This window comes from Anomaloglossus baeobatrachus, chromosome 4, assembly GCF_048569485.1.
Source record: "Anomaloglossus baeobatrachus isolate aAnoBae1 chromosome 4, aAnoBae1.hap1, whole genome shotgun sequence".
NCBI lineage: Eukaryota > Metazoa > Chordata > Amphibia > Anura > Aromobatidae > Anomaloglossus > Anomaloglossus baeobatrachus.
The window spans coordinates 167,006,574-167,078,662 of NC_134356.1; the positions used below are offsets into that span (position 1 = coordinate 167,006,574).

A 72,089-nucleotide genomic window follows, 5' to 3' on the forward strand; every position below is an offset into this window, starting at 1 on the left:
TAAGATGTCGGTGGGGAGACGGATAGAGACAGGCGGGGAAAGAGAGACAGACAGGCGGGGAAAGAGAGACAGACAGGCAGGGAAAGAGAGACAGACAGGCGGGGAAAGAGACAGACAGGCGGGGAAAGAGAGACAGACAGGCGGGGAAAGAGAGACAGACAGGCGGGGAAAGAGAGACAGACAGGCGGGGAAAGAGAGAGACAGGCGGGGAAAGAGAGACAGACAGGCGGGGAAAGAGAGACAGACAGGCGGGGAAAGAGAGACAGACAGGCGGGGAAAGAGAGACAGACAGGCGGGGAAAGAGAGACAGACAGGCGGGGAAAGAGAGACAGACAGGCGGGGAAAGAGAGACAGACAGGCGGGGAAAGAGAGACAGACAGGCGGGGAAAGAGAGGGACTTAGAAAGACAGATGGGGAAAGAAACAGAGAGATAGAGACAAACAAAAAAAGAGACCGGCAGACGGGGAAAGACACAGACTGACCACATTACTTGGCCAATTTAGTTAAATCTGTGTGGAATATCTGTGGTGTTGAAATATATGTTTTGAAATGCTTCTATTAGCTTTTAATAATTATATTTCTAAGGCAAAAACTATCTGTTTTGTGTTTTTTTTGTGCAGAATAAATTTTTGTTAATACATTCTATTTTGTTAACAGTTATTAACCTGGGCGAAGCCGGGTAGTACAGCTGGTATATAATAAATTGGGTACAGCGGTTCAGTGCAGTATGTGATGAATATTTTTTCATAAGAATTTGGGAAAGTTATAAAATGTCCTATAAATGTCTGTTCTGTTCCTGATCTGAGGATCTGGGCTTTTAGTGGAGATGAGTCAGTGCTGCCATTCAGCTACATGATCTAAGTAGTGATGTTACCATTTTACTATAGTAAATTTATCACAAACTTGAGTCATGTATGAAGGAGTCTGAGTCGAGGAGTTAGGGGTACTTTGCACGCTGCGACATCGCAAGCCGATGCTGCGATGCCGAGCGTGAAGGTCCCCGCCCCCGTCGCAGCTGCGATATTGTGATAACTGCCGTAGCGAATATTATCGCTACAGCAGCTTCACATGCACTCACCTGTCGTGCGACGTCGCTCTGGCCGGCGAACCGCCTCCTTATTAAGGGGGCGGGTCGTGCGGAGTCACTGCGACGTCACACGGCAGGCGTCCAATAGGAGCGGAGGGGCAGAGCTGAGCGGGATGTAAACATCCCACCCACCTCCTTCCTTCCACATAGCCGACGGGAGCCGCGGTGACGCAGGTAGATGTTCCTAGCTCCTGCGACTTCACACACAGCGATGTGTGCTGCCGCAGGAGCGAGGAACAACATCGGACCATCGCGTCAGCGTAATTATGGAATTAGCCGACGCTACACCGATGATGCGATTAACGAGCGCAAAAACGTCGTAATCGTATCATCTAGGATTTACATACTACGATGTCGAGAGCGACGCAGGAAGTGCGTCACTTTCGACATGACCCCACCGACATCGCACCTGCGATGTCGTAGTGTGCTAAGCCCGCCTTAGGCCGGGGCCACACGGGGCACTACTGCGATGCTCGCATGAGACTCGGCTCGCGCTGGCAGCACAGCAGCAGCCGAGTGTCATGCGAGTGTGCCTGCGTCTCAGGTCCGACCCTGCGAGCGGACCTCAGCTGCGGGGGGCGGGCCGGCGATGCGCAAGGGCGGGCTGGCACGGAGGAGGGGAGGGAGGGATTTCTCTCCCTCTCTCAGTAGCTGCCTATTGCGATTCTCGCTCTGCACGCGCGGTACACCAAGTGCAGTGCAATTTTTCTCTCGCCCCATTCACTTGAATGGGTGCGAGAGAAAAGAGTCTCGCATTACAATCACAGCATGCTGCGATTATTTAATCAGCCGTAATTGGACAGAGAAAACAATCGCTCATGTGCGCTATCACACAGGCTAGAAATGGTCCGAGTGGAATGCGATGTTTTATCTCACTCACACCGATTTTCTCGCCGTGTGGCTTAGGCCTTAAAATCAGGGAAATTACAGACTCCACAGCCCTGTTTGTGGGTGGCTTTCACATGAATATACGTACAACAGCATGTGGGAATATGACAAAAATCTGCATTAACTCCGTAAATAGTTTAACACATGAAGTTATTTGCTAAAAGGTTCTCAGAAAAGAATAATGCTTGAAAAACTGTGCTGTGGTTCAACTACATGGAACTTGCTAGCACAAAATGACTGTTCAAGCCAAGCACAGGCACTGGTTAAACCCTTGGCATGGCCAAAACAATTCAATGCACCCTCCCACCTACTTGTTTTCCCTCCATCTCTGCCCTCATTAGACTCCTGTAAAACCCTGAGAATCACGGAAGAAGAGGGTAAAGATAGATGCAAAAATAAATAGGTGGGAAGGTGCACTGAATGGTTTGTTCCCATCATGATGCACCGGGCTTGTGCTTTGTTTGGGCAGTCATTTTGTGCAGACAAAACCACTAACAATTGCTTTGAGACTTATGACCTTACTAGATAAAATGGAGTACCACACCTTCAAAATACCTCATATAAACTACGCGAGTTTGCTGTAAAGAAGGAACACTTAAGGCAAATACTACCATATGATATGTGAACATTAGCATTAGCAGACCTCAAGCTCACCATGCTAAGTTCTTTGATCAGCGAACATCAAAGGCGAGATGAAGCAATATCCATCCAGTAAAAGATTTATTGTAAACCAGAAACTCAGATAATACATTAGATCATTTACAACCATCATTAATACAGAGTACATATGGAACATGCTGCCCCTATTCAACACATATCCAAACAGTAAACTACTACAATAGGCATTAATTCGCCGGGGCTGAAGGATTAATTAACCCATTGCAATAGAAAGCAGGCAACATTTGCTTATTCATACATAATATTTCTGGACAATTTGAACTAAGAGATGATGGCTGTATTGGACAAACTGTAGATGTGAAGAGCAAGAAATTAGGATTTTCTAGTGTTTCAGTTATATTATATCCTTTGGAATATATACAAGACATGTTTGTACACCTAGCCAAATGTATACACTAGCAAGAGTCCATGATCCTATACTATAGGGTTTACATAGACCTCATCCATGGAATGGAGACCAAAAAGTGTCCTTTTGGCCTTCGCCTCGCCTGGTATGTGCTGAAATACTGTGCATTTAAAGGCAATCTGTCAGCAGGTTTTTGCTACCTCATCTCACAGCAGCATAATTGAGTCAAAGAGGCCCTCAGTTCAATGATGTATCCCTTAAAACACAGTGTGCAGCCATTTTAACAGAAGCCAAGATATTAGACTTTGCTTGTAGCAGTGCTGGGAGAGCTTCCCTGCACACACCAGGCTTTCAGTGCACTTTTCCATAGACAGAAGCTGCTAACCACAGAAAGGAGCGGAGTGGGACTAGAGCTCACACACTGTTCAGACCCACTAATGATAAAGCTAAGAGGCTTAAGGTACCATCACACTAAGCGACACTCCAGCGATCCCACCAGCAACCTGACCTTGCAGGGATCGCTGGAGCGTCGCTACACGGGTTGCTGGTGAGCTGTCACACAGGCAGATCTCACCAGCAACCAGCCCCCAGCGATGCGTGGAAGCATGCTGCGCTTGGTAAATAAAGGTAAATATCGGGTAACCAACCCGATATTTACCTTGGTTACCAGCGCACACCGCTTAGCGCTGGCTCCCAGCACACCTAGCCACAGTACACATCGGGTTAGGCTACTTTCACACATCCGGATTTTTGCTCTGCGGCACAATACGGCGTTCTGCAGAAAAACCGCAACCGGCTTTTGTAACGCCGGTTGCGGGTTTTTTTGCATAGACTTACATTAGTGCCGTATTGTGCCGCAGGGGCTTGCGTTCGGTCCGGTTTTTGCCGCATGCGGCAGATTTAGCCGATGCCGCGGCCGGATCGAACGTTCCCTGCAACGTTTTTTGCTAAGGCAAAAAACACCGCATCGCGCCGCATCCGGCCGCTGCGGCGCATTTTTCAATGCATACCTATGGAGGCCGGATGCGGCGCGATGCGGAAAAAAACGCATCCGCTCGCCGCATGTATTTTTTTCCACTGCGCATGCTCAGTAGCATGCCGCAACCGGAAAAAAACGGACGGGCCGCATGTAAAAACTTATGCAAAGGATGCGGTGTTTTCGCCGCATCCGTTGCATAGTTTTCACAGCCGGATTGAGCCGCAGTGCTCAAACCGGATGTGTGAAAGTAGCCTTAATTACCCAATGTGTACTCTGCACCGTGTGCAGGGAGCCGGCTTCTGCGGACGCTGGTAACCAATGTAAATATCGGGTAACCAAGGAGCCCTTACCTTGGTTACCCGATATTTACCTTTGTTACCAGCGTCCGCCGCTCTTACGCTGCCAGTGCCGGCTCCCTGTTCCCTGCACTCCTAACCACAGTACACATCGGGTTAATTACCCGATGTGTACTCCGGCTACGTGTGCAGAGAGCAGGGAGCAGACACTGACAGCTGAGAGCGGCGGACGCTGGTAACGAAGGTAAATATCGGGTAACCAAGGTAAGGGCTCCTTGGTTACCCGATATTTACATTGGTTGCCAGCATCCACAGAAGCCGGCTCCCTGCACATTCAGTTGTTGCTCTCTCGCTGTCACACACAGCGATGTGCGCTTCACAGCGGGAGAGCAACAACTAAAAAATGGTCCAGGACGTTCAGCAACAACCAGCCACCTCACAGCAGGGGCCAGGTTGTTGCTGGATGTCACACACAGCAACATCACTAGCAACATCGCTGTTACGTCACAAAAGTCGTGCCTCAGCAGCGATGTTGCTAGTGATGTTGCTTAGAAGTACTTCACACACAGCGAGATTTCTACGGAGATCGCTGCTGAGTCACGTTTTTTGTGACGCAGCAGTGACCTCATTAGCGATCTCGCTGTGTGTGACACTGAGCAGCGATCTGGCCCCTGCTGTGAGATCGCTGCTCGTTACACACAGCCCTGGTTCGTTTTTTTTATTGTTGCTCTCCCGCTGATAAGCACACATCACTGTGTGTGACAGCGAGAGAGCAACAATCCTGAATGTGCAGGGAGCAGGAGCCGGCATCTGACAGCCTGCAGTAAGCTGTAACCAAGGTAAACATCGGGTAACCAAGGTGGTTACCCGATATTTACCTTCGTTACCAGCCTCCGCAGCTCTCACGCTGCCAGTGCCGGCTCCTGCTCCCTGCACACGCTAAGCTAAGCGGTCTGCGCTGGTAACTAAGGTAAAGATCGGGTAACCATACCCGATGTTTACCTTAGTTACCAGTGTCCGCAGCTTCCAGACGCCGGCTCCGTGCAAGCGCGTCGTCGCTTGCACATCGCTGCTGGCTGGGGGCTGGTCACTGGTGAGATCTGCCCGTTTGACAGCTCACCAGCGACCATGTAGCGATGCAGCAGCGATCCTGACCAGGTCAGATCGCTGGTGGGATCGCTGCTGCGTCGCTTAAGTGTGACGGTACCCTAAGTGTGATGTGGCCTCTAAACTAACATTGCAGGTAAACAATAAACACACTTTGAGATAACAGAGAGCCAGTTCTCTTTTAACTCTTACAGCACGCTGTCTTCAGTTTACACTGCAGAAACCTGCTGACAGTCCCTTTAACTGGCTACAAAAATAACAGACTGCATTTTCTATACAGAAGCCTGCCAAAGAGTTTGCACTTTCCTTTACAGAAACCAACCACAAAACATGTTTTACGAGGTATTAATTTTAAAATTAAGCCCTATGGTATACCAATGCTACAGCATTCATCAAGATAGTCAAAGTTATGCACGCAAAAGATTCACTTCGCCTTACAGAGGTTTTCCTCATTCAGAAACTGTTACAAAAAGGGTCCTCAACAATACAAGTAGTATTCCACCTCCCCAGGTCCAGCTGCTGCTCCATGCTCTCTGTTTGGGCTGCAGGGGTGACATCACACCGATTGGCTACAGCGGTGATGTGTGCAATCATTAAGCTCAATGGCTCTCCTGATGTAGAAGCCACAGGCGCTCAAGCTCAGATATTGGCTGCAGAAATATTTACCACCATCGCTGCAGCCAAAATACAGAGATTGGAGCAATGGCGGGAAGTCAGCACTGGATCCGTAGAAGGCGAGTACTAGCTATATTTGTTATTTTACTAGTATCTGATCATTTTAGGACCATTTTTCTAAAAGTGGAAAAACCCCTTTAAAGGTAGACATTGCAGATATGTATCTAGCCTGCAACATAATGAAGGAGCTTTTTTGGAATATACTAACATTTCCACATACACCAAATAGAGGCCAAAAATGTGTTCTTTTTAAACCTTCGTCTGGCATGCAATTGTTTTACACTGTTTCCTATACAAACAGCCCATTTAAAAAAAAAAAAAAAAAAATGCATACCATACATAATCTACACTGCGTCCCTATGTTGAATGGATGACTATACTTACATCTTGAAGATAGCCGCTGCCAGGCATATTCCTGTAGAGTGTATGGGTCTGACAGTGTGTATCGGGACAGTGTTTCTAGCCGAAAACTGTTAATATGGTAAAGTGATCTTAGCAGTCAAATCGATAAAACTGTAAACTCATTGGAAAAATACCAAAATAGGGATGAGTGAGCACTACCATGCCTCAGGTGCCTGGTACTTGTAACTTGTCATGAGCGAGCGCTACCATGCTCAGGTGCTCAATACACGTAACGAGCAGTTGGACGCTGGAAAGTGCTCAACACGTGTGCCCGGAGTATAATGGAAGTCAATGGGGAACTAGAGCATTTTTCCAGGAAGTTACTCTGGAAAAATGCTAGAGTCCCACATTGACTTCAAATTATACTCAGTACATATGTCTCTCTTATCCAAGCATACAACTACTCATTACGAATACGGGCCGCCTGTGTATGGTAGTGGTCACTTACCACTGGTTACGAGTACTGAGCACCTGAGAATGGAGGTGCTCGCTCATCACTCATTACGAGTACTGGGCACACAAGTATGCTAGTGCTCGCTCATCACTAGTTACGAGTTCTGGGCACCCGAGTATGGCAGCGCTCGCTCATCACTAGTTACGAGTTCAGGACACCCAAGTATGCTAGTGCTCGCTCATCACTAGTTACGAGTTCTGGGTACCCGACAATCGTAGTGCCCGCTCATCACTAGTTACGAGTACTGAGCACCCAAGCATGATAGTGCCCGCTCATCAGTAACACCAAACAGTTAACAAGATGGGTGACAGCAATCCCTGTAAGAGCTGTAAGGCTATGTGCCCACGGGACTATGTACGTGCAGATTTATCTTGATTTCCTAGATAAATCTGCAGGTTTTAGCTAATACAGACACTCCCCATGTGATCCTGTGGGACATGGGGAGTGCTGTGTCCATGCTGTGGTATGGGTGGTTGCGGAATATTCTGTCCCGCAGCCGTACATAACTGCATGTCAATTATTCCTGCGGAAATACCTGCGGAAATCCCGCCTCTCCACTATGGAGATAGAGGCTGGGACTTCCGCAGGTAAGTCGCATGAATGTCCGCAGGTTTTCCGCAGATATTTGGCTGGAATCCTGCAGCTATGGATAGCTGCGGATTCCGGGGAGCTGCTGCGGGAAACCTGTGGACATACCTGCGGATATATCCGCGGGTACATAGTCCCATGGGCACATAGCCTAATGACTGTCATGTGAGCTGTGAACCTGCCCATTCACTTGTAGCTTTATTCAAAGACATCATGGTAGCCTATTGTTTCAGCAATCAGATACATACTAAAAGATGATGCTTCTTTGATGTTAAACATGCTTTCATTATTACTCATTAAAATTTATTTGATCCATAGTTAAGAAGAAAGACAAACACTCCTATGTTTACTAGCTTCAGTGCAAACAATTTCTATTGAACTTACACACAAACATTCATTAAAATACAGTTAAAAAAAAATAATCATCCATTTTGCAGATGCAGGAACAATGAAGCACGAGCAAAAATAAAAAAAATGAGAAAATGCTATCAAAGGTTTGGGGTTTTTTTAGACTCTAAAATTGATTGCCTTTCCTAAGAATATCAGATTTGTGGGATCTGACTCTCGGCACCCCATCGAGCAGCTGACATAGAGCCGTGTCCCCACAGACACTGACCCTTACATTTTATAGCGTCTGTGCCCGGTACTGCATCTCAGATCCATCTTGTGGAGATGACATTATGGCAATAAGTACCAAAAAGTCTGTAAAACAAGAAAAACCTGAGCAACAATAGTGCTGAGATGAGATTCTGAGAGTTTGTTCCAGTTCCTGACCATAAACTTAATATTGCTTTCACGCTTCAGCCCCAAACCCTGTTAAGTATTTTGCACGATATCATAACACACAAGGATCATTATGCTGAGAAACATAAATTAAATGAAATTGCCATGTGACACGAGTTTCATTTTACTGGCAATTAGCAATGACATGCTTCTACAAGTAATCTCAACCATTTCTTCATATTATGAGGGTCAGTTATCAAATAACAGTATTGGCAGAGCTAAAAATTATACAGGATATTTGGAGACGCACCATAAGAAAATTAAAAAAAAAAAGCTCAAGGGATAAGAACGGCAAAGCAGTAACCAGTGTAGACAAAGTGTACTACCTATGTATATAGAAAAGGTATACTACATATGTATATAGGATAGGTATACTACCTGTTAAAACAGACAACCAAGTCACTTAAGAAACATAAGCTACAATTCAAATCAAGAATTTTGCTATTAATTGCTTTGAAAACTTGGGGTTGTGGTGTTATCACACCAGTTTATCCCAACTCCACTAAAATGGGTGGGATGGGGCGTAACACCATGTCTCATCTAATTAATGAGGAGCTGTGACGTTACCTAAAGCAAAAATCTTACTCCAGTCATAGACCGGAGTAAGATTCCTGGCATCTCACACGGAGGTGCACAACACTGTTAGACGTTCCTGAGTCATGAAGAGGCAAGCACCTCATGAAGCAGGAGTATCTGACTCCACCACAGCCCCCTCATCAAGACCATTGAGAAAAGCACCAGTCTTGATAAATTGGGGCCATAGTTTCTGATTCACCTAGAGGAATAGACATTACTTTTATATATAGAAAATGGATATTACATAGGTACAGAATGGGTATACTACCTGTTGAAACAGGCAACCAGGTCACAAACATAGTTTCTTATTGTCCTAGGGCAAAACACGCCTAAAACGTGTAAATATTTTATCTTGGGTGTAAGAGTTACTATAAATATTTGCTTTCCTACTGATAAGACAAAAAACAAGGAAATTGTCATAGAGAAGTAAAAACCTAAGTATGTTTAGGATTCCCCCAGTCACTACTTCAGCATCGAGAGGAGGTCGTCGCTCACTTTCGGCCATCGATAGCATGGGGGTCTACTAGAAAGAAAATGGAGAACAATTAAAGGAAATGTAAGTGAGGAAGAAACACAGAAAAGATGGGGACGAGAGCAAAGAAACACACATGTAGAAGAAAAAATACAGCTACTCAAATAGCAGCAGGAGTTTTAGGATGGACACAATGCTACAGATGTGATGAAGTAGCGAGGCCATTTAATGGGCGTTCTGTATTTTCTCAGTGACCCGCCAATAAATACCATGATGGATATGAATATATAGGTGTCAGACGCTAATATTAAACCTGACCTAGCTGCATGTGATGGGGGGGGGGGGGGGACAGAACAAGGCGATGCATGAACACTGCTCAGTCCTGACTATTCAGCCAACATCCCGGTATTCAGAAATCTATTAAACACAATTCAAAAGAAAGAATTAAAAAAGAGAACCCACATACACCACTGAAGAGGACGGGTCCTTCTCCAAGAAATGTGTATTCTTCATTTCTTACAACTTGGCTGTTCCTCTGTTATTCCTCCTAGAAATTAATACATTGATGGTTTTTTCAGTTGTTGGTGTGTTCCTACACTCTGACACTGCTCAGTGTTGACAACGGAATAGTAAACAGTTGTCAGTGTATACATAATATTAAGGAGTAATAACAAAGGAACATCACAAAACAGAATCCTGGAAAAACAAGAAAAAGCCTTGATATTTAAAAAAAAAAAAATAAAAATAAATAAAATTCCAATAGTTAGTAAAACACACGTCAGGGACGGTGACAGATCATTTTTAGAGACAAACTGCTATGAAATAATAGCACATGCCGTTACTCCGACATCAGTGCGAGGGGCCAGCTAAAGACATGAAAGTCAACTAATGGATAAAAAACTCAGACACAGGTCGGCGCTTTCCCACAATTTCCTCCGGCTCTTCTGGTTCTTCACAAAGAGAAGATATTGATGGGTAGCTGTCCCTTGCCTTCAACTTCTTTTTCACCCCTGATGGTGCAGTAAAGAACTTATTTAAAGATCCAGGCTTTTTGAGGCCTTTTGTCAAATCATGAAAGGCGATGTCATCAGAAAGGACACCAAGGAAGGCACTGGTCGTTCCCAATATAGAGGTCGCAACCTTTGAGTTTCTTTTCACTGGGATAGCATGTTCTACATTTGAAGCCGTAGGGTCGTGTAAAATAATCCGGAGCTGTACAGGGGAGCTTTTCTTTAGGTAATGGTATGGCTTTTTTCCACTGTTATCTCGGATGTTGACATTCGCCTTATAATCTCTAGTTAGCATAAGGATGACATCTTGACACTGATGTATAGCGGCTATATGTAGTGGAGTATACCCTCCAAAAGACTTTGCATTCACATTGAGGTTACTACCACTTTTCCGACAATGATCAAACAATAATTTCACCATCTCGGTGTTGCCACTCTTGGCCGCCCAGTGCAATGCAGTAAATCCAGATATGAAGTCTCTCTTACCAGCCAGGTCGCTATCAATCATAATAAGACCAAGGAGTTTATGATTCCAACGGCCATAAGTGGAATTTACTAACCACTCGTGTTCGGATGGCTCCAGAGGTACCTCTTCTGAATATTTGGTCTCCTCACTTACTTTGATCATTTTGGATGACCTCTTCATGTGGGGAGACTTTGAGTCAGTCTCATCAAGCTGTCTCCTGGCCACCTTAGGAGACTTGGAGTAAATAGTGAATGAAGCCTCCTGGAAAGGTTTAGGGTGGAAGGTTGGTTGGGGTGGACTTTCTTCACTCAGGAGTGTTTCTTCAAATGAAGGCTGAGCATAACGTAATGGCAGCATGTGCGGCTTCGGGACTTGTTCTTTGAGCTGGACATCAGACCATGCCTTGGGAAGAAGAGCTGGTCCAGCTGTGTCCATTCTAGACACAATGTCAAACACAGACTCCCTTTTAGCGTCATCCTGGTCCTCTGTATCACCCTCATTTAGGTTGTCAGCCTTTGTGGTGTCAGTAGTCTCATCAGAAGCTGCATCTTGTAGTTCTGGCTCTATGGGCTCAGAGTCAGATACATCCTGCTGTGGAGTCCTGGTCTCCTGATACCTGGGTGCTGCATCTTCTATGTGGTCACTTACAGCTACAGATTCTATGCAGTTGCTGTCTATTTCCTCCTCCTCTGAAGTCCTTGATGGCACCCTCTCTTCCAGTAAATAGGTATACTTTTTCTTCAGCACTACAGTCTTGGTGCCCTCCTCATCTTTCACCACCACTGCTATGTTATTGACTAACCTCTTGAAGAGCTCCCGGTTATTTGCCTTTTCTTCAGGGTCAGGAGACTCCACCACAGGCTTAAACTTCTTGAGCAGCTCGGAGTTCTTCACCTTTCCTCCCTGCTCCAGCAGAAAGTGCAGCACAACATCTTGTGTTACAGCCATTCTCTTTCAGGTGGCGATAGAGGGGGATCTTATCTGCTGAGAAGCCGCAGTCTGCAGATCTCTCCTGTTAACATGTCTTCTCCTTGTGTCTTCTGTGCAATGAATTTACCTGTTGCTTCCGGGGTGAAACTTTGTGATCAGCTCTGCTACGCCCAGCCCTGACTGATCAGTCCATAGGGAGGGGGAGGGGAGCAGGCTGCAGGCGGAGGAGCAGCTGTCACCTGGAGCTTCCACCAGCCTGCCTGCACCTGACAGGCCATTGTGGCTAGCCGTGGTCACAGTCCTATAGGCTATAATACGGTGTGCTTCAGTATGCTAGCCGTGGTCACAGTCCTATAGGCTATAATATGGTGTGCTTCAGTATCCTAGCCGTGGTCACAGTCCTATAGGCTATAATATGGTGTGCTTCAGTATCCTAGCCGTGGTCACAGTCCTATAGGCTATAATATGGTGTGCTTCAGTATGCTAGCCGTGGTCACAGTCCTATAGGCTATAATATGGTGTGCTTCAGTATGCTAGCCGTGGTCAGAGTCCTATAGGCTATAATACGGTGTGCTTCAGTATGCTAGCCGTGGTCACAGTCCTATAGGCTATAATATGGTGTGCTTCAGTATGCTAGCCGTGGTCACAGTCCTATAGGCTATAATATGGTGTGCACAGTGGCGTAACTAGAGTTTGATGGGCCCCGGTGCAAAGTTCAGACCTGGGGCCCCCCCTCCACGTACACCGACACTTAGGGTACGGGATAATGACACTGACACTCTGGGTACGAGATAATGATGCTGACACTTTGCTCTTACCCACAGCACCCAGATTTCCCATGATCTGAAATCCCTCTATCAGCACCCAGCTTTCCTATGTTCTGATATCCATCTTGTCCTCGGCACCCAGCTTCCCCATGCTCTGCTATACATCTTTCCCTCAGCACCTAGCTTTCCCATATCAAAGCATGGGAAAGATGGGTGCTGAGAGATGTATAGCAGAGCATGGGAAATCTGGGTGCTGAGAAATGATGTATATCAGAGCATGGGAAAGCTGGGTGCTGAGGGAACGAGCCTTTTTCCCTCAGCACAAAACGTTCCCATCCCCTTCTTGTATCTTTGTCCCCCCTTGTATATAGTTCTCCAAATACAATAATGGCCCCCACATAGCCTTCCATATAGTATAAAAGGTCCCACATAACCCTTCATATATTAGAATACACTTCCATAGTCCTCCATGTATTATAATGCATTTCCCATAGTTCTCCATGCATTATAATTCACCCCATAGTACTCAATATAAAATACTGCACCCCATAGTCCTCCATGTATAAAGTAGCCCTCCAATTATTATCATGAATTTCTCATAGTTCTCTATGTATTATAATTCACCCCATAGTTCTCCATATATTATACTGCACCACATAGTCCCCAATGTTTTATAATGCACCCCCATAGTCCATGTATAAGGTAGCCTCCATAGTCCTCCATGTATTATAATGTAGCGCCCATAGTCCTATATGTATTATAATGCAACCCCATAAAACTTCATATTGCATTATGCAGCCCCATACTCCTCCATGCATAATGCACCCCTATGTTCCATGTATAAGGTGTCCTTCATTTTGTATTATGCAGCCCCCCAGTCCTCCAAAGATAATAATGCAGCCAGCCTCTCCAGGCCTCCATGTATAATAATGCAGCCAGCCTCCTCAGGCCTCCATGTATAATGTAGCCTCTCCAGGCCTCCCTGTATAATGCAGCCTCTCCAGGCCTCCATGTATAACAATGCACCCAGCCTCCTCAGGCCTCCATGTATAATGCAGTATCTCCAGGCCTCCCTGTATAATGCAGCCTCTCCAAGCCTCCCTGTATAATGCAGCCTCTCCAGGCCTCCATGTATAATAATGCAGCCTCTCCAGGCCTCCATGTATAATAATAGAGCCTCCCCAGACCTCCATGTATAATAATGCAGCCTCCCCAGACCTCCATGTATAATAATGCAGCCTCCCCAGACCTCCATGTATAATAATGCAGCCTCCCCAGACCTCCATGTATAATAATGCAGCCTCCCCAGACCTCCATGTATAATAATGCAGCCTCCCCAGACCTCCATGTATAATAATGCAGCCTCCCCAGACCTCCATATATAATAATGCAGCCTCCCCAGACCTCCATATATAATGCAGCCTCCCCAGACCTCCATGTATAAAGAAGCCTCTCCAGGCCACCATGTATAAAGCAGCCTCTCCAGGCCTCCATGTATAAAGCAGCCTCTCCAGGCCTCCATGTATAACAATGCAGCCTCTCCAGGCCTCCATGTATAAAACAACCTCCTCAGACCTCCATGTATAAAGCAGCCTCTCCAGGCTTCCATGTATAATAATGCAGCTTCCCCAGAACTGCCTTCCCAAGCCTCTGGCAACCGTTTACTCCCTTATATTAAAAAAAAAACAACAAAAAAACAACAAGTACTCACCTTCTCTCTTCCTCCACCGCTGCTGTCCTCCCCGCTGCTCGTTCACCCGGTGTTTCGGTCGGCGTCCTCCCGTCCTGCACTCTGTGCACTCAGCACAGCAGTCGCTCGGGAGTGACGTCACCGCACAGGGGGAGAATGGTGATGCATAGCGCGGCACCGGCCGCGCTATGCTTCATCATTACTGTGCGCGGTGACGGGGGATACGCCGCAGCCACTGACACCAGGTAGGGGGCCCCGATGCCGCCGCTGACACCAGGCAGGGGGGCCCGGTGTCGGCGGCGGCAGCGGGTCAAATAGCGGCCGCGTGGTCTGTGACAGATCAGCGCGGCTCCTCTCACACTGACAGGAGCTGGCTGCTGATCTGCCTGGTGGCCGCCGGGCCCCTGACCTCCCGGGCCCGGTCACGATCGCGACCACTGCGACCGCGGTAGTTACGCCACTGGGTGTGCATCAGTATGCTAGCAGTGGTCACAGTCCTATAGGCTATAATATGGTCTGCATCAGTATGCTAGCAGTAGTCACAGTCCTATAGCCTATAATATGGTCTTCTTTAGTATGCTAGCCGTGGTCACAGTCCTATAGCCTATAATATGGTCTTCTTTAGTATGCTAGCAGTGGTCACAGTCCTATAGCCTATAATATTGTCTGCTTCAGTATGCTAGCAGTGGTCACAGTCCTATAGCCTATAATATGGTGTGCTTCAGTATGCTAGCCGTGGTCACAGTCCTATAGCCTATAACATGGTCTGCTTCAGTATGCTAGCAGTGGTCACAGTCCTATAGGCTATAATATGGTCTTCTTTAGTATGCTAGCCGTGGTCACAGTCCTATAGCCTATAATATGGGGTCTTCTTTAGTATGCTAGCCGTGGTCACAGTCCTATAGGCTATATTATGGTGTTCTTCAGTATGCTAGCAGTGGTCACAGTCCTATAGGCTATAATATGGTCTTCTTTAGTATGCTAGCCGTGGTCACAGTCCTATAGCCTATAATATGGGGTCTTCTTTAGTATGCTAGCCGTGGTCACAGTCCTATAGGCTATATTATAGTGTTCTTCAGTATGCTAGCAGTGGTCACAGTCCTATAGGCTATAATATGGTCTGCATCAGTATGCTAGCAGTGGTCACAGTCCTATAGGCTATAATATGGTCTTCTTTAGTATGCTAGCCGTGGTCACAGTCCTATAGCCTATAATATGGTCTTCTTTAGTATGCTAGCAGTGGTCACAGTCCTATAGGCTATAATATTGTCTGCTTCAGTATGCTAGCCGTGGTCACAGTCCTGTAGGCTATAATATGGTCTGCTTCAGTATGCTAGCAGTGGTCACAGTCCTATAGACTATAATATGGTCTGCTTCAGTATGCCAACCGTGGTCACAGTCCTATAGGCTATAATATAGTCTGCTTCAGTATGCTAGCCGTGGTCACAGTCCTATAGGCTATAATATGGTCTGCTTCAGTATGCTAGCCGTGGTCACAGTCCTATAGGCTATAATATGGTCTGCTTCAGTATGCTAGCCGTGGTCACAGTCCTCTAGGCTATATTATGGTGTTCTTCAGTATGCTAGCAGTGGTCACAGTCCTATAGGCTATAATATGGTCTGCATCAGTATGCTAGCAGAGGTCACAGTCCTATAGGCTATAATATGGTCTGCATCAGTATGCTAGCAGTGGTCACAGTCCTATAGGCTATAATATGCTCTGCATCAGTATGCTAGCAGTGGTCACAGTCCTATAGGCTATAATATGGTCTGCATCAGTATGCTAGCAGTGGTCACAGTCCTATAGGCTATAATATGGTCTGCATCAGTATGCTAGCAGTGGTCACAGTCCTATAGGCTATAATATGGTCTGCATCAGTATGCTAGCAGTGGTCACAGTCCTATAGCCTATAATATGGTCTTCTTTAGTATGCTAGCAGTGGTCACAGTCCTATAGGCTATAATATTGTCTGCTTCAGTATGCTAGCCGTGGTCACAGTCCTGTAGGCTATAATATGGTCTGCTTCAGTATGCTAGCAGTGGTCACAGTCCTATAGACTATAATATGGTCTGCTTCAGTATGCCAACCGTGGTCACAGTCCTATAGGCTATAATATAGTCTGCTTCAGTATGCTAGCCGTGGTCACAGTCCTATAGGCTATAATATGGTCTGCTTCAGTATGCTAGCCGTGGTCACAGTCCTATAGGCTATAATATGGTCTGCTTCAGTATGCTAGCCGTGGTCACAGTCCTCTAGGCTATATTATGGTGTTCTTCAGTATGCTAGCAGTGGTCACAGTCCTATAGGCTATAATATGGTCTGCATCAGTATGCTAGCAGTGGTCACAGTCCTATAGGCTATAATATGGTCTGCATCAGTATGCTAGCAGTGGTCACAGTCCTATAGGCTATAATATGCTCTGCATCAGTATGCTAGCAGTGGTCACAGTCCTATAGGCTATAATATGGTCTGCATCAGTATGCTAGCAGTGGTCACAGTCCTATAGGCTATAATATGGTCTGCATCAGTATGCTAGCAGTGGTCACAGTCCTATAGGCTATAATATGGTCTGCATCAGTATGCTAGCAGTGGTCACAGTCCTATAGGCTATAATATGGTCTGCATCAGTATGCTAGCAGTGGTCACAGTCCTATAGGCTATAATATGGTCTGCATCAGTATGCTAGCAGTGGTCACAGTCCTATAGCCTATAATATGGCTATAATATGGTCTGCTTCAGTATCCTAGCAGTGATCACAGTCCTATAGGCTATAATATGGTCTGCTTCAGTATGCTAGCAGTGGTCACAGTCCTATAGCCTATAATATGATGTGCTTCAGTATGCTAGTGTACCGCCCCGGGGCTCGGCCGGCTGCCGAGCCGCTCGGATCCTTGCTTGTCGGTGGGTGGCTCGAGCTCCTCGCGGACCGGGGGGTCACGTCGCTCTGAAGGGATGCTGGAGTTACGTGAGGGGTGGTGTTCGGTGGGGAGGTTCGCGGGCGGGGGCCGCGGTTGTTTGGGGGTTAAGTTTGTGACGCCACCCACGGTCTGTGGTGAGTGGCACCACCGTTGCCGTTGACTAGGCTCCAGGGGAAGGCGTTATGCAGCTTGGTGTTGATCCCCCTCCGTGGGCAGGGGTTGGTGGTTCCGGGGGCCCGATTGGGGCGAGAAGGGGGTGCGGGCAGGATGGTGCGGTGCGGTGCGCAGCCCGAGGGCACTGTTGTACTCACTATGACAGATACACCGGAGTCTCTGGTAAACCATAAGGATGGTGGTCAGTCCCCGCAGCCGGCTGCGCTTTGCCCCTTACTCAGGTTGGTGGTTTCCGCCTTTCTCCTGTACCTCTTTAGTAGAATGCTGACCTCCTTCGCTTCAGTGACGGGAGTCCGCTCCCCGGCTAGTGGATGTCGGAGAGCCCGTTTGCTCGCAGACGCTGGCCCGTGGGATCTCTATGCCTGGGCGGTGGCTTTCTATCCCCCTCGTTGGGCTGTTGCCTTCAGTCGGGACTTGGGTGGGAAAGAACCTAAGGTCCAGACCCCAATCAGTGAATTTGACTCGGTCCAGTGGCTTCTGGGGCTCATATTGGGTCTGAGTACCCCTCCTGGTGCTCCGGTTTCCGTTCGGTTCCCCGGTTCGGTACTGGTGGGCTACTACCCTGTCCTGGTTCCTGACGGTTCCACCGGCTGTCTTTCTGGCTCCTGCAGGCGGCCACCACCGTCTGCCTCCTGGCCACAGGTTAACCGGGCTCCTACCCAGATCCCTGACAGACGTTACTACTTTCCAACTACTCTCCTCTCCTAACTGATCTCTGTGTGTTTTTCCCGCCTCAGGCTCTCCAAACTCCTCGGTGGGCATGGCCAACCATCTGGCTCCGCCCCCGGGTGTGAACGTCAAGACCTGAGAGGGGTGGCTCAGGGTTTTTAGGTTGGCTGCTGATACCTTTTTAGGGGTAGGATGTTTGTGCAAGGGCCTACCTGTGACTACCTGGCTAGTCCAGGGCATCACACTCCCCCTTGGTTTAATGCAGACCGTCCGCGGGCTGCCCGACCACCACCGGTTTATTTTTGTTTCTGAAAAAGATAACACGGGGAAAACACAAGTACTAAACTTTTTACAATCCAAGCATGTTTTTGGAGAATCATCCCTTACGGGAGGCACATTCTTAAACGTTACATGTAAAACAGTTTTATTAACAGGAATGGGACCGGGTCCTTCCAGTTGCCCACCCAAGCAAACCTGAACCTTGATGCTGCCTCTAAAACTAGGTCAGCACCCCTTTTCCCCAGTCCAGGAACGGGTCAAGGTCCGGGTATTGCCCTTGCGGGCCGGGTAAAAAATTCCTTACCCGGCAGTCTCTCAGAGGCCCCACATCCAGGGGACCCCTAGACCCGGAGGGTTGTCACCGGTTGCATGGGTGACAGGACCTCGGCCTCCTCTGCCGCAGCTCCTTCCTCCAACCAGCCTCTCCAGAGGCTGTGGGACGGGATAGGGCGGTCCGGGAATTATTTACAAACGGGACTCTGCTGCCGGCGCAGCCTCCTCCAGCCACTTTCTCTCAGTCCACCACAGAGTAGCACGGGTCCCCAATGCCACATTCACTCACTGGTGACACTGTCCATAAAGACCCCGTCATCCACTGCTTGCAGTGCGGGTACGGTGGACCGGGCTCCGGAACGGGAACTGTCCTCACTCCTTTAACTCCCTGCTGTCCTCCACCAAGGGCTCCGACCCCTGATGGTGCCTTCTGGGACTCCAACCGCAGCGGCGCAGGGTCCTTTTAAAACTTTAAAACATTCAACTTTAAAAGCTTTGGAACTGCAGGGGTTAACTTGCGGTACTTCTCACCATTGCAGGGGACAGCACTGCGCCATCGTCGGACGGGTTATCGGGCTCCCCTTCCAGGTGCAGTATTTCCCTGGGCTGTAAACTTTCAACGGGAATGGCGGCGGGGGCAGCGTACACGGTACTTCTTCTTCCAGGAGTTGCGCCACTCCGGGCTCGCTGGTCACGGTACTGGCGGGCTCCAGCTCCCAGCTGATGAGGGACGACATGGGGGTCTGCGTGGCTTTATAATGGCGTGGCACTGCAGCTGAGGCCCTCTGTTCCCGGGCCACCATCCTCCGGACCTCCGCCTTCCAGTCGAGCACCTGCTGCAAGGTCTGCGCTCTTACCCGGACACAGAATCGGCCCAGCTCCCACTCCAACCAGGCAGCGGTCCCTGCAGGGAGCTTGTTCGGGCTGCGGTCCTCTGGATCAAAAGCCACTCCACCATGGCCGCTTCTGGGTCCTGCCACTCCGGTGACGGGCACCGCTCCGCTCACCTCCCGGAACGCCGTCATCCTTTCCTTCTCCTGTGGTCATCAGCAGCTCCCGATTCACCCGCTCCCCCTGGTCTTTTCGGGGCACTTCGCTTTCTTTCTGCACCGCTCTGAACCCAGGGGGCGGGGCTTCACTTTCCCACTCTTTCTGCGAGGACGACTGCTGGAAACTTCGCGCCCAAAGATGGCGGATTCTGCGATTTTTCAGCGGGCCGCCGCTGACGTTGGACTCAAGGCGCACTTCCACCGGTAAGTGGATGGGTTCAATCCCATTCGTGACGCCAGAAGAGTTGATGTGAACCACCCCGGGGCTCGGCCGGCTGCCGAGCCGCTCGGATCCGTGCTCGTCGGTGGGTGGTTCGAGCTCCTCGCGGACCCGGGGGTCACGTCGCTCTGAAGGGATGCTGGCGCTACGTGAGGGGTGGTGTTCGGTGGGGAGGTTCTCGGCCGGGGGACACGGTTGTTTGGGGGTTAAGTTCGTGACGCCACCCACGGTTTGTGGTGAGTGAATGGGCACCACCGCTGCCGTTGACTAGGCTCCCGGGGACGGTGTTGATCCCCTCCGTGGGCAGGGGTTGGTGGCCCCAGGGGCCCGATTGGGGTGAGAAGGAGGTGCGGGCAGGATGGTGCGGTGCGCGGCCCAAGGGCACTGTTGTACTCACTATGACAGATACACCGGAGTCTCTGGTAAACCAAAAGGATGGTGGTCGGTGCCCGCAGCCGGCTGCGCTTTGCCCCTTACTCAGGTTGATGGTTTCCGCCTTTCTCCTGCACCTCTTTAGTAGAATGCTGACTTCCTTCACTTCAGCGACGGGAGTCCGCTCCCCGGCTAGTGGATGTCGGGGGAGCCCGTTTGCCCGCAGACGCTGGCCCGTGGGATCTCTATGCCTGGGCGGTGGCTTTCTATCCCCTCGATGGGCTGTTGCCTTCAGTCAGGACTTGGGTGGGAAAGAACCTAAGGTCCAGACCCCAATCAATGAATTCGACTCGGTTCAGTGGCTTCTGGGCCTCGTACTGGGTCTGAGTACCCCTCCTGGTGCTCCGGTTTCTGTTCTGTTCCCCGGTTCGGTACCGGCGGGCTACTACCCTGTCTCGGTCCCTGACGGTTCCACCGGCTGTCTTCCCGGCTCCTGCAGGCGGCCACCACCGTCTGCCTCCTGGCCACAGGTTAACCGGGCTCCTACCCAGATCCCTGACAGACGTTACTACTTTCCAACTACTCTCCTCTCCTAACTGATCTCTGTGTGTTTTTCCCACCTCAGGCTCTCCGAACTACTCGGTGGGCGTGGCCAACCGCCTGGCTCCGCCCCTGGGTGTGAACGTCAAGACCTGAGAGTGGTGACTCAGGGTTTTTAGGTTGGCTGCTGATTCCTTTTTAGGGGTATGGTGTTTGTGCAAGGGCCTACCTGTGACTACCTGTCTAGTCCAGGGCATCACACTAGCAGTGGTCACAGTCCTATAGGCTATAATATGGTTTGCATCAGTATGCTAGCAGTGGTCACAGTCCTATAGGCTATAATATGGTGTGCTTCAGTATGCTAGCAGTGGTCACAGTCCTATAGGCTATGGTCTGCTTCAGTATGCTAGCAGTGGTCACAGTCCTATAGGCTATAATATTAACTGCTTCAGTATGCTTGTAGTGTTCACAGTCCTATAGGCTATAATATGGTGTGCATCAGTATACTAGCAGTCGTCACAGTCCTATAGGCTAATATGATCTGCATCAGTATGCTAGCCGTGGTCACAATCCTATAGGCTATAATATGGTGTGCATCAGTATACTAGCAGTCGTCACAGTCCTATAGGCTAATATGATCTGCATCAGTATGCAAGCAGTGGTCACAGTCCTATAGGCTATGGTATGGACTGGTTGAGTATGCTAGCAGCGGTCACAGTTTTACAGCCTATAATATGGTCTGCTTCAGTATGCTAGCTGTGGTCACAGTCCTGTAGGCTACGGTATGCACTGCTTCAGTATGCTAGTTGTGGTCATAGTACTGTAGGCTACGGGTATGGACTGGTTTAGTGTGCCCCCTGGGATGTCCAGATCACAGTAGAGGGAGGAGATCGGTGCCATCTTTGTGGAGCTCACAGCATATGCTGTGTGCTGCACTTTCTCCCTGTCTCCCGGGATGTGCGAATACTGACGCTGGGCCGCCACCGCTACCCTCCCCCCAGCTCTTCCCGTCGCCGCTACCCTCCCCCCGCTATCCCCGCCGCTGCTACTCTCCCCCCATTCCTCGCTGCTATCCCCACCTCTGCCGATGCATCATCCACCGCTACCCTCCCTCCGCCGCTTCCCCACTGCTGCTGCCGCTCCCCCCGCTCTCGTGTGCTCACCACGGGCCTCTGCTCCTCAGGTCAGCAAAGCACAGTATACTGAGGAGCGCGATATATACGGGCGTGCGTGCGACAGAGCATTGTGGATGTGCATGTGGAAGAGAATTGCGGGTGTGCGTGCAGCAGAGCATTGTGTGCGTGCTTGCGGCAGAGCATTGCTGGACCGGGGCGTGCAGAGCACTATGTGGGGTGCAATATGCAGCTGTCCTTGGTGACACTTTAGACATATTAGCACTTTGCATTCACCATCAAAATGGCTCCGCACTGTGACCCTAAACTTCATCTTCCCTTATCCTTTTGGAAACACCCAGATTGGGAGGGGGAGGTGACATCACACACAGGAGAGCAGATTCTGCCCACTTTTACTGCAGCTGTAATGTGAGCTAGTTCTACATTACGATTTCAGCAGCTGCTTCCCCTAGTGTTTAAGAGTGGAAAATATCAAACTTTTTATTTATTTTTTATTATGCTCAATTAAAAGCAAATGATATTTCAAGAAAACATTAACATAGTAACACTTTTCATTTTTTCAGTTATTGAATTTTTTTTTTTTGGACGACATCTTCCCTTCCATAGCGGTCTCTTGGCCAAGAAAATTGACGATCTCCATTATGTGAGTGCTATGACAGTTACAAGAATACAAAATGATTTCTATCCATCCATTCCAAAGCCAAAAGGTGGACATTCAGGCAAAATTTTGGATTCAATAAGTCTGCTCATCACGAGGTCTATCAGTTCTGAGACGACAAACATGGTAGTGGAGGCAGCTGGTATGCTTTGTGATAATGGGATTAAAGATGTCCATTCAAGCACTGTGCATTTCACCTTAGACAAGTTTGGAATGGTGCTAATTTATTGAAGGAACTGTCAAGTTTAGTGGAGAAAGCCTGATCATATGGGGTTGTTTCACAGCCAAAGGCGTTGGATACATGATTAGGATTATTGATGGTTTTCTCAACTACATGTGAGTATCCTATGAGATGAGTTACTTTGTACATTCGAGTACTATGGGTATGAAAAGAATGATATAGTGCTCAAGCAGGACATTGACCCAAAGCATACGTCAAGACTGGGTAAGAAATGAACAGTGAAGTGGAGGTGCTGGATTGGCACAATCTCAATCTCAAACTACATCGGGAAATGAAGATTTCTTGAAAGGTAATAACCAGTTTTACTAATACTTACAAATTCAGTTACACTGACGTGAATACCTGGATTTGTATTAACCCCTTCACGACCGGCCGATTTTTCGCTTTCCGTTTTTTTTTTTTTCGCCATTCTTTTCCTGAGAGACGTAACTTTTTTATTTTTCAGTCAATATGGTCATGTGAGGGCTCATTTTTTGCGGAACGAGCTGTACTTTTCAATGAAATCATAGGTTTTACCATATAGTGTACTGGAAAACGGCAAAAAATTCCAAATGCAGAAAAATTGCAAAAAAAAGTGCGATAGCACTATTGTTTTTGAGATATTTTATTCACTGTGTTCACTGTATGGTAAAACTGATGTCTGGGTGTGATGCCTCAGGTCAGTGCGAGTTCGTAGACACCAAACATGTAGAGGTTTACTTTTATATAAGGGGTTAAAAAATTCGGAAATTTGTATGAAAAAAGTGGCGCACGTTTTACGCCATATTCCGTGACCCGTAGCTTTTTTTATTTTTCGGGATCTATGGCTCAGTGAAGGCTTATTTTTTGCGACTTGAGCTGACGTTTTTAACGGTACCATTTTTGCACAGATGCTACGTTTTGATTGCCAGTTATTGCATTTTGCGCAAAAGTTGTGGCGACAAAAAAAGTCATTTTGGCGTTTGGAATTTTTTTGCCGCTACGCCGTTTACTGATCAGATTAATTGGTTTTATATTTTGATAGATCGGGCGTTTCTGAACGCGGCGATACCAAATGTGTGTATATTTTTTATTTTTTTAACCCTTTAATTTTCAATGGGGCGAAAGGGAGGTGATTTGAACTTTTGCTTTTTTTTTATTTTGTTTTTTTAATTTATTTAAAACTTTTTTTTTACTTTTTTTTTTTTATTTTACTAGTCCCCCTAAGGGGCTATTGCGATCAGCAATCCGATCGCTCTGCACTATCTGCTGATCACAGCTGTAAACAGCAGATACGTGCACTTCCTGCTTCCCTGGCCTCCGTGGAAAGCGAAAGTGAAAGTAGTTCATGTCTAGCACAGGAGTCATCACATGACCCTGTGCTACCATGACAACCACCGGAAGTCACGTGATCATGTCACGTGACTTCCGGTATCGGGAGGTAAGTAAAACTTTACCGCGATCGCGTTTATAATGGTGCTGTCACATATTGACAGCTCCATTTCAGGGGTTAAACGGCACGAGCAGATAACGATTCTGCTCGTGCCTAGCAGGCACACATCTCAGCTGTGAAAATCAGCTGAGATGTGTGCCGATCGCGGCATACTGCTGCTAGCAGACAGCGGGCAGTAACGTTATGACCGCTAGGACGTAATTTTACTGCCCGCGGTCGTTAAGGGGTTAAAGGGAATTTGTCAGTTACATTAACCCTCCTAAGCGATCTATATGGGCATGTAGGTCATAGGAAGCTGAATAAAATGATACCTTGGTATCTGTGATCCATTGTCTTTATTTCTGAGAAATTCATGTTTTTCTTAATGTGTCAATGAGCTGAGATCTGTGGGCAGAACACTGATCAAAATGAGAATCTGCCTTCAGAGACAATTTTAAATGAAAGGGGGCCTTACTTGTGTGAGACATGTAATGACTGACAGTCTGATCTCCTGATCTACAGTACATGTCTCACACTGGTAATTCCACTTTTAATTTTAAATTATCTCTGGAGACAGATTCTCAGAGGGATCTACAGTGTGTCCAGTCAATAGAACTTAACAGCTCATTTGCATATAAGAAAAAAATGTGAATTTCTTTGGAATAAGACATCGGTTTGCAAATATCATTTTGATTCTTCAACCTTCTATTCCTACATGCCCATATAGACTGCTTTGAAGGTTTGGTCTTAGTGACAGATTTTCTTTAATTCCATTTCTATCATTGATGGCTGAGATGGGAACAAGTGTTGATAATGGTCCCACTCACCAAAGGTGGGGTTACAGAAATAGCTAAGCGCAGCTGCCCTATGTTGTTGTCTTACTCCTTTGGTTCGCTGTGGCACACAGTTTCCATTCATATCAGCAGACGTTATGCAGAGTCTCATAGCTGTCTATGGTGGCCAGGACCTACAAGTTGTTTTTTGTTTCTTAGCCATAAAGTGGCCCAATCTGGCCATACACTTTCTCTTACTCTCCTTGAAAAATAAGTCTGCTGCTGCAAAAAAAATGTTTGGTGGCAGTGTTGTCACTCACACACCCGTGGCACTTGTACCAGTTTACCCCAGATATACCTCTGCTTGTGGCACTTACACCCATACTTCAGACCCAGTAACTACCGTTAGCGTTGATGTCAGCCACTATGAAATGACCAAGGACACAGTATGATACAGGTATCAGGTGACTATGAAACGTTCTTTAGCCATACTCTCATAAAGGTTAGGCTAAGGCCACAGGAGCATTTAGCATCCGATGCGAGAGCATTGCCTGCGTTATGCTAATGACCCCCGACTCCTGCTCTGCTGCGAGCATGGTCCGAGCGTCATTATACTGTGATGCAATCCTGCGATCGAAGCACAGCTGTGGAGGAGAGGGAGGGACTAATCCCCTATCTCCTTCATTAACAGCTGATGTGTATATTGCACTGCACTCCGGTGTAACTGCACTGCACTCTCGCCCCATAGACTTGAATGGGTGCGAGCGAAAACGAATCGGATTCCACCTGCAGCATGCTTACATAGTTACATAGTTACTTAGGTTGATAAAAGACCTAGGTCCATCTAGTTCAACCTTCCTCCACCAATTCTACATTTTGTCCCTAAGTCACCAACAATGTTGCTGACATTGTTTATTTTCTTTGTCCAATTGGGGCTGAGAAAAAAATCGCTCATGGAAGCGGGCCCATAGAGTAACATGGGTCCGGGTGAAATGCGATATTTTCTTTTTTTTTCTAATCATATTCCAATTTCTCCGTTTTACTTGCTGCGTGTCCTAGCCCTAAGGGGTACTTTGCACGCTGCAACATCGCAGGCCGATGCTGCAATGCCGAGCGCGATAGTACCCGCCCCCGTCGCAGCAGCGATATCCTTGTGATAGCTGCCGTAGCGAACATTATCGCTACGGCAGCTTCACATGGACTCACCTGTCCTGCGACCGTCGCTCTGGCCGGCGACCCGCCTCCTTGTTAAGGGGGCAGGTCGTCGTGCGGCGTCATAGCGACGTCACACGCCAGGCGGCCAATCGGAGCGGAGGAGCGGAGATGAGTGGGATGTAAACATCCCGCCCTTCTCCTACCTTCCGCATATTCTACGGAAGCCGCAGTGACGCCGGTAGGAGATGTTCCTCGCTCCTGCGGCTTCACACACAGCGATGTGTGCTGCCGCAGGAGCAAGGAACAACATCGGACTGTCGCGTCGGCGTAATTATGGATTACGCCGACGCTGCACCGATGATACGATTACGACACTTTTGCGCTCGTTAATCGTACCATCGAGCCTTTACACACTACGATGTCGCATGCGATGCCGGAAGTGCGTCATTTTCAATTTGACCCCACCGACATCGCACCTGCTATGAATGATAACGCATTTTTATGTGATGATTATGCATTTGTGTAAAATAGAGAGAGAAGAACTAATGTATTGAAGATAAATAAGAAATTGCACAAATAATGTAACTACAGTTTCAGGAAATTGTATGGAAAACAGCATGAAAAGCATATTGCATTGTTACCAACTATTTTTTATTCACACGCATCTGATCATCATTTTCTTGCAACACAAAGCTCTATTTCAGGTCAGACCCTTCATAGGGCAAGCAGTACCGTAATTCACATGTACGGTACATGCATGAGATTGAGATGGAAGGGAAATGAAAAAAAGGCCCAGTCCACATTTTGGACACAGTCACTCCACATTCTTTTCTCACAGATTTGCTGCAATTTTTCATGCTTTTTTTTATCTAAAGTTAAATTTTACAGTCATAAAAACAACTAAAAACTGCCCCAAAAAATCCATGAGTTAAAAACTATATTAAAACAGTGCTGCACTATGAACCTGGCTTTACATGTGTTGGTATAAGGAGGATTGGATAACCTTGAACTTTCTCTAGCATGGCATTTTGCCACCATAGTTATACCAATCGGCTCGGGGACATTTACTTGCTTTTGTCAACACATAGATCATATTCCCTGCCAGCAGAAGATCATATTAATGTGTGTGATGGCGTGAACTGTGCGACTGTGTAAAGGCAGCCATGATATGCATATAATTTGGTCAGTTGGAGCGATAAAGAATATTTGAAATGATGGTGGCAAATCAATCCTGACCAACAGAAAAAGCTACAATTACTACTTCTATATAGAGCTGAGTAAATATTATTCTTAAAAGGGAGTGCCCTCCATACTAAGTGATGGTATATACTGTAGCTAGAATATGCCATAGCTTACTGATTGGTAGTGGTCGGGCCCTGTACATATTAGACAACATTAAAACTAAAAGCCACACTGTATCATTTAAATAACACATATTGCCCATTAATAATTAAAGTAAGTTTCCCAAATTAATTTCAAAATACTTCCCAGCTTTTCCAGTGGACCTTTTTTGATGGTTCACTTAGTACAGTTAATACTGAGGGGCAGAAATGGTGGCCAAAATTATTGGAGGAAGGGTGCTGTGGACCACACAACCTCTCTAAAGGTGTTTCAAGTATTTCAATATGAACATAGAAAATGTTTTCTCCAAGACTATAAAGGGGATTTTTAAACTAATGATTTGGCCTCTTTCTCCTACAGGGACCTGGGTTTACGTTGATATGGACTACAGTATTGGCAAAATGCCTATAACTATAATTAAAAGTCCACAATCTTGTAGGATAATCTGTTAATGGAACTTATCCAGTCAGCACATACTGGGTTATTAAAAAACCCCATACATATTAGACTAACGTTGATCTCGATGGGCCAACAGTGTCATCTGTATGGGGGCTCCCAACATATGATTGTATGATTGTTGTCCCACCATGACCAAGCATGTCCAATTTTGGACTGCCAATTGTTTTGTTCCCTAGAGATGAGCTGCTGCTAGAGATGTCTGACAGCATCTCACTCATAGAGAAAACAGGAGTACTGTGCAGATGGAGTGCTCCTGTGTACAGTCAGGATACATAGCTGCCATCTGATTGACTGAATCATCTGTAAGATGACAGATGGACACTTTATGGAGGGGAGATATGTGTCACAGAGTTGTTAGCCTCTGTGATGTAAGTGTGTTGCCCCTGAGGGTCCATTCGCCATAGAGGTACTGCACCTCAGCCAGAGGTGTGGTCCCCATACCTTGGTAAGGAGGAAGGCACAGGTCGTTGTTCACACATACATTCTTAGTAAAGCTACACCACATCAGGCCAGGGTTAGGGCGAGATTGCTGAGAGGACAGTCCCAGAGCCAGTCTGGAGGTGGGGTTAGTAGTGGGTGGAACACGATAGAACTCTGGAGAGTGGAGAAAGTGAAACTACGCAGAACAAGTAAGAGGGAGAACAAGGAAGGACAGTGGAGGGGAGAGGTCCTGAGGACTGAGCCGGAGAAGCTCATCCTAGAATGTCCCAGGACAGGGAGGAAGATCAAAAAGAAAGGAAGAAGGGGTCCCAGAGTCACGGGCAGTGAGAGATCTACCCATGGGTTCGCATCCACATCAGATGCATTGGCGTGGAGGGACTAGGCCACAAAAGAAAACCAGCCCCTAGACTAGTGGAGAACAACCAGGCTCAGCTAGCAAACCGGAGGCTGAGGTATCTTCATGTGACGAAGCCGCAGCCACACGTGAATCCGCTGAAAAGGTGACTACAGAGGGCTAGAGGGACAGGGCAGGAGAGCCTCCCAAGCCAGACCCACGGACACTGGCTCAGGGTACTGTGTGTGAGGGCGAAGCCAGAGCAGGAAGACAACCAGGGAAGGGATACAGAAAGGGACACCGGTCTTGTTCCTCTGAATTACCTAGGGATCGGCTGGATCCCGTTACTGCAAGGACTCAGCACTCTGTGGGCAGTATTTGACCGACCAGCCATGATAATCTGGAACTGCCAACTGTGAGTAAAAGACCTAATGACTGCATTCCGCTGTGTCCTGGATTCATTGTCTGCGCCACCAGCCCCGCGCTATTCAAATACTTCTTCGGCTAACAACCGCCTACGGGTGCCCTAGGGCCCAGGTCCACCTGTGGGGAGCTGTTTTATCATTGCTGTGTCACCATCTTCCTCAGCTGTCCTGTCCAGCAGCGTCGGTCATACCTGGCCGAAGGCCACAATGGCATCATGATTCATCATTTTCCCCTGTAAATAACTCCTCCATTTAAAACGCCACCACCAGGGTCGGATCCTGCCGCTGTGACCTCCTCCCGAGCAAAAACCGGCCCGGTTCTGAGTGCCCCCCCCCAAGGCCCTGGTGGGCGTGTCAATTCTGGCATCACGGACAGAATTTCGTGCCCAATGGGTACTGTGTGCCTAGGGACTGTGTGAAAGACCGTGTAATAGTGTCTACCAAAAAGAACAGAAGCCATGTGTATCCAGAGAGGAGGGCTGCGTCCTCTCTTTGTGGTTCGGACCGCAAAAAGGTGCGAAGAGCCATGACCGCCTACCGCAGAGGCTGCAGAGAAACAAAACTTATTAAGTGGCTCAGGAAGGCCACCTCCCCAGGAAGCAGACAGAAAAGTAAGGGAGAGGAATGGAGCATCTGTGCAGATGAAGGACCTGGTGTGTGTGATGGAGAGTGGTGACCAAAAAGGCCTGGAGCGTGGAGTGAAAACCATGGAATCCCCCTGCTGTCCAGAGGAGATACCGGCGACGCTGTCCACCTTAGACCCGGACTTCATGGAAAAAGAAATGGAATCCCTCTTATTGCAAGATCACCCAGACTGTGACCTGTAACCGAGTGACGTAGTAATGTACACGCGGCAAGAGGGTGAAAGAGTGTGGTACGCTCTGGATGTAAAGTGCGCCAACAGCGTAAGGGACTGGATGTGGAGCACGCGTCAGCAGTGCCAGACATGGGTGCCGTACCAGCCCTCAGGTGTGACCAGGAAACCCAGACTGTTGTGAATGTGATCCGAGGGGGTGATGGTTTGGAGCTCCCTCTGGTGGTCAGGACTGGGGGTGAAGCTGACTGTGCCTCAACAGGTGTGGGAGTTAATTGGGAGTTTGGGAAGCCCAATTGCAGATCAGCCTGGGCTATATAGTAGAGCAGTGTCTACTAGCTGGGTCCGGTTATTGTTGTTGTTCCTCTGTCTCTGAATTGGCTTGGAGTTGTCCTTCCATTTATGCTGTGCCTGTCCCATTCCAGATAAGTTGCAAGTTATTTCCTTTATTGCCTGACCCACACCTAAGGGTGTTTTGTTTTTATTTTTGTTTTGCTTAAAGTCTGTTTTCTTGCAGGAGAGGAATTGTCTTTCTGTTTTGATGAGCATGGGGGTTCCCCTGTACTATTTAATTATTTGCACTTTTCTATTTCTTGTGGTTTTTTTTGTTATTTTGTTTCTCCCATCAGTTACAAGAGTACCTGATATAGTGGGAAAGAGTCTGTGTGGTCTCAGTATTTTTCTTATCAGGAGATTGGTATTTTTCCGCAGGATTTTGTGCTGACTAGTGATGAGCGAGTACTAAAAAGCTCGGGTGCTCGAAGCTCGGGCCGAGCCTCCCAAGATACTCGTGTACTCGGGCCGAGCAATGAGCCCAATGTTATGCTATGGGAGACCCGAGTATTTTTGTGAAATGACCCCCCGGCAGCATGGAGAAACCCTAAAAATGTCACAAAAGTCTCAGAAGAGTGCTTAAATGACATGGCAACAGCATGGGGAAGACCCCTTGAAGCATTTATCACTGAAAAGTCACAGCTGTGAACAATTTTGTCCGCGTTTTACGCCATTTTTACGGACTCACCAGAAAACCTTCCAAAATGACCCCAAAATGATTTTTCATGGCGGAAATGTTAAGGGCACATACCCAATAGTGAGATAGAGCTGGTGTATGTTACTTTTTGAGATTAATACATGAAAGATTTTACGTGAAAACATTGTGTGGCACTCCGATGTCCCTGAGAAGAGACGTACATGAAGGCCTCTTGAGTCTAATGTGCCCATTTTGAGGAAGTGAGTCTTTGTAGTATTTTCCTTTGCCAGGGCAGTCCAAAATTGTGAGGTTCACCAATGCCCCTGCATACAGACGTGCATGAGGGCCTGTAAACCTGAAGTGCCCATTGTAAGGAAGTGGGTCTATTGTAGTATAGCCCTTAGGCAGGGCAGCCAAAAATTGGGAGGCTCCACGTTGTCCCTGGGTAGAGACGTGCATGAGGGCCTCAAAACATTAAGTGTCCATTGTCAGGAAGTGGGTGTATTATAGTATAGCCCTTAGGCAGGGCAGCCAAAAATTGGGAGGCTCCACATTGTCCCTGGATAGAGACGTGCATGATGGCCTGTAAACCTGAAGTGCCCATTGTAAGGAAGTGGGTCTATTGTAGTATAGCCCTTAGGCAGGGCAGCCAAAAATTGGGAGGCTCCACATTGTCCCTGGATAGAGACGTGCATGATGGCCTGTAAACCTGAAGTGCCCATTGTAAGGAAGTGGGTCTATTTTAGTATAGCCCTTTGCCAGGGCAGCCAAAAATTGGGAGGCTCCACGTTGTCCCTGGATAGAGACGTGCATGATGGCCTGTAAACCTGAAGTGCCCATTGTAAGGAAGTGGGTCTATTGTAGTATAGCCCTTAGGCAGGGCAGCCAAAAATTGGGAGGCTCCACATTGTCCCTGGATAGAGACGTGCATGATGGCCTGTAAACCTGAAGTGCCCATTGTAAGGAAGTGGGTCTATTTTAGTATAGCCCTTTGCCAGGGCAGCCAAAAATTGGGAGGCTCCACGTTGTCCCTGGATAGAGACGTGCATGATGGCCTGTAAACCTGAAGTGCCCATTGTAAGGAAGTGGGTCTATTGTAGTATAGCCCTTAGGCAGGGCAGCCAAAAATTGGGAGGCTCCACATTGTCCCTGGATAGAGACGTGCATGATGGCCTGTAAACCTGAAGTGCCCATTGTCAGGAAGTGGGTGTATTATAGTATAGCCCTTAGGCAGGGCAGCCAAAAATTGGGAGGCTCCACATTGTCCCTGGATAGAGACGTGCATGATGGCCTGTAAACCTGAAGTGCCCATTGTAAGGAAGTGGGTCTATTGTAGTATAGCCCTTAGGCAGGGCAGCCAAAAATTGGGAGGCTCCACGTTGTCCCTGGGTGGAGACGTGCATGAGGGCCTCAAAACATTAAGTGTCCATTGTCAGGAAGTGGGTGTATTATAGTATAGCCCTTAGGCAGGGCAGCCAAAAATTGGGAGGCTCCACGTTGTCCCTGGGTAGAGACGTGCATGAGGGCCTCAAAACATTGTTCCCATTGCAAAGGAGCGGGTCTCCTGTCGTTGTAATGTCCATTCTGCAAAGAATGGGCGAAAAAATTTACCACTGGGGGTATACCTGAAACAAAGGCCTAAGTATTGCAATTTGTAACGGTCATCATCATGGTGGCGCATGAGGAGAAGGAGGAGCAGTCCAGCGATTATCCAAAGTCCAGAAGTGTGTACCCATGGGTGAGTGGAGGTACATGGCAAACTTTAAATTCCGCTCTCATTTGCTGGTGGTGTGGTGAAGTCTGGCCCAATCCAACCCTTGTTCATCTTGATCAGAGTCAGCCTGTCAGCATTTTCAGTTGACAGGCGGGTGCGTTTATCTGTAATGATTCCACCTGCGGCACTAAAAACACGCTCTGACAAAACGCTAGCAGCAGGGCAGGCCAGGACTTCCAAGGCGTAGAGAGCCAATTCATGCCACGTGTCCAGCTTGGATACCCAATAATTGTAAGGCACAGAGGAATGTCGGAGTACAGTTGTTCGATCTGCAAGGTACTCCTTCAGCATCTGGGCAAACTTAGGATTTCTTGTGGCACTACCCCGCACCTCAGGGGCTGTGGTACGTGAGGGGCTGAGAAAACTGTCCCACATCTTAAAGACTGTTCCCCTACCTCTGGCGGATTGGACTTGTGCCTCTCTCGGCTGTACGCCTCGGTTGTCCACTGATTCCTGACCTATGCCGCTAGCGTTTTGTGAGGGGAATGCTTTGCCTACTTCCGTGACTATGGCCTTCCGGAACTGCTGCATTTTGGTTGACCTCTCCTCCACGGGAATAAGAGACAAAAAGTTCTCCTTGTAGCGTGGGTCTAACAGTGTTACCAACCAGTAATGATTGTCGGCCAAGATGTTCTTAACGCGAGGGTCACGAGACAGGCAGCTTACCATAAAGTCAGCCATGTGCGCCAGACCCTTAACAGCCAGGACTTCAGTAGCCTGACCAACAAGATGACTGAACATGCTGTCCTCCTCCTCCTCCTCCTCCTCCTCATCTACCCTGTCCTCTGGCCAGCCACGCTGAACCGAGGATATGACTGGTGTGCATGTCATATCCTCAATTTGGCCGGAGAGTTGCTCCATGTCTTCATCCTCCTCCTCGTCATAGTCCTCCACTGCACGTTGTGATGAGACGAGGCTGGGCTGTGTGTTATCACCCACACCCACTACTGTTTCTTGCTGCAACTCATCGCGCTCCGCCTGCAATGCATCATGTTTGTTTTTCAGCGGAGACCGTTTTAGAAGGCAGAGTAGCGGTATGGTGACGCTAATAATGGCGTCATCACCACTCACCATCTTGGTGGAGTCCTCAAAGTTTTGGAGGATGGTACATAGGTCTGACATCCATCTCCACTCCTCAGGTGTTATGTGTGGAGTTTGACCCATTTCCCGACGGCTTAGGTGATGCAGGTACTCAACAACTGCCCTCTTCTGCTCACATATCCTGACCAACATGTGCAGAGTTGAATTCCAACGCGTGGGGACATCACACACCAGTCTGTGAGCCGGAAGATGCAAACTGCGCTGAAAGCCGGCAAGGCCGGCTGAAGCAGTAGGTGACTTTCGAAAATGTGCAGACAGGCGGCGAACTTTTACCAGCAGATCAGACAGCTCTGGGTATGACTTTAGAAACCGCTGAACCACGAGGTTGAGCACATGGGCCACGCATGGAACATGTGTCAGCTGGCCTCGCCTCAAAGCCGCCACCAGGTTCCGGCCATTGTCACACACGACCTTTCCTGGCTTTAGGTTCAGAGGTGTGAGCCAGTGATCTGCCTGCTGTTTCAGAGCTGTCCACAGCTCTTCTGCATTGTGGGGTTTGTCACCTATACAGATTAGCTTCAGCACAGCCTGTTGCCGCTTCGCCGAGGCAGTGCTGCAGTGCTTCCAGCTTGTGACTGGTGTGGAGGGTACAGTGGATGAGGGTGCGCAGGAGGAGGAGGAGGCTGAAGAGCATGACATTCCGGAGCTGTAGAGTGTGGGTGAAACACTGACTGAGGTAGGGCCTGCAAACCTTGGTGTGGGAAGGACGTGTTCCGTCCCTCGCTCAGACTGGGTCCCAGCTTCCACAATATTAACCCAGTGTGCCGTCAACGAGATGTAGCGGCCTTGCCCACAAGCACTTGTCCACGTGTCTGTGGTTAGGTGGACCTTGGGTGAAACAGCGTTGTTCAGGGCACGTGTGATGTTTTGTGACACGTGGTTATGCAACGCGGGGACGGCACACCGGGAGAAATAGTGGCGGCTGGGGACCGAGTAACGTGGGACAGCTGCCGCCATCAGGTCACGGAATGCTTCTGTCTCCACCAGCCTAAAAGGCAACATTTCCAGCGCAAGCAGTCGCGAAATGTTAGCATTTAGAACTGTGGCATGTGGGGTGTTGGCAGTGTATTTGCGCCTGCGTTCAAAGGTTTGCTGAATGGATAACTGAACGCTGCGCTGGGACAAGGACGTGCTTGATGATGGTGTTCTTTCTGCGTAGGCAACTGCAGGTGCAGGAGTGGAGGAGGCTTGTTCGCAGGCAGCATGGACAGGGGATTGGCTCGCATGCACAACCAGCGAAGACGTAGCAGTGACATCAGCAAGCACTGCTCCTCGACTCTGTTGTACTTCCCACAAAGTCGGGTGCTTGGCTGACATGTGCCTGATCATGCTGGTGGTGGTCAGGCTGCTAGTTTTGGTACCCCTGCTGATGCTGGCACGGCAGGTGTTGCAAATGGCCTTTTTTGAATCATCTGGATCCAACTTAAAAAACTACCAGACTCGGGAAGACCTAACATTTGTACAGGCACCTTGTGTCGTCGTGTTGTTCCGGGGAACGGTTGCCTGACTTCTGCCTGGGGCCACCACCCTGCTTCTTACTGCCTGTTGTGATGCTACGCCTCCCTCCCCCTGTGCACTGCTGTCCTCGCTCTGCATATCCTCCTGCCAGGTTGGGTCAGTTACTGGATCATCCACCACGTCGTCTTCCTCTTCCGCACCCTGCTCCTCCTCCTGACTTCCTGACAATTGTGTCTCATCATCGTCCACCACTTGTTGAGACACGTTGCCAACTTCGTGAGAACGTGGCTGCTCAAATATTTGGCCATCTGTACAGACGATCTCCTCATGACCCACTTCAATATGAGCTGGCGAGAGGCCAGAATGTGTGAATGGAAACGTGAACAGCTCTTCCGAGTGTCCAAGTGTGGGATCATTAATGTCCGAGGAGGACGTGTACTCAGCCTGGTGGTAGGAAGGAGGATCAGGTTCAGAAATGTGCGGTGCAGTATCACGGCTACTGACACTTGACCGTGTGGAAGACAGAGTGTTTGTGGTGGTGCCAATCTGACTGGAAGCATTATCTGCTATCCAACTAACAACCTGTTGACACTGGTCTTGGTTCAAGAGCGGTGTACTGCTGCGGTCCCCAAGAATTTGGGACAGGACGTGCGAGCGACTAGATGTGGCCCTTTGTTGTGGCGAAATTAGAGCTTGCCCACGACCTCGGCCTCTGCCTGCACCACCATCACGTCCACTTCCTTGTTCCTTGCCAATGCCCTTGCGCATTTTGCAATGCTGTGCACTGCTGACGTGTATATTCACTACTTGTGCGTTATATCAAAGTTTGTGGAAATTGCACACAAGTGCACCTGTACGCTGCCACCAACAGGCACACACGTGCGGTTTTAAAAACCAAGCACGGACGCAATAAGAACCTAACAGGTTTTTTTGGGGAGCGACAATTACAGACAAGTCAGACACTATCTGGACTGTTTTACACTGTGTACACCTGCCCCAGATATGATGAAGGCTGGTATACGGTCACCACTACCCTGCCTGCCTGCCTGCCTGTATACTGGTACAATAGTCCTGACAAGGACTCTTCTGGTCACTAGCCTGTATTCAGACCTGGCTATACCCTGCCTGTATATAGCAACAATAGTCCTGAGAAGGACTCTGCTACTGTACTCCGACCTGGCTATACCCTGCCTGCCTGTATACAACTAGAATAGTCCTGAGAAGGACTTTTGGTCACACTGTTTGCAGCCCTGCAACTGAAAAAGCTATAAAGGGCCGCAAAGCTTTCCCTGAATCAGCCACACTCTCCCTGCACTGACTGTCTGGATAGCTGTGAGCAGAGCACAGCGCGCCGGCCGGTATAAAGGCTCGGTCACGCTGTGCAGGCCGGCCAATCACTGCAATTCCACAACTAACAGGGCTGTGGCATTGCAGTGGTCTGCCAGCCAATCCCTGCATGAGGGCTGGCTCTCAAAAGAGCGCCAACATGCAGAAATGAAGACCACGAGTACAGCACGAGTATCGCGAGATTACTCGGTCCCCGCCGAGCAGCCCGAGTACAGCGATACTCGTGCGAGTACCGAGTAGTTACAAGCATGCTCGCTCATCACTAGTGCTGACCACAATCAGTTATCTGTCCTGTCCTGTTCTATTTACGAAGTCGGGCCTCACCTTTGCTAATCTATATTTCCTATCTGTGTATTGTGTTTTCTTACATTACCATTGGCTTTATATGTTGGGGGTTTGCTATTCCTTTGGGGACTACTCTGAGGCAAGATAGATTTCCTCATTTCTATCTGTGAGGTGTAGTAAGTTTCTCCGGCTGTGACGTGGCATCTAGGTGTGTTTAGGAACACTCCACGGCTACTTCTAGTGTGGTCTGACAGATAGGAGATTGCGGTCAGCTCAGGTTCCAACTACTCTTGTATTTTTTCTGCTGATGGCATTTTTGTGATCATCCACTGTGACCAGATCATAACAGTATAACCGGCCACACTCTTTATTCTATATATTTTACCTCTTATCTTTGGGTTCCGTGGAAGATCTTCTGCTGTTATGGATTCTAAACAATTGGCTGAGCCTATTGAGCGTCTCTACTCTGAGGTTCAGGCAATATCAGCTTATCTTAGACAGACACCTGTTTTAGAACCTAAAATTCCTGTTCCTGAATTGTTCTCGGGGGATAGGTCTAAATTCCTGAACTTTAAAAACAATTGTACATTATTTTTTGCCATGACCTAAATCCTCATGGAGTCCCATGCAGCAGGGTAGGATTGTCATCTCCTTGTTGTGCGGTAACCCTCAGGACTGGGCCTTTTCTTTGGCTCCTGATGATCCAATTCTTGTTACTATGGATTCCTTTTTTCAGGCCCTGGGATTGTTATATGATGAACCCAATGTGATTGATCAAGCGGAGAAGGCCTTGTTGGCTTTAATCCAAGGTCAGGATTCCGCTGACATTTTTTGTCAGAAATTCAGAAAGTGGGTGGTTCTTACTAAATGGAATAATGATGCACTTGCAGCACTTTTTCGGAAGGGTCTCGCGGATACAGTGAAGGATGTTATGGTGGGATTTCCTATCCCTTCTGGTCTCGATGCCTCTGACTTTAGGCATTCAGATTGATAGACGTTTACGCGAGCGCAAAACGATACATGCTGATGTATTGCTTGCGGAACAGTCTTCAGAGCCTATGCAGTGTGATAGGGTTCTCTCTAATGCTGAGCGGCTGGGTTTTAGACGGAGGAACAAGTTGTGTTTCTACTGTGGAGACGCGTCTCACAATATTTCTGTCTGCCGTAAACGGGAAAAAAGATTTGCTCGTTCGTTTACTGTGGGTACTGTGCAACCTAAATTTCTTTTGTCCGTCTCTTTGATTTGTTCTTTATCCTCATTTTTGGCTATGGCCTTTCTTGATTCAGGGGCCGCCCTGAACTTGATGGATTTTGGGTTTGCTAATAATTGTGGTTTTCCTATGGTGCCTTTGCAAACTCCTATTCCTTTAAGGGGCATTGATGCTACTCCCCTAGCTGAAAATAAACCCCAGTTTTGGACGCAGGTAACTATGAAGGTTGTGCCAGTTCATCAGGAGGTTTGTAAATTTTTAGTATTACACAACTTGCATGATATTTTTGTACTGGGATTCCCTTGGCTGCAGACCCATAATCCAGATCTCATTCGATTCAAGGAGGGTGATGAATGGAAGACAGCCTTTAATACCCCTGAGGGGCATTTTGAGTACCTTGTGATGCCTTTTGGGCTCACTAATACCCCTCCGTCTTTCAATCGTTCATGAATGATATTTTTCGGGACCTGATTGGCAAATTTCTGATTGTCTGATATTTTGATTTTTTTTCTGATGATTGGGATGCTCATGTTGCGCAAGTTCGGACAGTTTTTCAGGTACTTAAGGAAAATGCATTGTACGTTAAAGGATCGAAATGTCTCTTTGGCGTGCAACGAATTTCCTTTTTGGGGTTTATTTTGTCCCCGGCGTCTATTGAAATAGATCCAATCAAGGTTCAGGCCATTCATTACTGGGTTCAGCCAACTTCTTTGAAATCCCTTCAGAAATTTTTGGGCTTTGCTAATTTTTACTGTAAATTTATAGGCAACTTGTCTAGTGTTGTTAAGCCTTTGACTGATTTGACCAAAAAGAGAGCTGACGTGGAGAATTGGGCTCCAGAGGCAATTATGACCTTTCAGGAGCTTAAAAAGAGGTTCACTTTTGCCCCAGTCCTGCAGCAACCTGATGTTTCTCTTCCGTTTCAAGTGGAAATAGATGCCTCAGAGATTGGAGCAGGAGCTATTTTGTCTCAAAGAGATCCTAGAACTTCCAAGCTGAAGCCTTGTGCCTTCTTTTCTTGGACGTTTTCTCCATCCGAACGAAATTATGATGTGGGTAATCGAGAATTAGTGGCTATGAAGTGGGCCTTTGAAGAATGGAGACACTGGCTGGAGAGGGCGAGACATCAAGTTGAGGTGCTCACCGATCATAAGAATCTGACTTACCTTGAATCTGCTAAGTGAGACTGAATCCTAGGCAGGCTAGGTGGGCTCTATTTTTTACACGTTTCAATTTTGTGGTCTCTTTACTTCCGGGCACCAAGAATATTAAAGCGGATGCCCTCTCTAGAAGTTTCTTTGCTGATTCTCTTGATGTTGTTGAGCCATCTACCATCCTGAATGAAGGTGTGTTCCTCTCCGCTATTTCGCCTGATTTGAGGTTAGCACTTGAGAGATTTCAGGGGGACAAACCTGAGAGATGTCTTGTGGGGAAACGGAATGTTCGTGATCAATGGAGGACTAGAGTTATGTCCGAGATTCATTGTTCCATATTGGCTGGCCATCCTGGGATTTTTAGTACTAGGGATCTTGTGAGTAGGTCTTTTTGGTGGCCTTCTTTATCTCGGGATGTCAGGAGTTTTGTGCAATCCTGTGGGATTTGTTCCAGATCCAAACCTTGTTGTTCATGTTCTAATGGGTTGTTGTAGCCATTGCCTGTGCCTAAGAGACCTTGGGCTCATAGCGCCATGGATTTTATTTCTGATCTTCCTGTATCTCAGAGGATGATGGTTATTTAGGTTATTTGTGATAGATTCTCTAAGATGGTCCATTTGGTGCCATTGCCAAAGTTGCCGTCTTCTTCAGAGTTGGTGCCCTTGTTTTTTCAACAGGTGGTTCGTTTACATGGTATTCCTGAGAATATTGTGTCAGACAGAGGAGTGCAGTTTGTGTCCAGATTTTGGAGAGCATTTTGTTCTAAATTAGGAACTGAGCTGTCTTTTTCTTCTGCTTTTCATCCTCAGACCAATGGTCAGACTGAGAGAGCAAATCAGACCTTGGAAACCTATTTGAGACGTTTTGTATCTGCGGATCAGGATGGCTGGGTTTCGTTTTTGCCATTGGCAGAGTTTGCTCTCAATAATAGGGCTAGCTCTGCTACTTTGATGTCTCCTTTTTTCTGCAATTTTGGTTTTTATCCTAGGTTCTCTTCAGGGCAGGTTGAGGCTTCGGCCTGTCCGGGAGTTGATTCTGTGGTGGAGAGAATGCAGCAGATTTGGGGGCAAATAGTGGACAAATTGTTTCAGTCCCAGGAGAATGCTCAAAGGTTTGCCAACCGGCGTAGGACTGTTGGTCCCTGGTTTAAAGTGGGTGACATGGTTTGGTTGTCCTCCAGGAATGTTCCTATGAGTGTTTCTTCTCCTAAATTTAAGCCAAGATTTATTGGACCCTATAAGGTTTCGGATCATTAATCCCGTATCTTTTCGTTTTTCTTCCGGATCGTTTAAAATTCACAATGTTTTTCATAAGTCTTTGTTGAAGAAGCATGTGGAGCCAGTAGTTCCCACTGCGGTGCCCCCGGACCCTGTGTTGGTAGAAGATCTGGAGTATGAAATTGAGAAAATTTTGGATTCCCATCTTAATAGACGAAAGCTTCAGTACCTTATTAAGTGGAAGGGTTATGGTCAGGAGGACAATTCTTGGGTTTTTGCTTCTGACATTCATGCTGACAGATAGGTTTGTGCCTTCCATCATGCCCATCCTGACAGACCCGGTGGTTTTGGTGAAGATTCGGTGACCTCTCCTCAAGGGGGGGGCACTGTTGTGAATGTCATCCGATGGGGTGATGGTTTTGAGCTCCCTCTGGTGGTCAGGACTAGGGGTGAAGCTGACTGTGCCTCAACAGGTGTGGGAGTTAATTGGGAGTTTGGGAAGCCCAATTGCAAATCAGCCTGGGTTATAAAGAAGAGCAGTGTCTGCTGGCTGGGGTCAGTTACAGATGTTGTTCCTCTGTCTCTGAATTTACTTGGAGTTGTCCTTCCATTTATCCTGTGCCTGTCCCATTCCAGATAAGTTGCAAGTTATTTGCTTTATTGCCTGATCCACGCCTAAGGCTGGGTTCACACATAGCGACAGCGATAACGACGTCGCTGTTACGCCACCATTTTCTGTGACGTAACAGCGACCTAGTAAGTCGCTGTTATGATCGCTGCTTAGCTGTCAAACACAGCGACGCAGCAGCGATCATAACGTCGCTACATGTGCAGAGAGCAGGGAGCCGTGCACACTGCTTAGCACTGGCTCCCTGCTCTCCTAGCTACAGTACACATCGGGTTAATTAACCCGATGTGTACTGCAGCTACATGTGCAGAGAGCAGCGCACACTGCTTAGCGCTGGCTCCCTGCTCTCCTAGCTACAGTACACATCGGGTTAATTAACCCGATGTGTACTACAGTTACATGTGCAGAGAGCAGGAGCCGGCACTGGCAGCGTGAGAGCGGTGGAGGCTGGTAACGAAGGTAAATATCGGTTAACCACCTTGGTTACCCGATGTTTACCCTGGTTACAGCTTACCGCAGCTGCCAGATGCCGGCTCCTGCTCTCTGCTCGCTTCATTTCATCGCTCTCTCGTTGTCACACACAGCGATCTGTACGTCACAGCGGGAGAGCGACAATAAAAAAACGAACCAGGGCTGTGTGTAACGAGCAGCAATCTCACAGCAGGGGCCAGATCGCTGCTCAGTGTCACACACAGCGAGATCGCTAATGAGGTCACTGTTGCGTCACCAAAACCGTGACGTAGCAGTGATTTCGGTAGCGATCTTGCTATGTGTGAAGCACCCCTAAGGGTGTTTGTTTTTCTTTTTGTTTTGCTTAGTCTGTTTTCTTGCAGGAGATGAATTGTCTTTGTGTTTTGATGAGCATGAGGGTTCCCTTTTACAGGTCCCACTGCAAGAAAAGAGAGATTCTCCCTGTTCTATTTGATTATTTGCACTTTTGTATTTCTTGTGGGGTTTTTTTGTATTTTGTTTCTCCTATCAGTTACAAGAGTACCTGCTATAGTGGGGAAGAGTCCATGTGCTCATAGTATTTTTCTTATCAGGAGATTGGTATTATGCCGCAGGGTTTTTCACTGACCGCAATCAGTTATCTGTCCTGTCCTGTTCTAGTTAGGAAGTCGGGCCTCACCTTTGCTAATCTATATTTCCTATCTGTGTATTGTGTTTTCTTACATCATCGTTGGCTTTATATGTTGGGGTCTTGCTATTCCTTTGGGGAGTACTTTGAGGCAAGATAGGTTTCTTCATTTCTATCTGTGAGGTGTAGTAAGTTTCTCCGGCTGTGACGTGGCGTGTCACGTGTCTAGGTGTGTTTAGGAACACTCCATGGCTACTTCTAGTGTGGTCTGACAGGGGATTGCGGTCAGCTCAGGTTCCAACTACTCTTGTGTTTTTTCTGCTGATGGGATTTTTGTAATCATCCACGGTGACCAGATCATAACACCAGACACCATAGATGAAGCTGTAAAATGTAAATAATAAAGTTTTGTTACATAGAATTACCGTAAAGTTCATTAGATAAGGAAGTTTACCCGGACTTTTAAGTTATGGATGGTGAACAACTGAACTAATTGTAAATAGGTAGCACTAGTTAAAAGTGCTCCCTCGTAGATTTAACAGACCACAAAGTGAAAACCCGGTTGGAGTGGCCGAAGAAACAAAAGGTGGTCGGTCTATGCTCTGTCGTGGCGCCCAGACCCTATGTTGGGGGTTTGTTGGTGACGGGTTCCCCTTTCTTCCGCTTCTGTCTGCATTTGGAGTGGTGAAAAAGAACACTCGGAGAGTGGATTATCATGGACTCCTGAAAAACTGTACAAAATGTCAATAGTACAGATGTTATATTTTATTATGCAGTTGGTTGTAATGTTAAAGAAATATTGCCTCCCATAAAGGGATGAAAAGTTTAAATGTTACCTGTTGGAATGTTTTGCTAAAATTTTTGCATGTCTTAACACCGGTTGTGTTTGGACGTGCTGGGTTTTGCTGTGGGGGAGTGTGGCGCCCCTGAGGGTCCAGTTGCCACAAAGGTACTTCACCTGAGGCAGAGGTGTGATACCCCATTCCCTGGTAAGGAGGAAGGCACAGGTCGTTGTTCAAACATACACTCTTAGTATATCTACACCACTTCAGGCCAGATTTAGGGTAAGATTGCGCCTTAGGGAGAGCACAGTCTTGAAGACAGTCTAGAGCTGAGGGTAGTAGTGGGTGGAACACGATAGAATGGAGTGGAGAAAGTGAAACTACGCAGAACACGTAAGAGAGAAAACAAGGAAGGACAGTGGAGGGGAGAGGTCCTGAGGACTGCAGCCGGAGGAGCTCATCCCACGACAAGGAGAAAGATCAGAAAGAAAAGAAGGGGTCCCAGAGTCACATGCAGTGAGAGATCCACTCATGGGCTTGCATCCACATTAGACGCACCAGTGTGGAGGGACTAGGCCGCAAAGGGAACCGGCCCCTAGACTAGTGGAGAACATTCAGGCTCAACTAGCAAACCAGAGGCTGAGGTATCTTCATGCGCCGAAGCTGCAGCCATACATGAATCCACTGAAAAGGTGACCACAGAGGGCTAGAGGGACAGTGCAGGAGAGCCTCCCAAGCAAGATCCACAGACACTGGCTCAGGGCACTTTGTGTGAGGCACAGGGCAGGAGGGCGAAGCCAGCGCAGGAAGACGATCAGGGAAGGGATACAGAAATGGACACCGGTCTTTTGCCTCCGAATTACCTAGGGATCGGCTGGATCCCGTTACTGCGAGGACTCGGCACTCTGCGGGCAGTATTTGATCGGCCGGCCATGATAATCTGGAACTGGCAACTGTAAGTAAAAGACCTAATGACTGCATTCCGCTGTGTCCTGGATTCATTCTCTGCGCCATCAGCATTGCACTATTCAAACACTTCATTAGCTAACAACCACCTATGGCTGCCCTGGGGCCCAGCTCCACCTGTGGAGAGCTGTTCCATCATTGCAGTACTGTCCTCACTAAACGGGCCGGGGCTCATATAGCTATACAGGCAGATAAACCGGTATGCAGGATTGTCCAATAAGGAGACTATGCTGGAATCTGTGTTTTATTGAACATCACAGCATATTGGGAAATGGTAAAACTGAAAATGACAGAAATACATGCAATCAGTGCATGATACAGCAGAAACACATATTAAACATTACATATGTTACATTAATGTTTATAGGCTAGAGACTGAACAATACAGTACTGACCAGACGCTAGCATAAACAGAGCTAGATGTAAAAAACACAAATTCCTACCAGCAATGCAATCACATGGGTGGACAGTAATGGAGTCTGTTCTTTCAAAGATAGGATGACAGGAAATGGAGGCGGAGTTCCCAGAATACATTGCAAAGGGGTGGGGAATCGATATGAGGGAATGAGACTGTAATAATAACTCTAGCCACTAGATGGAGGCAAACTACAGATCATAAATAACCACTGTGAATACTTCTATATTCTTAGCAAATATAAAACATTATGCAAATAAATGTCCAGAAACAAAGATTGGATGTTGGCGACAGAACACTCCCCGTCTGGCATCAATGGATGTCACTATCCTTTTCTTCTGAAGGTAAAAGTAGGACCAATTCGGAAACTGGTCGGAGAAATAATTTGGGTTCATTCCCTTTTGTCATCCTTAGTTCAACTTTGCGGACATTTCCGTCCTTGCTTGGAAATGTTGCGGTAACTAGACCAAGTGGCCAATGGTTCTGGTGAATTTGGAAGTCTTTCACAAGAACAAGGTCCCCAATGTTCAGATTAGGTCTAGTAGATTGCCACTTTGTCCGTGGCTGCAGAGTAGACAGGTATTGTTTGCGCCACCTGTCCCAGAAAGTATTTGCGAGACATTGTACCTGTCTCCATTGGCGCTTGTAGAGGTCCTTAGCAGTGAATCCTCCTGGAGGGGCACTGGATGGTCCTGTTTTCTGGGTAAGGAGAGTAGTTGGGGTCAACAACAAGGGCTCCTCAGGATCATTAGAGACTGGAACCAAGGGTCTTGCATTGATTATAGCTGTGGCTTCCGCTATGAAGGCGATTAGGCTTTCGTGGGTAAGCCTCGCTGCTCCCACTTGAAGAAGAGTGGAGTCAAGAATCCTACGTACCAGACTGATCATTCATTCCCACGATCCTCCCATATGCGAAGAGTGAGGTGGGTTGAATGACCATGTGCAGTTTTGGTCAACGAGGAACCTCTCAAGAGCCTTATAGTCCAGATTTGAAGGTATCTTTAATTCATTTGCTGCTCAAATGAAGTTGGTACTTCTGTCTGACCGTATATGTTTGATGGGTCCACGGATAGCAATAAAACGTCTTAGAGCATTGATGAAGCTGGACGTATCAAGAGACTCGATAACCTCTATGTGGACGGCTCTGATTGTCATACAGGTGAACATGACTGCCCAACGTTTGCTATTAGCTTGGCCGCCTCTCGTCTGTCATGTAACAATTGACCATGGGCCAAACACATCCAGACCAACGCTGGTAAAGGGAGGGTCTGGGCTGAGTCTATCTGCAGGTAAGTCGGCCATCTTTTGAGTTTGAGTCGAACCGCGAAGCTTACGACAGGTTATGCATTTGAAGATGACGCTACTGATGAGCTTCTTTGCACCGACAATCCACAGGCCAGCAGTTCTGATGGCTCCTTCTGTAAATAGTCTTCCTTGTTGCCTCACCAGATTGTGGTAGTGCTGTACAATTAAGTAGGCAACGTGACATTTCCCGGGAAGTATAAGAGGGTATTTCTCTTCAAACTCGATTTTAGCTTCTTTAAAGTCGGCCTCCTATTCTCAGAAGACCACTGTTGTCAATGAATGGGTCGAGTTTTCTCAATGCGCTGCTCGTTGGTATTTGAGCTTTGTTAGTAAGACATTGGATTTCTGTAAAGTAGGCTTCTCTTTGAACTGTAAGGATGATGCGGTTTCTAGAGAAATCTAAGTCAGGGGTAGAGTATTTTTACAAAGATGGCAACCTTTACACTTTGCTGTGTCACAATTTCTGGCAGTTCTGAACGAGCGAACTATCTGGGTCAAGCAGGTAATGGCTCGAATAAGTGACTTCCAACTTGAGAATTTGTCAAACCTGTGGCATCCGAGCTGGATATCAGAAGTCCTTGTATGAAATGTAGACTCCTGTGGGCGGATTTCAGCATCTGAGTTTTCTTCTACCAGTTCGAAGGTGTCTGGAAAGTGTTCTTTCATCTCTAGTTTCTTTTGTAGATTATGTTTGAGAGTGGAGAAACGCTTTAATGCCTGACTTCTGTTGTTCAGCAGACGTGGTCTGTGGGCTCTGAAGGGAAGAGGTGCGACCCAGCTTTTGGTCTCGTCTTTAACAAGCCCATTGTCCATCACCTCTAGGAACAACTTGTCCTCTACTGACATTGCTACTTGGTTGTCTTGCTTAGTTCTCTGGAAGACTGTGTGCCCTAACTGATCCTCATAGCTTCCCAACACTATACTGCTGTCGTATGTAAAATCTTTCAAATGCTTAGGTAGCTGGACACTTTGCGGTAGTCCTTTGACGTGAAACTCATTATGACATGGTTGGAACAGAGATGGGCGACCTTTCTCGAATGTATTTGTCAGCATGCTTGTCACAGAAGAGGGAGCGTGCATGCGTCCCAGGCATACGTTTCCTATTATGACCCAACCTAGGTCTAGCTTTTGGGCATAAGGAGCATTATGGAGTCCGTTGAAATGATGTCTCACTTTATGAACCTCTAGGATATCTCTCCCCAACAGCAGGATTATCTGGGCCTGGTGGTCGAGTTCCAGTATAAGGTGTGCTATGCGTTTTAAGTGAGTGTGATGTATTGCCACATCTGGCGTAGGAATTTCCGATCTGTTATCTGGGATCTGGTTACATTCAATAATCGTAGGTAGTGGTAGGCAGAATTGTCCGTCTAAGGACTCGATTTGGTAGTCAGTAGCTTTCCTGCCTGCTGTTATCACGGTACCTGCACACGTTTTCAATGAGTAAGGAGTGCTTGGTCCTTTAATGTGAAATAGGTCAAAGAATGTTGATCTAGCCAGTAATCGATTACTTTGATCATCCAAGATAGCATACAGTTTTATAGCTTTGTCTCTATGGCCTCTCGGATACACTTTGACGAGGCATATCTTTGAACAGGACCTACTCTCTATTGTCCCTTTGCAGACTTCTGTACATTGTGAAGTGATTTCTGGTGTGGCTGTAGCAGTGTTCCTTTCCTCCCCACCATGCTCACTGCGCAGATAATGCATTTTCTGTACTCCATGGAGCTGGGCCAGGGTGTAGCGCTATGTTATGATCTGTGGTGCCACACTCTGTGCATTTTACACTGACCTTGCAATGTTTGGCGAGATGAGTTGTGGATGAGCAGCACTTGTAGCAGATGCCGTTTTCTTTCAGGAAGCTTCTGCGATCTGGCATAGATTTGCCTCTGAAGGCTCTGCATTTCAGGAGAGGATAAGGCTTCTGATGGAGTGGGCACTGCTTGTCAGGGTCTTGAATCTTTGCCTCTGATTGCGAGTAGCTATCAGACCTGCGATTAGAACCTGGAGAAGACACATTAGTCTTGTGCACTGCCACAGACGTTCTGCGTGGATTTGCAGCTGGTGGTGGCGTGTCATATGACATTGCAAAGTCGAAGCTGGGATCATTTCTGATTCTCGCTTGTTGCTGCACAAATTCTACAAAGATAGAGAAGGGAGGGAATGGAACACTGTTTATATTTGTACGTGGAACCATGTGTGAGCCACTTCTCCTGCAGATTGTACGGCAATTTATGGACTATGGGGTTCACACCTCTGGCCGTGTCGAGAAATGCAAGTCCCTGTAGGTCACCTTCGCATTTAGCAACTTGGACTTCCATTAGCAGGTCGCTTAATTCTCTACGTTTCTGGAGACCTTTGTTCGATATTCTGGGGAAGTCATCAATTCTTTTGAACAAGGCTCTTTCTATTACCTCCACTGAGCCGTAACACTCATCCAGCCTCTCCCAGATCTCTTTGAGGCCAGTCTTCGGTGGTTTATATGAATGTCTCTGATTCTTACTGCGTGTTTGATGACTGACTCTTCTCCTAGGTATTTGACTAAGAGGTCTATCTCTTCCCTGTATTGCAACCCCAAGTCTCTAGTGGCATTTTGGAAGGAAGCTTTCCAAGCTCTGTATCCTTCAGCTTGGTCAGTGAATTTCATGAGTCCTTTGGCAACTAGTTCACGTCGTGTGAAGAACTTAGCAAATTCTGTTGTGAACCGGTTGTCAGCAGAGTATACTGGAGATGGGTTGCCTTTGTGGTGATGTGAGGTGCGTTCATACCTGTTAGCATCTTGTGAGTGGCGCCAGCCAGTGTCGTACTGCTTCGGTCTGACATATGATGTGGCAGCATGGTGATTCACGCTGATTACCTGGTGAGGAGCAAAGTAGTCGTTAGCAGAGTTGTTTTGTGTGACATTTTTGAGTTCGTAACTGTCCTGGAGCTGAGCCTCATGATGACTCCTGCTTTCTTCATTGGAGATGTCATGTTCTTGTTTTAGTGCCGGTCCAGGGTCATAGTTTGGAGCAGGGAGATCATTAACGTACTGTGATGTGCATTGTGGTGGATCTTGCAGTAGAAACTCCAGACTCGGCATACTGCTGTTTAGTTAACAAACTTGTCCAAAACTAAATCGTAGAGCATCACTCCAATTCAACAACCTTCAACCTTCTCTCATGATTTTAATCAGGAGATACCCAGAGTATATCGATGCAATATAAAAAAATTCAATTAGCTTTTTTTTTTATAAAACCCAAAACTTTATTAAGCAACTAAATACACATTAAAATAAACAGGGAGACACACCTTTTGAAGGACAGATAATATGCCTCTAATTTAAGCACACATAGGTATGTTAGTCAGATTAAATCCGATTATTAAAGACTTTTATGTCTGCAAGCATAAATACAAGCATATCAAATGTATATCACATAAATGTCACTACTATTGCTGAAATTATCAAAAATTGGACCGTATAAGCGGCAGTGCGGTAGTTTCTTGGTTGTATGAGGGTGTAATAAAGCCTTCACCTATATACACGCAATACCGTCTATACACTCCAATTTGTAATTAGCCTGAGGCATATTAGCCACATGTAAACTAGTTTCTATAATAACGTGGATGTGCACCATCAACTGTCTATGCGTTAGATATAACCATGTGCACACAGTAATCCTGAAATTAGACGATATAAGCGGCAATATTGCGATTTTTTTTTTTAAATATATAAAGGCGTAGCAAGCTTTCACCTACGTAAGCGCAGCACCGCTAATCTCATCCAACTAAACATTATCACTAGCATGAGATATATTAACAAATATATGCAATCAAATTACAGTGATAGCGCCCATCCACGTTGTCAGCTGTCCGCAAATTAAACACAATATCATGCACAAGATCATCAAAAACTGGACAACACAAGCGGCAATGCAACAATTTTATAATTATATGAAAGTGTAGCAAAGATTTCACCTATACGTACGCAATGCCGCTAATATAGTCCAACTAAATGTAATCACCTACATGAAAAAAATATATAATCACTATTCGGCATACTGCTGTGCCTATGCAGCTCAGAGTTTTGTGCGGCTTCTAGCGACTCTGCCTCAGTGAAGGCTGCAGCAGCTTCCTTTTTTGCTGCTAGAATTTCTAAGGTGGCGTCCAGGCGTGCTCTCTCTAATTTAAGTTGCCTTTCTTGGTCAGCAAAGCTTGCTTGTATTTTGGCGGCTTCAGCATTTGCGCGGGCAATGGCGACCGCGTCGCTTATGGATGTTGTCTTTGAAGAGACAGAAGTAACGGATTTTGACCTGTGTGATCTGTGAGACATGGTGTCTTAAGGTAATGCTTGGCTGTGCAGAGATTGCTGTAGCTGTACAAGTCTCTGTGTGGCCGGTGACTTGAGTCCCACCACCAGCTGGATGGCTGTTTTACTGACCTGTCCTCACTAAACGGGCCGGGGCTCATATAGCTATACAGGCAGATAAACCGGTATGCAGGATTGTCCAAAAAGGAGACTGCTGGAATCTGTGTTTTATTGAACATCACAGCATATTGGGAAATGGTAAAACTGAAAATGACAGAAATACATGCAATCAGTGCATGATACAGCAGAAACACATATTAAACACTAGAAGGTGGCCCGATTCTACCCATCGGGTATTCTAGAATTTACGTATTGTGTAGTTCATGTATGATTTTTGTTATATATATATATATATAGATGTTGTTGTGTGTAGTTACCAAGTGTTTGTGTAGGGCGCTGTACATGTTCTGGGTGTTGTCTGGGTGTGAGAGCAGTGTTGTATGTGTGTTGCGTTGTTTGTGGAGCGCTGTGTGTGTGTGCATACCTCCCAACCGTCCCGGATTCTGCGGGACTTGCACGATTTATCAGGTCTGTCCCGCACTCCCGCGGCTCACAGCTGATGTCCCGGCTCCTCCCCTCAGTGGAGTGAATAAATTAAATTATCATCCGCTCTGGATTTTCGGGGTGGCTGGGACTCAAACCCGTGGAACTGTGAGTTCATTGTTTCAAAGGCAGCAGCTTTACCACTGAGCTACTGCCTGTATTGAAACCAATAGGAAGATTTTGTTATCTTGACCTCTATACTGCAGGTGAGACACCAGAAGCAGGTTATTCAGCTGCGAAGATGGATGGAGGGATGGATGAATGGAGGGATGAATGGAGGGATAGAGGGAGGGATGGATGGATGATAGAGGGATGAATAGAGGGATAGAGGGAGGGATGAATGGAGGGATAGAGGCAGGGATGGATGGATGATAGAGGGATGAATGGAGGGATGAATGGAGGGATAGAAGGAGGGATGAATGGAGGGATAGAGGGATGAATGGAGGGATAGAGGCAGGGATGGATGGATAATAGAGGGATGAATGGAGGGATGAATGGAGGGATAGAGGGAGGGATGGATGGATGATAGAGAGATGAATGGAGGGATAAATGGAGGGATAGAAGGAGGGATGAATGGAGGGATAGAAGGAGGGATGAATGGAGGGATAGAGGGATGAAAGGAGGGATAGAGGGAGGGATAGATGGATGATAGAGGGATGAATGGAGGGATAGAGGGAGGGATGGATGGATGATAGAGGGATGAATGGAGGGATGAATGGAGGGATAGAAGGAGGGATGAATGGAGGGATAGAGGGATGAATGGAGGGATAGAGGGAGGGATGAATGGAGGGATAGAGGCAGGGATGGATGGATGATAGAGGGATGAATGGAGGGATAGAGGGAGGGATGGATGGATGATAGAGGGATAAATGGAGGGATAGAAGGAGGGATGAATGGAGGGATGAATGGAGGGATAAATGGAGGGATGAATGGAGGGATAGAGGGAGGGATGAATGGAGGGATAGAGGGATGAATAGAGGGATAGAGGCAGGGATGGATGGATGGATAATAGACGGATGAATGGAGGGCTGAATGGAGGGATAGAGGGAGGGATGGATGGATGATAGAGGGATGAATGGAGGGATAGAGGGAGGGATAGAGGGAGGGATAGAGGGAGGGATGGATAGATGGATGATAGAGGGATGAATGGAGGGATGAATGGAGGGATAGAAGGAGGGATGAATGGAGAGATAGAGGGAGGGATGGATGGATGATAGAGGGATGAATGGAGGGATAGAGGGAGGGATGGATGATAGAGGGATAAATGGAGGGATAAATGGAGGGATAGAGGGAGGGATGGATGGATGATAGAGGGATGAATGGAGGGATAGAGGGAGGGATGGATGGATGATAGAGGGATGAATGGAGGGATAGAAGGAGGGATGAATGGAGGGATAGAGGGATGAAAGGAGGGATAGAGAGAGGGATGGATGGATGATAGAGGGATGAATGGAGGGATAGAGGGAGGGATGGATGGATGATAGAGGGATGAATGGAGGGATAGAAGGAGGGATGAATGGAGGGATAGAGGGATGAAAGGAGGGATAGAGGGAGGGATGGATGGATGATAGAGGGATGAATGGAGGGATAGAGGGAGGGATGGATGGATGATAGAGGGATGAATGGAGGGATGAATAGAGGGATAGAAGGAGGGATGAATGGAGGGATAGAGGGATGAATGGAGGGATAGAGGGAGGGATGAATGGAGGGATAGAGGCAGGGATGGATGGATGATAGAGGGATGAATGGAGGGATAGAAGGAGGGATGAATGGAGGGATAGAGGGAGGGATGGATGATAGAGGGATAAATGGAGGGATGAATGGAGGGATAGAGGGAGGGATGAATGGAGGGATAGAGGGATGAATGGAGGGATAGAGGCAGGGATGGATGGATGGATAATAGATGGATGAATGGAGGGCTAAATGGAGGGATAGAGGGAGGGATGGATGATAGAGGGATGAATGGAGGGATAGAGGGAGGGATAGAGGGAGGGATGGATGGATGATAGAGGGATGAATGGAGGGATGAATGGAGGGATAGAAGGAGGGATGAATGGAGAGATAGAGGGAGGGATGGATGGGTGATAGAGGGATGAATGGAGGGATAGAGGGAGGGATGGATGATAGAGGGATGAATGGAGGGATAGAGGGAGGGATGGATGCATTGATGATAGAGGGATGAATGGAGGGATAGAGGGAGGGATGGATGGAGGGATAGAGGGATGAATGGAGGGATAGAGGCAGGGATGGATGGATGATAGAGGGATGAATTGAGGGATGAATGGAGGGATAGAGGGAGGGATGGATGGATGATAGAGGGATGAATGGAGGGATGAATGGAGGGATAGAAGGAGGGATGAATGGAGGGATAGAGGGATGAAAGGAGGGATAGAGGGAGGGATGGATGGATGATAGAGGGATGAATGGAGGGATAGAGGGAGGGATGGATGGATGATAGAGGGATGAATGGAAAGATGAATGGATGGATAGAAGGAGGGATGAATGGAGGGATAGAGGGATGAAAGGAGGGATAGAGGGAGGGATGGATGGATGATAGAGGGATGAATGGAGGGATGAATGGAGGGAGGGATGGATGCATGAATGATAGAGGGATGAATGGAGGGATAAAGGGATGGATGGATGATAGAGGGATGAATGGAGGGATAGAGGGAGGGATAGAGGGAGGGATGGATGGATGATAGTGGGATGAATGGAGGGATGAATGGAGGGATAGAGGGAGGGATGGATGGATGAATGGAGGGATGAATGGAGGGATAGAGGGATGAATGGAGGGATGAATGGATGGATGAATGGAGGGATAGAGGGAGGGATAGAGGGAGGGAGGGATGATAGTGGGATGGATGGTTGATAGAGGGATGGATGATAGAGGGATATATAGATACACGACAGATAATAGATAGATAGATAGAGATAGAATCATAGATAGAGGGATAGAATCATAGATAGATAGAATCATAGATAGATAGATAGATACAGAGATAGAATCATAGATAGATAGATAGAGGGATAGAGATAGATAAATACTGTATCTCAATGTTGGTGAAAGAGTCAGATTCATTTGTTCCCATAAAACTACTATAAAGAAATGAGGAAAAAAATACAAATACAATTTTTTTTTTTTTTTTTTATCTTTACCACCTTGGATTCAAACCAGCAACGTTCAAAACGTGTGTCCAGCAACCTCCTGGCTTTCCTAGCTGCTCAAGCTGTTGAGCCACTAGGATTGATGATGTCAGAGGGAGGATTTCACATAAATGAATCTACAATGCAGCCTCTTACACAGCAGATTACACAGGACACAGCTACATTGTACAGAGCAGCATCTCTATGTCCTGTATTCTAGAGGGAGAGGAAAAGAGGATTTTTTTTTCTTCTAATAAAGTTACTAAAAATAATAAAAAAAAATAGAATGTAATTTTATTGCACTTTTTTATAAAATAATAAACATCACAAATCAGCAAATAACATGGACATATTTGGTGTCCTTGTAAACGTAATGACCTGAACAACACAGCGATCAGGTTATTTATGGGGATCGGTAAATGGCGGTAAAAAAGGCGCAATTTATTATTTTTCTTTATTAAAACCCATAAAAAATGTAATAAAAATGGATCACTGAGGCAGTGTTCACACGTAGCGTAAATGCGTCATTTTTTCTGCAGGTGTCCGCGCCACGAGTGCAATAACAATGTTCTCTGATTATTGCGTGTTTGCGGTATTTTTTATGCATTGTCCTCTTATTTGATACATGTTTGTTGCTGATGTGAATCCTGAAGCTTATAAAGAAAGAAACACCAAATGCGCACAGTTCAGCGGCGTCTTTCCACGCACCCGGGGCAGAGATTTCAGGATGTCTCATCCACTTTGCTTGGACAATTAGTCCATATTCACATGTAGTGTAAATGCTGCATTTTTTTCTGCTGTTTTTTTGCACATTTATTCTGCTGTGTTTAATTGTCCAAGTAAAGTGGATGTGATTCCATGAAAAGACGCCGCTGAATTCTGCGGTTTTCGGGGGGGGGGGAGGGGGGGTTTCTCTGGAGGTTTCTATGTGGAGCTTAAAAAAATGCAGGAAAAAGCTTCTCTGTACAATAAAAACACTTAAAAGCGCAGATTCACATCTGAACCAAAAACGCATTAAATAATGGAGGAAAGGCAGAAAAAATGCAGCAAAAATGGAAAAAACAGAGAAGATTGTTATTGTGTAGTTTGGTGCAGACAGAAACAAAAAGAAACAGAATTTATGCAACGTGTGAACACAGATTGATAGGCACAAATAAGCAACATGTCATATAGTGACACAGAAATATAAAAAAATTCTGACTGCTATAAATATGAATGAACAGTCCAGGGCATCTGCTGAATGACCCTTACTTCCAAATGGGTGTGGCTAGGGGCGTGGTCAAAATTTGCCACGGCGCGCTGCACGCGCCGCATACTTTGTCCCTCTTTCCTTTCTTGAAAAGTTGGGAGGTATGTGTGTGTGGTGTGTTTTGGGTGGAGGTATGTTTTGTGCAATGTGTGTGTTGTGCGGTATGTGCGTATATTTGTGTGTGCCGCAGTGTTTGTGTGTTGGGTGTTGTGTGTGTGCAGCGGTTGTCTGTGTGTTTGGGTGTCTGTGTAGGGCAGTTGTTTGTGGTTCCCAGTATGTGTGGTGTGTTGTGCAGTGCGCGCGCGCGTGTGTGTTGGGGGGAGGTGTGCACTTCCCATCGTGCTCCATCTCCCATGTAGCGCACTCCCCATCGTGCTCCATCCCCCATGCAGCGCACTCCCCATCGTGCTCCATCCCCTATGCTGCGCACCCCCCATCGTGCTCCATCTCCCATGCTGTGCACTCCCAAACGTGCTCCATCCGCCATGCTGCGCACTCCCAAACGTGCTCCATCCACCATGCTGCGCACTCCCAAACGTGCTCCATCCGCCATGCTGCGCACTCCCAAACATGCTCCATCCGCCATACTCCGCACTCCCCATCGTGCTACATCCTCCATGCAGCGCACTCCCCATCGTGCTCCATCCCCTATGCTGCGCACCCCCCATCGTGCTCCATCTCCCATGCTGCGCACTCCCAAACGTGCTCCATCCGCCATGCTGCGCACTCCCAAACATGCTCCATCCGCCATACTCCGCACTCCCCATCGTGCTCCATCTCCCATGCTGCGCACTCCCAAACGTGCTCCATCCGCCATGCTGCGCACTCCCAAACGTGCTCCATCCGCCATGCTGCGCACTCCCAAACGTGGTCCATTCGCCATGCTGCGCACTCCCAAACGTGCTCCATCCGCCATGCTGCGCACTCCCAAACGTGCTCCATCCGCCATGCTGCGCACTCCCAAACGTGCTCCATCCGCCATGCTGCGCACTCCCAAACGTGGTCCATCCGCCATGCTGCGCACTCCCAAACGTGCTCCATCCGCCATGCTGCGCACTCCCAAACGTGCTCCATCCAACATGCTGCGCACTCCCAAACGTGCTCCATCCGCCATGCTGCGCACTCCCAAACGTGCTCCATCCGCCATGCTGCGCACTCCCAAACGTGCTCCATCCGCCATGCTGCGCACTCCCAAACGTGCTCCATCCTCCATGCTGCGCACCAGCATCAGCCTCTCTACCCGCAGCATCAGCCTCTCTGCCCGCAGCATCAGCCTCTCTGCCCGCAGTATCAGCCTCTCTCCTCCCAGCATCAGCCTCTCTACCCGCAGCATCAGCCTCTCTCCTCCCAGCATCAGCCTCTCTGTCCCCAGCAACAGCCTCTCTAATCCCAGCATCAGCCTCTCTAATCCCAGCATCAGCCTCTCTCCTCCCAGCATCAGCCTTTTCTGTCCCCAGCATCAGCCTCTCTCATCCCAGCATCAGCCTCTCTCCTCCCAGCATCAGCCTTTTCTGTCCCCAGCATCAGCCTCTCTCCTCCCAGCATCAGCCTTTTCTGTCCCTAGCATCAGCCTCTCTCCTCCCAGCATCAGCCTCTCTCCTCCCAGCATCAGCCTCTCTCCTCCCAGCATCAGCCTCTCTCCTCCCAGCATCAGCCTCTCTCATCCCAGCATCAGCCTCTCTCCTCCCAGCATCAGCCTTTTCTGTCTCCAGCATCAGCCTCTCTCCTCCCAGCCTACCCCAGCCTCAGCCTCCCCCAGCATCAGCCTCTCTCCTCCCAGCATCAGCCTCTCTCTTCCCAGCATCAGCCTCTCTCCTCCCAGCCTACCCCAGCCTCAGCCTCCTCCAGCATCAGCCTCCCCCAGCATCAGCCTCTCTCTTCCCAGCATCAGCCTCTCTCCTCCCAGCCTACCCCAGCCTCAGCCTCCCCCAGCATCAGCCTCTCTCCTCCCAGCATCAGCCTCTCTCCTCCCAGCCTACCCCAGCCTACCCCAGCCTCAGCCTCCCCCAGCATCAGCCTCTCTCCTCCCAGCATCAGCCTTTTCGGTCCCCAGCATCAGCCTCTCTCCTCCCAGCCTACCCCAGCCTCAGCCTCCCCCAGCATCAGCCTCTCTCCTCCCAGCATCAGCCTCTCTCCTCCCAGCCTACCCCAGCCTCAGCCTCCCCCAGCATCAGCCTCTCTCCTCCCAGCATCAGCCTTTTCGGTCCCCAGCATCAGCCTCTCTCCTCCCAGCCTACCCCAGCCTCAGCCTCTCCCAGCATCAGCCTCTCTTCTCTCAGCCTCCCCATCCCAGCCTTCCCCAGGATCAGCCTCTTTCCTCCCAGCCTCCCCCAGCACGCCGTGCTCCTCTGCCGACACTCACAGATCCGATCGCATACACTCACACACACCCACACACACCCGATCGCATACACTCACACACACCCGATCGCATACACTCACACACACCCGATCGCATACACTCACACACACCCGATCGCATACACTCACACACACACATTGACGATATTGCACATACGCGCTCATACTCACAACATCCGAAGATACCACATGCTTCTGGCCATTTGATCCTCCGGCAGGTCCTGGAAGTTCACAGCACAGTATCGCCGCCGAGAAGCAAGCGATATCCCAGGATATTGTGAGTGTGTGGATGCGATGTGATGTGTGTGTGAGAGTGAGTGTGATCTGATGTGTGTGTATGTGTGTGTGTGTGCTGTTATGTTTGTGCGTGTGTGTATGTTCCGCCGCTGCAGGACCTTGATGCGCTGGTAACTATGCTACCATGGTTACCAGCGTATCTCGTCCCCCGCTCGCACGGGAGCCCACACCAGCATACGCCGGCCAGCCCCAGCAATGCGAGGGTATGTGTCGGCTGGTTTGGCGGCGTACGCTGATGTGGGCTCCCAGGGGTACAGTACTCACCTGGTAGTCGTGGCTCCGTGACCGTGTCGGTTCGGGGAATGCGTGGGGGGCGGGGCCAGAGCTAGCGTGCATTGCGTGAGGGGGCGGGGCGTGACCGAGTTGCCAATGCCTGCAGGGTGCCGGGGCGAGAGGCCAATCTGTGGGGGGCGGAGCCTGGGCGAGCGACCGGCCAATCCGTGTGGGGGCGCAGCCTGGGCGAGCGGCCAATCCGTGCAGGGGGGCGGGGCCATGGCGAGCCCAGTGGCCAATCAGCTTTGTGTCACCGTAAGGACACAATTTTGGAGCAAGACAGACAGACAGACAGACAGATAGACAGACAGAATAAGGCAATTATATATATAGATTACATATGTTACATTAATGTTTATAGGCTAGAGACTGAACAATACCGTACTGACCAGAGGCTAGCATAAGCAGAGCTAGATGTAAAAAACACAAATACCTACCAGCAATGCAATCGCATGGGTGGACAGTAATGGAGTCTGTTCTTCCAAAAACAGGATGACAGGATATAGAGGCGGAGTTCCCAGAATACATTGCAAAGGGGTGGGGAATCGATATGAGGGAATGAGACTGTAATAATAACTCTAGCCACTAGATGGAGGCAAACTACAGATCATAAATAACCACTGTGAATACTTCTATATTCTTAGCAAATATAAAACATTATGCAAATAAACATCCGGAAACAAAGATTGGATGTTGGAGGCAGAACAATTGCTATGTCACCATCTGCCCCAGTGGTCCCGTCCAGCAGCGTCGGTCATACCTGGCCGAAGACCACAGGTGGCATCACGATTCATCATTTTGCCCTGTAAATAACTCCCCCATTTAAAATGACACCGCCAGGGTCGGATCATGCCGCTGTGACCTCCTCCCGAGCAAGAACCAGCCCGGTTCCAAGTGCCCCCCCACCGCCCTGGTGGGCGTGTCATAAGCCTCAAAGCTAGCTCCAGTACGTGTAGTGCAGAGAGGGTTAATAGGGATGACAAGCGCGAGGATTATGAGCAGTTACAGAAATGGGTCGGACTGGCTGCTCACATATTGCCTCTGTGGGGCGTGGTACGGCAGGTAAAATGGAGACCAGTTGTCTCATTCAGGCTTTGTGGAGGTTTGCATTCAGGAGGGTTGCAGTGTGTTTTTTTTTTCTTTTCTTGCAAAGGACTGAGAGCTGTATATTAACCTTAGAAGGCAAACCTGTACTGTTATATCCAGGGCCGGCTGCAGGTTTTTGTGGGCCCTGGGCAGAAGAGTCCCAGTGGGCCCCATCCACACGTAGACACACACATACGTACACATACATATTTAAAGACAAACTCACAAAAATACATATAGAACTGACATCTATACAGTCTTATATACTGACATACATAGATACACATCATACATGCATACAGACACACACCGCTCTGCTGCATGCATACACCCATAGCTCTGCTACATACATACACACATAGCTCTGCTACATATACACATAGCTCTGCTACATACATACACACATAGCTCTGCTACATACATACACACATAGCTCTGCTACATACATACACACACACACATAGCTCTGCTACACACATACACACACACACATAGCTCTGCTACATACAGACACACATAGCTGTGCTACATACAGACACACATGGCTGTGCTACATACATACATAGCTCTGCTACATACATACAGGCACACACGTGGCTCCGGGGGCCAGCACATATGGCACCGGGGGGGGGGCCAGGGCATACACCTAGGGGGGGAGAAGCCCATATAGCTCACCAGGGCCCATAAATCGGGAGGTGGGGAGGGCACATACCGCTCAGGTCACGGAGGAGAGGGGGCCCACACAGCGCCGGAAAGAAGTGCTGTGCTGGGGGTCGCTGGCTGGCACTGTGCATCCTTCATCTGTGGGACTGAGCAGGACGCCGGGCGGTAGCTCCGCCCACAGATGAAGTTCAAACCAGGAAGTCTGCGCGCCTTAAAGGGACGGCGCTGCAGATTCCTGCCGAGGACTGCGGTCCCCGGAACTCGGCCCGGGGGCAGCAGAACTAAGGTGAGTGGGCTCCGGCCAAGGTGCACCATAACTGACGAGGCCGATTGGGCCCCCCCGGCTCTCCAGGGCCCCGGCATTTGCCCGGGTATGCCGCGTGCTGACGCCGGCCCTGGTTATATCTGTTGTATAGACTATTTGCTTTGATATTTACATTTTGTGTGGGAAAAGGCTGTGTCACGCCGGGCGGGGGTGAGCGAGGAAGAATAGTGGACCCACTGGACCAAGATACTGATCTGTGACCTGGAGGAGCGTACCTGACCGACTACCGAGTCTTCACTAAAGCCACAGGTGGTGAGAATGTAAGAAGGTGGACAATGCAAGAGGACCTCCTCCCTGAAGATGCCGACGAAATGTTACTATTAGTGTAATCTAAGACTTAGAAGTTTTATTGTTGTGATATTTTAGGAGCATGAAAGCGTGCGCCGAGGCCATCTAGCGACCGGTGTAGGGTATGATATGTTAATGTACTAGGTATGAAGTGCAATGTTAAAGGAGTTTACAGATGTAGCAGAGCCTGGAAAGAGCCAGAGCCAGGAAAGTTACTTGCTAAGACAGGGCTGGGGAAGTACAGTGGGGCCAAGAATTACAGTGGGGCCAAGTAGCTTGGGCACATTGCTAGAATAGCTACACTAGGGGTTAAGTAGAGGTTTCACCCCTGGAAGGAGTTGTGGGCACTAGATCCCCTGGAAGTGGGAATTGTTCAGGTAGTTAAAAGAGTTGTCTGACAAACTCAAAAATTTTTGGTAAGCTAATCTGTGCTGTATTGTCATATAAAACACCCCTACATTGTTATTTTTTGTTTTCTAACTTCTGTTCCTCTTGAATTATCCCTCTATTCTCTGCAGCTCTTTGTTTACATTCAGCTCCAGCAAACATGATAACTTCCTGTGCTAAACCTGACAGTCACAGCTGGCACCGCCCGGCCTGTGTCCAACCCCGCCCCAGTGTCCAGCCCCGCCCCCTGCCCGCCCTCAGCACACACATTCCCTGTCAGTACTCTGCCTCAGCACGGACCTGTTATCACTACAACATTGGAAATAACAGCCCCACATCGGTCTCTACACACACACACACACACACACATCGGGCTCTGCACCGCACACACACATCGGACACTGCACCGCACACACACATCGGACACTGCACCGCACACACACATCGGGCTCTGCACACCACACACACATAGGACTCTGCACCGCACACACACATAGGGCTCTGCACCCCCACACACACATTTGGCTCTGCACCGCACACACACATCGGACTCTGCACCTCACACACACATCGGGTTCTGCACACCACACACACATAGGGCTCTGCACACCACACACACATGGGGCTCTGCACCGCACACACACGGGGCTCTGCACCCCACACACACATGGGGCTCGGCACCCCACACACACATGGGGCTCGGCACCCCACACACACATGGGGCTCGGCACCCCACACACACATGGGGCTCGGCACCCCACACACACATGGGGCTCGGCATCCCACACACACATGGGGCTCGGCACCCCACACACACATGGGGCTCTGCACCGCACACACACATAGGGCTCTGCACCGCACACACACATAGGGCTCTGCACCCCACACCACATTGGGCTCTGCATCCCACACACAAATCGGGCTCTGCAACCCCCCCCACACACACACGGCACTCTGTACCGACCTCCCACCATCGTTCTGCACCGACCCCCTACCCCCATAGGGAACACATGTAGGTAATACATACTTACCCCTCCTCGGTCCCAACTGCTCCTGCATGTTTGTCCGCTGTCTGGTCTGGACATATCAGCACAGTAGTGAAGTCACCGCTGTCCTGAACTGTCAGACACAGACAGCGGGACAGTGATGAGAAGAAGCGCTGCACTCTCTCTCATCGGTGCTTTCAAATATATCGGGATCTGTGATTTGTGATGTGTGACGCCCTGGATTAGTCAGGTCGTCCCAGGTAGTCACACACAACACCACACCCCCTCCCAGTTAGGTAACACCAGTCAACCTAAAAACCTTGTCACCACCCTCCAGGTGTGATGTCCCTCTTAAACTGTCTGCAGTCCAAATTATGAGTCACTTGTGGTAGCATGCATACCACTCCCTTTCACACACACCAGAGACGTACTCAGATATGAATAGAAAGTAAGACTGATTTATTCCGGAAGTTGGACAAACATTTAAACGGAGTTATTGGCTAGGTGCCAAGAATACGTAACACGTCTCCTATTGGATAAAATAGAACAGCTTATTCTGTGATATACAATATACTGTAATGCGCTTGCTTCCTCATTTATATTAAGCAATGTCAGCATGATTCACTTGTCACAAGACTCTGTCTGTCTGAGTCTTATGCCAAGAGATATATGTGTGGTACAGTTCAAACACCATCTTAAATCCTGTTCTTTATGGATATCTCCATATAACTCTTATATATTCATAATAGTTCATAATCTTGTCCATAACAGTCCCCCCTTTGGAGATATCCAAAAAGTCTTTCCTTACTTTTCCCGAGTCTATTGATCTGTCTTAATGCCGATGGTTACCTCACTCACATTCGAGATAACCCATCCCTTGTGGATGAATCTTCCCACCCAACAGACTATGCATAGGAAGCCAGATCCTGACCGTATTCTCTAGACTGTCCTCATGGCTATGTTCCGCTGGCACACGTTATTCAGGAAGGGGGAACGTGGAAGTAGTCCTCTAATTGGCTAATATTTATCTGGGTTGGTTTCACTCAGAGTCTCATGCTCCTCAGTCCTCAGGCGGTAATGGTGGGACATCATCAAAGGTGGGATGCACAGTCGTCTTCTGGTCCACATGATTAGATATCATCGTCCTGGCACAAAGTATCGGGTAGAAGAGGGAAGACAGCCATCTCCTGGTCTCAGGTCCCACATCTCTTTGTTGTGGAATGCATGGATCTTTGTCCGAAAGAAAAAGAGTGAGAGAAGAGAGAGGAAGAGAGAGAGAAAGATTGAGAAGAGAGGAAAAGAGAGAGAAAGATTGAGAAAAAGAGAGAGAAAAAGAGAGAAAAAGAAAAGAGAAAAATCTAGATCTGGTTGGATCTGGAGGAGAAAACTCAAAAACGTATATTAGGCAAATGTTTAGTTAAACAAACAACAAGCTTAGTTGAAGTATCTGGGGGTACTTCTAAACAGGATTTTATAGGGTCTCAACCTAGTGGTCCCTGCTGGGGTGTGTCTGACACTGAACAATTCAAGGGGAAGACTCTCATGCCCTTGCTTTCTACACTGCCCCAACCTCCCAACCTTCCCTCTATTCTGTGGCTGGTATGGGGTGTGTAGAGTCAGTTCTGTGTCTAAGGCCTGCCATATCTCTTTGGCTGGCAGTGAAAGCAGGTCACTAGCCACTTTCTATGGTCTCCAGGAGCCCACAGCTGCACCCTATCTCAGTCCTCTTCTTCTTCTGACACTTGCTCTTGTAGGGTCAGGACAATGTTTTCTCAAGACTTTCCATCTTTCCTTTCTTCTTCACATCGGGGTCATTCAAAAAGCACAGATTGACTGACTGTTTCTTTGGTAAGTGGTCTTGGGGCTTCTTTGGATGTTCTGTCAGTGAGGGCACTTCTTACTGCTTCCCTTGACTTCTCCAATGTAGGCCTCAACCCTGCTCACCATGACTCTGTCTGGCAATAGCAAAGCTTCCATCCATTCTTCTATGGCCTCATGGCGGCGTACAGTTCCATTGGCAGTGATCAAGTCTCTTGTCTTCCATACAGAGTAGATGCTGGCTGCCATCTTGCAGGCTTCAGCGAGAGCACATACATCTGCTTCTTCACAGACAGGCGTGCGGGTAGCGACTGCTCTATCAGCACAGCGTCTTCTGCTACCACCACCATACCCATGTGGAACCGTCTTCTTGATGCACATCTTGATCCATCCGCAAAGGGGTTAAGTCAGGGTCCAAACGTGTATCCGTCACTGTATCGAATTCAGAGTTTCCTCAGCTATGCCAGAGTCGACTACCTCTTCCACCAAGGTGTCAGAGGTGGGACACTCCCCCCTTGGAAGAGGGAGAAGTTTAGCAGGATTTAGGACTGCACACCGGGAGGTGGTGACTTTGTCAGGGAGCAGTGATGTCATACAGGCATTGATCTTCAACTGGTGCTTTAGGTAGGTTTTCAATCTGGCTGAGTAGTGTTCAAAAGGCTGCTGTCTTCCTCCATGGCAAACAGGTAGAATGACTTCTGGGCTGGAGATGACGTGATGATACTCTTCAGGTGACTGTGACTAAGGTGACTGTGAGTGCAGCACATCCGTATGTGGGGTGATCTTGTAAGCTGCTAGATTCATCTCCATACGTCTTGCCACTTGACGGAGGGTGTCTTGGTCCTTCACTTCTGTAATCAGGAGTTACCAGCTGTAGTTGTTTGCATATGGGCTCTCGGAGACCTGATACAAAGGACTATACCTAGGTTTGTAAGAAAGAGCAATGAGTGTAACTTGGGGTCAGGAGAACACTGAAATTCTAAAAACTAAGACTCCCTAAAACCCCGGGGAGAGAGAAAAGAGCACAATAGGGTCTGGAAACTACCAAGCAGCATCCCCTGACTACATATACATATATAGATTTTTGATAACAATGAAAGATAATTACCTTTCACAAATGGTACAGGACCCCACAAGAGGGGGAGCACTACTAGACCTTGTACTAACCAATAGGCCAGACCGCATGTCAAATATAGAAGTTGGGGGTTACTTGGGGAATAGTGATCACAAAATAATAAGTTTTCATGTATTCTTTAGTAAGATGTCTAGTAGAGGGGCTACAAGGACACTAAACTTCAGGAAAGCAAATTTTAAACGGTTGAGAGATGATCTTAGTGCAATAAACTGGGATGATGTACTAAGTAATAAAAGTACACAAAGCAAATGGGAGACTTTTATGAGCTTCCTGAATAGGGCTTGTGCAGAAAATATACCCTATGGGAACAAACATGCTAGAAATAGGAGGAAACCCCTATGGCTAAATAGAGCTGTAAGGGAAGCAATAAAAGAAAAACAGAAAGCCTTAAAAGAATTAAAGAGGGTAGGTAGTGATGAGGCATTATATAATTATAGAAAATTAAATAAAATATGTAAAAAGCAAATTAAGTTAGCTAAGTTTGAGACAGAGAGACTCATTGCGAGAGAAAGTAAAAATAATCCTAAAATATTCTTTAACTACATAAACAGTAAAAAACTGAAAAGCGATAGTGTTGGCCCCCTTAAAAATAGTCTTGGTGAAATGGTGGAAGGGGATGAGGGTAAAGCCAACCTGCTGAATGACTTTTTTTCTACGGTTTTTATACAAGAAAATGCCATGGCAGATGACATGACCAGTGATACCATAAATTCACCCTTGAATATAACCTGCTTAACCCAGCAGGAAGTACGCCGCCGCCTCAAAATCACTAAGGTTGACAAATCTCCGGGCCAGGATGGCATACACCCCAGAGTACTACAGGAATTGAGTTCTGTGATAGATAGACCATTATTTTTAATCTTCTCAGATTCCTTAATAACAGGGTCGGTACCGCAGGACTGGCGCATAGCAAATGTAGTGCCAATTTTCAAAAAGGGGACAAAAACTGAGCCGGGAAATTATAAGCCGGTAAGTTTAACCTCTACGGTTGGTAAAATCCTTGAGGGTTTCTTGAGAGATGCTATACTGGAGTATCTCAAGAAAAATAACCTTATGACAGAGTATCAACATGGGTTTATGAGGGATCGATCTTGTCAAACTAATTTGATCAGCTTCTATGAAGAGGTAAGTTCAAGTCTGGACCAGGGAAATGCAGTGGATGTTGTGTGTATGGACTTTTCAAAAGCTTTTGATACGGTGCCACACAAAAGGTTGGTACATAAAATGAGAATAATGGGGATAGGGGAAAATATGTGTAACTGGGTTAAAAACTGGCTCAGTGATAGGAAACAAAGGGTGGTTATTAATGGTACGTACTCGGACTGGGTCTCAGTTCATAGTGGGGTACCACAGGGGTCAGTATTGGGCCCGCTTCTTTTCAACATATTTATAAATGACCTTGTTGGGGGCATGCGGAGTAGAATTTCAATATTTGCAGATGATACTAAACTCTGCAGGGTAATCAATACAGAGGAGGATAATTTTATATTACAGGGAGATTTATGTAAATTGGAGGATTGGGCTGAGAAGTGGCAATTGAAGTTTAATGTAGATAAATGTAAGGTCATGCACTTGGGTAGAGGAAATAACATTTATGATTATGTACTTAATTGTAGAACACTGGGTAAAACAGACACAGAAAAAGACTTGGGTTTATGGGTGGATGGTAAACTTCACTTTAGTGGACAGTGTCAGGCAGCTGCTGCCAGGGCTAATAAAATAATGGGATGTATTAAAAGAGGTATAAGTGTTCATGAAAAAAATATAGTTCTACCTCTGTACAAGTCACTAGTGCGACCGCACTTAGAATACTGTGTACAATTCTGGTCACCGATATATAAGAAGGACATAGCTGAACTGGAGAGGGTGCAGAGAAGAGCGACCAAGATTATTAGAGGAATGGGTGGGCTGCAATACGAAGACAGGTTATTAAACTTGGGGTTATTTAGTCTGGAAAAACGAAGGCTTAGGGGGGATCTAATCACAATGTATAAATATATGAGGGGACAGTACAGAGACCTTTCCAAAGATCTTTTTACACCTAGGTCTGCGACTGGAACACGTGGGCATCCGCTACGTCTTGAGGAAAGAAGGTTTAATCATAATTACAGACGAGGATTCTTTACTGTACGAGCAGTGAGACTATGGAACTCTCTGCCGCATGATGTTGTAATGAGTGATTCACTACTAACATTTAAGCAGAGCCTGGATGCCTTTCTTGAAAAATGTAATATTACCAGTTATGTATATTCGATTTTATGACAGGGTATTGATCCAGGGAACTAGTCTGATTGCCGGATGTGGAGTCAGGAAGGAATTTTTTTCCCCATTGGAACTTGTTTGCCACATTGGGGGTTTTTTTTGCCTTCCTCTGGATCAACATGTTAGGCTACGGGTTGAACTAGATGGACTTAGAGTCTCCCTTCAACCTTAAAAACTATGATACTATGATACTATGATATACACAACTAGGAAAAAGCAGTGGAGCGTATCTACTCTACCTCTCCTGTGCTGACCCTGTAACTGGGGACCCTGCACTCTCCCTCATCCCGACAGTAGACCTGATGGTGGTCAGGGTCGGGCCTCCAGCGTATCCCTCTCTCCTGTCAGACCCTGCAAACTAAGACACAAAGGATTACTGGGTGCTGCCAACGAAAACCCTAATATATGCCAACTCCTGATGATCAAAGTCCCCTTGGGACCACATGAACCTCCACCCTCTCTATCAGGGAACTCTTGTGCAAGATACCAGGCAGGATAACATACAAGTGAGAATATCTCAAACTAGGCTAAGCAGCAACTGCCATAGGCAGAAAAATATTCACTGTCCACCAGGACTAATAGTGAGCAGTCTATATGGTCTACTAAATTGTATACTAGATACAGCAAAAACAAACATGCAAAAGTGAGGGGAAAAGGTTTCCACAGGACTATCAGCAATTTCCTCTGCAAAGGTTCATTAGTGGGAACACAATGGTGCACAACTGCATATATGACCAAAAACGGAGTGTGTGTTTCAGGTCCCTATGTCCCCCCCTGCAGTCTAGCGTTGCTAGATTCAGAATTACATCTCTTGAAATCATCTCAACACTTTCACTATATTGACATTCAATATAACATCCTGTACCTTAAATCAATTCTCATCTAATCTCCCCCCTTGGGAGAATTCTCTTTTTTCAACATACATGTGTCACTTACAAGTAAACTTCACAGAACTTCATTCACAGGACGAGCCCCCTTTTTTCCCTACAGTGTTCCACACCAGAAACTGCGTACATTATACATACAAACGTCTTCCAGGAAAACCTAGAGCACCAGTGTCACTTGGGTGATAATAAGTACACTCACCCCTACTGTAACACTGTAAACCTGGTTCCATTACTGGCCAGAAAGAATCCCCAGCTTTAATTTGGGTGAGCCCATACAAATCAGCATATGTGGCAGAGTGGGTTTTCTGGATTTGGCACATCTTCCTATAAAAAGGCATGGGATGCAAATCAGGATCAGGACTCCTAAGGCTTCCATGTCACATATTTAGGGCGTTCTTGTCTGCGACTATCGGAATAATGGTGCAATGCCATGTGTGGGCTGATGTCCTCAAATAATGACAGCATCTGTGGTTTATCTCTATAGCTGGAGATTGTGTGTTTGGTCTCTGCTGGGGACAGTTTTGATGGTGGGGTGTATCATTGTTAAATCATTGTCATCTTCCTGCCCCCCCTCGGTGGCTTCGGTTGCTCCAGCAACAAATAGGCCAGTGGCCTTGGGACTTAAGATGGCTGGAAAAGGGAACTAGGTGCGGCCCGACCTGAAATGACGTCTGGGCAGGCTAGGGAGGGCGTTTGGTGGGCAGGGGGACAAACTACACAAGTCCAACCCTCTGGGGACGACTTATAAGGAGGGGGGCGTTGCTTCCTAATGGGCTTGGCCATTTCCTGAGCTGCCATTTTCTGAGCTGGTGCAATATAGAAATATCTACTATCTCCATCCCATTCCTCTTTCCATGCCAATTTTCTTGCCAATTTTCTAACATCTTTTGACGTTCTATACCATGCCTCAGCATCCATAAGTAAGGAGATCTTTATCTTTCAAAATCCCTCGCTTATTTAACAAGACATCTTTCTATTCTTGCTCCTCTAATCTCCCTCTTGGCAGTGATCCCTGAAGGAGCGACTTCATATTTTTAACATACTTTTTACCTTTTTGCTTGCTTACTAATTCATCTGCCGTTAACTTGACAGGTGTGGACTGATTAGACCCCATGCTTAAAGGGTACACGACCTGAAACTAACACGTCAATCTGGATGTCTGGTCTGTGCCGTAGTGCACTTCCTCTCCTGGACCAGCGACTATACACATCCACAGAATACACAGATTTCTCTCTCAGTCCTACCAGGAAGAAGTGTCACGTGGGTGATAGAAACTAAATTCACCCTCAATATATCTTACTTCAAGTACTAGTAACCTCTGTTCACCTTATATACACCAAATAAGTACGGTCCATCCAGACCATCAATAACCGTGATTAAGACCAAAATTTAGGATTTTCCCCAATGTATTCAATCCTAGGTAAGAATTCTTTGACATCCACTAAAACAAGACCAATGAGTACGCATACAACGTTCAACTCATTGCTTAGCAGGAAAACCGTACCAGGTAACAGTCAGGGCTATCTCACCCTCCTTTCATAACACTGCACTTGTACATAGAAAACCCTCCCAAATCTTCTATTCCCGAAGATCAGGTCCAAGGCCTTATCAAACATCAACTATCGACCGGACACGTCGTCACAAATCGGTGTATCTCGCAGTATACACAGCAGTATACATAAACAGTTAACCTCAAAGTAAAGCTGCTCGTTTTTTGTTTTTTTTCCTTTCACGCAAAAGACAGCTCTATACATTATCGTGACACTTCCCCTTTTTCTGCCATAACTGAACAAAACAGAACTTCCCATTTCTCGTAAGCCAGCAAGTACTCCGCTTGCTGCAAATAGACAGACATTTCAACAGGTAGACACAGGTAAACACAATGACATAACAATAAGGACACTATATATACTATCCAGGTGGCTGATCTCACCTGCAGATATAACCATATATATCCATATAACCAGCGTATATAACAACTTCCTCATTTTCCTCTACCTTTAACTCAGAGAAAAACGAAACTTAAAACTTCTGCTTTCTCCAAAGAGCAGACAAAAACCCAAAACCACATTACATTTCATGTGATTTAGAATTACATTTATACAGACAGCTTAAAGTGAACCTGACCACCTTGGTGTGGGATCTCTTAGGACGGCTTATCTTATGCGAGATGGCGGTCATTAGGTGTCTAGACTGGGACAGCCCAACCCCCCCTTTCGAAATGCAAGTACACGCATGAGGTTGCAAGGTGAGATTATACAAACGCTCTCACCTGCATTTGGAGTGCGCATCTCCATTCCTCCCGCGTAGTTGCCTTTCGAATCAAGGTGTCAGTCAGCATGGCCGTCCGTCATCCAGACTCCGTCCTAAGGTTCGTTGGGCGCCACTGTTAATGTCGGCCATAAATTTACTTTGATGCAATCTAGTCATGTATCCCTCTTAAACTGTCTGCAGTCCAAATTATGAGTCACTTGTGGTATCATGCATACCACTCTCTTTCACACACACCAGAGACGTACTCGGATATGAATAGAAAGTAAGACTGATTTATTCCAGAAGTTGGACAAACATTTAAACAGAGTTATTGGCTAGGTGCCAAGAATACGTAACACGTCTCCTACTGGATAAAATAGAACAGCTTATTCTGTGATATACAATATACTGTAATGCGCTTGCTTCCTCATTTATATTAAGCAATGTCAGCATGATTCACTTGTCACAAGACTCTGTCTGTCTGAGTCTTATGCCAAGAGATATATGTGTGGTACAGTTCAAACACCATCTTAAATCCTGTTCTTTATGGATATCTCCATATAACTCTTATATACTCATAATAGTTCATAATCTTGTCCATAACAGTATCACACAGGATAGGATTAGATACACGGCTCAGCAGACAGTATCACACAGGATAGTATTAGATACACGGCTCAGCAGACAGTATCACACAGGATAGGATTATAAACACGGCTCAGCAAATAGTATCACACAGGATAGGATTATATACACAGCTCAGCAGACAGTATCACACAGGATAGGATTGGATACACGGCTCAGCAGACAGTATCACACAGGAGAGTATTAGATACACGGCTCAGCAGACAGTATCACACCGGACAAGATTAGATACACAGCTCAGCAGACAGTATCACAGGATAAGATTAGATAAATGGCTCAGCAGACAGTATCACACAGGATAGGATTAGATACACGGCTCAGCAGACAGTATCACACAGGATAGGATTAGATACACAGCTCATGAGACAGTATCACAGGATAAGATTAGATACATGGCTCAGCAGACAGTATCACACAGGATAGGATTAGATACACGGCTCAGCAGACATTATCACACAGGAGAGGATTAGATATACGGCTCAGCATACAGTATCACACCGAACATGATTAGATACACGGCTCAGCAGACAGTATCACACCGGACATGATTAGATACACAGCTCAGCAGACAGTATCACACCGGACATGATTAGATACACAGCTCAGCAGACAGTATCACACCGGACATGATTATACACAGCTCAGCAGACAGTATCACAGGATAAGATTAGATACATGGCTCAGCAGACAGCATCACACAGGATAGGATTAGATACACGGCTCAGCAGACATTATCACACAGGAGAGGATTAGATACACGGCTCAGCAGACTATCACACAGGATAGGATTAGATACACGGCTCAGCAGACAGTATCACACAGGATAGGATTAGATACACGGCTCAGCAGACAGTATCACACAGGAGAGGATTAGATAAATGGCTCAGCAGACAGTATCACACAGGATAGGATTAGATACACAACCCTGCAGACAGTATCACCGGTACACACACAGGTACTCACATGCAGTGGTGTGCACACACACACACACACAGCAGCGGTGGGCAGAGCGTAGGCTGGGTAGAGGGGAGGGAGGGGGTGTCATTAGAGACAGTAACGGCAGGGGGAGGGGAGGCAGCAGTAGCGGGGGCTGGGTAGAGCGGAGCAATGCTCTGCTGCACGCTCACCCACAATGCTCTGCCACGCGCGCACACACACAATGCTCTGCCACAGGCACGGACACACAATGCTCTGCCAGCACACACACAAAATGCTCTGCCACACGCACGGACACACAGTGCTCTGCCAGCAGACACACAAAATGCTCTGCCACACATACAAGCACGCACACATTTTGCTCTGCCAGCACACGCACAAAATGCTCTGCCACACACATAGACACACAATGCTCTGCCAGCATACACACAAGCACACACACACATTGCTCTGCCAGTACACATAAAATGCTCTGCCACACGCACACACAATGATCTGCCAGCACACACACAAAATGCTCTGCCACATGCACAGACACACAATGCTCTGCCAGCACACACACAAAATGCTCTGCCACACACACACAAGTACGCACACACATTGCTCTGCCAGCACACACACAAAATGCTCTGCCACACGCACACACAATGCTCTGCCAGCAC

At 47.5% G+C, this 72,089-nt stretch overlaps 1 protein-coding gene across 1 annotated transcript; it reads right to left on the reverse strand.

Annotated features, from left to right (window-relative positions):
• Positions 1 to 5,444: 5,444 nt before the first annotated feature.
• SOWAHA (sosondowah ankyrin repeat domain family member A) lies at positions 5,445 to 11,832 on the reverse strand. The gene has a single exon (XM_075342333.1). It carries the CDS (start codon positions 11,753 to 11,755, stop codon positions 10,217 to 10,219), a length of 1,539 nt encoding a protein of 512 aa, XP_075198448.1. The 5' UTR covers positions 11,756 to 11,832; the 3' UTR covers positions 5,445 to 10,216.
• Positions 11,833 to 72,089: the final 60,257 nt, after the last annotated feature.

Excerpts from the sequence above, each read along its gene's own strand:
- SOWAHA (XM_075342333.1), bottom strand. The coding sequence starts at position 11,755 with ATGGCTGTAACACAAGATGTTGTGCTGCACTTTCTGCTGGAGCAGGGA.